The sequence below is a fragment of the Lissotriton vulgaris genome, unplaced genomic scaffold (assembly GCF_964263255.1).
Source record: "Lissotriton vulgaris unplaced genomic scaffold, aLisVul1.2 SCAFFOLD_275, whole genome shotgun sequence".
NCBI classification, from domain to species: Eukaryota; Metazoa; Chordata; class Amphibia; order Caudata; family Salamandridae; genus Lissotriton; species Lissotriton vulgaris.
This window is the reverse complement of record NW_028252092.1, coordinates 1,720,258-1,792,346: the sequence shown is the minus strand read 5'-3', so window position 1 is coordinate 1,792,346 and position 72,089 is coordinate 1,720,258. Positions and strand designations below refer to the sequence as shown.

Sequence of the window (72,089 nt, the reverse complement as noted above, 5' to 3'; positions counted from 1 at the left end):
TCCTACTTGGACAGGGTACATATATCTGCCAGACCTAAATTTACTCTGGGTGTAGTTTGCGTTGTAGCGCTATGCGTAGCTACGCAAAGTGCACTTTGCACTAAGCGAGCTAAGCGTACCTACGCGAACTGTGTGGTGCACTGTGCAAAATGCTGTTCTCACTGATTGCACAGTGCTGAATGCTTGTCCGCACTATGCAATTACTGCAAACCATATCTTGCACTGTTCAAGCGTTGTTTTCTTCCGCACGAGCAGATTTGTACTTAAGCGGCAGCTTTCTCAACGCGGACTCGTAGCTTCTCATCGCGAGCACACGCAATGAGAAACCTGACCTCCCCGCATTGAGAATCTAGCCCGGAGGTTTATTTTCCACGCTCACGATTGGCAACTTGATGTTGCTTCTCGCGAATGAGGAAAAGTCTCGCCAGGATGTTATTTTGCTTGCTCACCAACTTTGCGTTGAGGACCACGAGCAAGCAAAAAATACCCGCTACGCGTTTTTGCACTGTGCTACATGCAATTCGCCTAGCGCAGAGTTGTGCAAAAAACGCAAGCTTCGCGAGCTTTGGGTAGTCCTACGCCCAAGCCACACCTAAACCCAAATTTTAAAAGTGGGATAATCCACAACTCTGGGGATGGAAGCAAAGATTATTCTAGTGCAAAGCTTGAATGCATCCCGAAAGACCACACACAATATTGCTTTGTAAAATAACGTCATGAATGTAGAATCTTTTGTTCTGTCTGCTGCCTTGATAACTTCAATATCTATTTATCTTTCAAAATCTATGTCTGCCTGTTTCATGAATTATTTGACCCGAGCAGCAACGCTGGCATGGATATGTGGGCAAATGTTTTGTCAAACAATAGTTCATATCCAAAGATATGGTCATTCTAGCGTTATGCTCCTTTAAACAGTGTACTAAAGAAAAACAAGGGGTTTGTCTTCGTATTTCGAACGAACATGTTAGTTTATTTAACATCCTCCCATCGAGATCTAATCTTTCATATTGTAAACTCTCAAACACAATAAAAGGTAGAACAATATTGCTAACTGAGTAGACAACTGCTGCCTAGAGATATTTGCAGCTCAAGGGCAGGATTGTAAAAATTTCACAACCACTCTAGAATCCCTTGAGAAGGAATAATGCGGCGCAGAATGAATTCCTGTGTTTAAATGGCACCCCAAACCTTTTGTCTTTCTCCTACCTTTTTTGCTGAATTTGTTTTTGTTGGCTTTAGGACTCTGGGCACTTTACCATTGCTAACTTGTGCTAAAGTGCATGTGCTCTCTGCTTATAACATGTAACATAGGGTTATTCACAATTGGAATATTTAATTTACTGATAAGACTCTAGTACAGTGTACTATATGTACCCTGTAAAGTGAATGCTACTAGTCAGCTGCAGCACTGATTGCACCACTCACATCAGTAGCCCGTTAAACATGTCTTTACCTGCCAATGCATGGCCTGTGTGTGCAGTCTTTAACTGCTTTGTAGACCTGTTAAGTTAACCCTCTTACCAGGCTCAATTCTTCCTTTTTAATACATATAAGTCACCCCCTAGGTAGGCCCTGGACAGTCCATGGGCAGGGTCCTGTGTGTTTAAAAAGTAGGCCATGTATTTTTAAGTTTTAAATGTCCAGGTGGTGAAAAACTCCTAAATTTGTTTTTCACTACTGTGAGGCAATATCTCTCCCTTAGGTTAACATTGGTATTTCCTTATTACATTTTATAAGTGTAATTCCCAATTGGGAAGAGATGGGACCCCCAAAGTTTGATGTCGCTGGAATCACTATTTAAAATCCCAACTTATTGTGAAGTCGAATTTTAAATTGTTATTTTGAAAATGCCACTTTTAGAAAGTTAATGGTTACTAAGATGTGTGTTTTAGATACGGGATGCACTACTGTAATCCAGTGCAATAGTGTCATCTGTTTAAACAATACAACGTAGATGATTTCAACAATATATAACAACAAGTCCAAGTCAATGTGTGAACAAAATGTCCATGAACATTTATAGATTTCCCTGTTGAAGGACAATTGTGCATGCCCGAAATGCATTGGGAGCGGCCACACTGTTAGATGCTTATATGTTAATGTTGTACTCAGTCTCATGAAGAATATTTTTCTTTCAAGACGCATCTCATTTGGATATTATACTGACTGAGCAAGACACAGCATCCAAATGTTCATTTTGCCATGGACATTTTGTTCGCACTTTGATTATACAGTCTTGGACTTGTTGTTATATATATATATATATTTGAAATCATCTACCTTGTATTGTTTACACAGATTACACTATTACAGTAGTGCATCATGTGTCTAAGTCACACATCCTAGTTACCATTTTCAGTTCAAATTGGGTGGGAGGGCAGAGTCTCCCCACAAGGTGCACACTTTAGAAAATGACCAAGAGTAATTTGGCCAACATTTGACTACATTTTGTTTACTTTGAGTGTAACCCAGCTGTTTCTTTGTACTTTTAGAAAGATGGCATTTTCTTACTTTAACCATTTGGTGCCTTCTGCCTGCCTCTGAATACAAATCTGGAGTGGGTGACAACTGGATTCCTGCATTCCCTCTAGACAGCAAAACACAAAGTAAGCTTAGTTGTGACTGATGGGCTATCCACATCCAGATGGGCCATCCTGGGCAGGATAAGAGGGGGGAGCTTCCAGTTACACCTGAATAGGTTGTCTCCGGTCAACACACAAAGGGCTGCATACCATTTGCCACCACCCCTTGTGAGTCTGGAGCCAGGGCAGGAAGGGCAGGGACTCTGTGCACCTCAAATGCCTTTTTGTCGCTCTGTCCATCATCCCCTTTTGTATCGCATTCTTCGCCATAAGTTGGCAGGGTATGCTCAGACGTGAGTCCCTTGCGCAATTTGCCACTGGATTCAAGATAGCCTGGCTGATGAGTATTATGAATCCAAAACCGGTCCCAGGAATGCTTGTTTCCGGTCTAGGAAAGACATGGCTTGGCAGTTCCGGCTGGACTTTTCCCATGAGGCACAAGGTCAGACTGTTTTGCATATGGCCATGTCTGAACTGGGGTGGCGGAGTGAGCTAAAGAATGGTGATGGATTAAACCCAGATCAGTTGACCGGAGTGAGTGTTTGATTTTCTCAAACGCTCCGTCCCTCATCCCCTTTTGTATCGCTTAGTGCCAACACAGTCACCTTTGCACCAAAGTACAAGGGTGCCTGCATTGGGGGGAATGATTCTTTATATGCAGGAAGGTGTCCCCTGATGCGCAGAAACAATCTTAAATGGTGATTTGTAACTTTTTTATGTGCTGCTTTATGCAGCACACATAAAATATGCAACTCGTTGTTTTTAAAATGATTGTTTATATGCAGAAATGGTGTATCATGGCCTTTTGTTGTTTCTATGTGTGCTGCACAATGCAGCAAACATAGAAACCGCAAAAACAAGGAAAAATAAAGCATTTCTCCTCGTTATGCCGTGTTAAGACCAAGGTTTTTTTGGTCTTAATTTTGGCGCTGCCTCCAATTTACGTCACCCTTGTAAATAGGGGGTGTTGGACTTGGCCCTTTTTTGGCAGGTTCACCCCTGAACTTTTTGCCTTAAGTCCAGACCTGGTGTTGGTGGTTTTAGGCCTCTGGACACTTTACTCTGAGGTCCAATGTAAAGTGTGTGCGCTCTCTGTGCACATTTGGTGAAGTTGGCTTGCCCTCCCATAGCAATGCCTTGAGGATAAGTGTGTCCATGGTATTCCTGGTATGAGGGGAACGCAGGGTTGAGTTTAATATGTTTGAACTTGTGAGAATAAATGCTGCGCAATAATGTGCGCAGATTTATGATGACTGGTGGAGAGATGCCACTTTTAGAAGTTGGCATTTCTGTGTGGTATGTGTCTGCCTGCCTGATGTGAATTGCATGTCCGGCTTGTGAGTGACAGGAGATGGGAGGTGTGTTTGGCTCCAGGAAGGGACAGGGTGAGTCAGCTAGGCTGAATGGGACACCTGGGCTAAGAGTAGTGGGAGGGGTGTTCCCATGACTCTGAATAGGTCTGTGCCCAGCCTGTGCAATGTTGGCTCCGCCCCCTATGGTGTTTCTGATTACTGAGCCCTCATCTGACAAAGGAGAAGAGGAGCTTCGAAATCAAAGAACTCCAAATCCCCCCTGAACCAGTTACATCAGGTCTCCTAAGACCTGCACTACAGACAAATGAATTAGTGATATGAATGTAGGGGCTGTGACCCCATGATTTTGTTCTGTGCCTGTTCCTAAACCTTCGGGGTGTGCTGCTGCTGGGCCCAGGAGGAACTGCCAGGAGGGCTGCCACATTGGACCCGGCATCGCCTCCTGATTCCTAAGGACCTTGTTCTGCTTTTTGCGCCCTGAGAGAACTTTTAGTTTTATTGGCTCCTGAATAGAGTAGAGCAGCACTGTAGCCCTTTTGAGAAGGAATCCCAGCTTGAGGGATTCTTCCATGATGAAGGAAACAGCGGGTGGCCACCCCACTTATTGCTGCCTGGGTTGCGGGTGCCCACTCCGCTGGTGTTTGCTTTTTATGATGGCGGGTGCCCACCCAGCATTTTGCCTGCAGAGCGTGTGCCACCCCTCAAGTGCCTTTACCCCGGGAACCCACCCCGCATTGCCGAAGCATGATGGTGTGCACGAGAAGAGCGGGAGCCCACCCGCTATCCTGCCAGTGTATTAAGTGGAATGCTTCATTGTGGCGGGAGCCCACCCTGCACTTTCAAATTTAAGTCATGAAGCGGGAAGCTGCTGAGACGACCAGCGGCCTGGAAGCCAGGAAAGAGCCGCTCGACTGTAGGCGGGGCCTGCTGCATGTGGCAGGAAGTATGTGCGGGGCTCGCTTGAACGTGGAGAGCCCCGCAGACGCCGGCGAGAAGCCTCTAGTAGTCCGGCTCAGGGGAACCCAATGCAGCACATTGCCAGGGCCTTTCCCCCTGCCGATTGCATTGGAGAGCCATGCAGGCTCTATGGCCAAGTCCCGGTCCCAAGAGGGGGGACCGGGCGAAGTGTGCTGTCTGCAGATGCCCAGAAGCGGCAAGAGGAGAATGTCCCCAGAGCCCTGCGTGTGCCCGTGAAGACTGTCAGTGAGTGTCCCCACACGTTGGAGCAGCGTGACGAGTCCTCCAGAGAGCTCGGTGAGTGGGCTTAGTTCTAACTGGGAGGGGCTGGTGTCAGGGCACATTGTCAGTGCCCACCCCTCCTGGTGGTCATACTGAGTGCCCTGCAGTGCCCATGCTAGTTTTACAGCTGCCCCTCCAGGCAGCTGCAACGTGGGGGCACAGTTAGTTAAAGCATCCCAGGGTACCCGGGCCCTGAGATTTGTTCATCTCAGCTGCCCCGCTTGCAGAGGGCAGCTGCACCGAGGGGGTAATTTCAATTTGAGAGCCCCAGTGAGGCCCCGAGGGCACAGTTGTGCCAGGGCCTATTTGTGTGTTCCCAGCTGCGCCGTACCAGCGCGGGCAGCTGCAGCGTTTATACCTATGTGTTCACAGGGCATAGTGAGTGTCCAGGCCCACAATTGACATCAAAACTGCACAGCAAGTAGCGTCACCTGCAACGTTTAGGCTACAGTTTTTTGGGGACATGGTTTGAGAGAGAGGAATGAGATGCACTCCTCCGCGTCAATGCAATTGTGCACGTGCAAACTATGCTGCATTGGCAGCTGCCCTGACATTCTGGACTTATGGCAATTGAGCCCCCTTGAGAAGGCCAGTTGGTCAAAGGGGGGGGGGGCAGTGATTTAGGTGATGTAGGAAATGTGATGCTCTACTATGATTCATGCCTCTAGATGCGTTTAGGGGTGAGATTATGTGCCTAATGTGTTTATGCTGGTGAGGTTATTTCCTACTACGAGTATACCCTAATGTGAGTGATGCTTAGGAGGTTAGGGTCTAAAATGTTAGTGATGAGGTTGGCGTATAATGTATTTTGCTCTAATGTGATGCTGTGCATAATGTGGTTTATGTTACAGGATGATGCTGAGTACAGCGGTTACCAGTGATTACTGGTCCTACTTTTATGATATGTCTTTTTTTTACTAAGTCCACTTTGTGATGTTTCAGACAGTGGTCCAGTGGGCCCTGTCAGATGTATATAATCCCTTGTAGATATGACCTAGTGCCGGTGGCACAATGTATATAATGTGAGTGCTATTCTAATGGGTTATGAGATTACAAAGGGTATTTTTGGTATACCCTTGTGTGGAGTTCCTTTTGTGGTGTGCCTGGTATGTTGTTGCTGTGTGCGTGCGCAAACGCTTTACACATGGCCTACGGGATAAGCCTGACTGCTCATGCTAAGCTACCAGGGGGTGGGGGGAGTAGGGGTTATCTTTGGCGTGTAACTACTTTGCCCTGATTAGAGAGGTGGTCTCTGCCTGGCTTTGGTGCAAGCCTTAGCCAACTAGAGATCCCATTTCTAACAGGGGGCAGTGTCAAAATGAATGGGTATTGCGACTAAACACTCACTGCAACACCCATTGTACGTCACTACGTCGCTAAGTGTAGCATGAAAGTGTTCCTTATTCATAAGGCGTTGTTAAGCCACAAGAAGTGGCTTAGCACTGCCTTGTAATAAGGCAAAGCCTGTATTGCCACAGGAATGCCTTTAAAAGTGATGTTCCTGTGGCGATAGGGGCTTGTAATTATGGCCCAAAGGTTCTTCTAGATCCAGCCACCTAAATATTCTTATTCCCAAGAGGAGCTATTTCGTCGGTTGAAGGCGCTAAATTTGGGAGTTTGTGATTGTTTCTGACAGGTCCACGGACATGTTCTGGTTCACTATCCTGGCTCGAGCCAAATACTTTTTAATGTCTCTTGACATCCTTCCCAGAACAGTTGTCATGTTTGGAATGATTTGTGGAAGAGCTTCAACCTTGCTGTCTTGTAAAGCCTTGGGGCGTTCCTCCTATGGTGATTTCTGACTTTTTTATCAATGGGTTTTCCTAGATTTATTGGCACATAGGCAGCTGTTCTTAGGGAGTGTGTCGGATCTGAACAAGCTAAGCTGAATTACAGTAAACAAATGTGATGGATGGAACACTTGAGTTAATCTCAACCACCAGTAACTACTCGGATTTACATTCCAGTCTATTGTTATTTGGCACAGCATGCCTCCTCAGTTTGCATCCAGCCATATGCAAATAAGTCTTGATCCTGCTCCAGTAGGAACAGTCCAGGCCAAACGTATGGGCCATGTCCACCCTTAACTATATCAAAAGCAACCCACTACTCGTTTAGCCCTTATAAAATCTCTTTTGTTGAGTTTAGATTGGTTTCGGTGCATAGTGTGGACCGGACACGCGTCTGGGCATACTCATCCCACTTGGGGGGGACATGCTCAAGTCAAGTAAAGTATGCAGAAATTGATGGATGGAATGCTTGAATGAATCTCAACCACTGGTAATTACTCGGGCCACACCCCAGTCCATTGCCATTTTGCTCACCATGCCACTGCAGTCTGGACCCAGCCAATGCAAATCCTCACCCTGTTCCAATAAGAACAGTCCATGTCAAACTGCCCCCAGGTCCTCCTTGAAATAAACACAATAAAAACAAAATTGGTTTCCCATGCTTGTGTCTTGTGCTGTTTTCAAATGAAATGAGTATACTTATAATAGGAGGAGGTACCATTCATGAGTAAAGACAAATGTTAGGATTATTTCCCCCCGTAGCCTCGGATTAGAGAGCTGTGTTGTAATTCTAGATGTCATCAAGACACTTTGTATTTTTTGTACAAGATTCTGTGACTTTTCCCAAGAGGTCATATTTTTGCATATTGTCTGCATACATGAGCAAATATGCCTTATTCTGGTCACGTAGATGTGACTTGGAATGCATGTCAAAGCTAAGAAGTGCTGGGGATAGGGTCTCTTCTGTTATGTTATGAAAGTGAAGTTCTACCTAGTTAAGTTCTCTGAGTTGGCAAAAAAGGGTATGTCTTTGCTCAACCTTTCTATGATGACATACCATAGATTTTGAGATGTAGAGAGACAGAGAACAGTATGGTAGGTCTGTTGTTGCTGCATGTTCTGTCTTATGGGATAAGTCAAGGCTATGTCACACAAACTGTACAGAATTATAGGCAATTGTTGTGAATCCCAGAGGGTTCTTGGTCTTGCTTCAATCTGTGACTGGTCTGCTGTTGGGTTTGTGGTCCAGGTTTAAGTTCAACGTTATCGAGAATCAGACATTTACTAGTATATCTCCTGGACCCAAACCTAACGAGCACAGATCTGGTTGAACTATTATCTGTGATACTTCCGTGCATGCAATACTTAAGATATCGAAGAATTTTGGGCAAATGTCATATCTGTTTGGTCTGTTTCTCACCTCTACAAATGGTTTTCAACACACATCTCCTATCAATGTGAAAATAACTCGGCGTCGATTCAAAGCTTTGGTGGCTGAATATATGAATTGGAGGGCAGTTTGCACACATTGTCAAGCCCATGGTCAGCCAGCAAGAGGGTCCGGTGGCTTAAGAGATGATATGGAAAGTCAGAAACAGAGGGGCCAAATTACATGTCACAACATTTTTAAGAAGCATAATGGTGCCCACGCTGCAAAATGTAGGCTATGGCATAAGGTGGTCACTTTTGACCTTTTGGAGGATTCCTTGATATGATGCGGGTCAACCTGGCACAGTAGTGACAATTCTGGCAAACTGTGGACATCTAAAGTCATACTGTGGACTTCTAAAGTCATACTGTGGGTGTCTGTAGAGATCTGTATTCACACTGTGGACATCTGTAGTCATACTGTGGACATCTGTAGTCATACTGTGGACATCTGTAGTCATACTGTGGACATCTGTAGCCATACTGCAGACGTCTGTGGCCATACTGTGGGCATCTGTAGTCATACTGTGGACATCTGTAGTCATACGGTGGACTTCTAAAGTTATACTGTGGACTTCTATAGTCATACTGTGGGTGTCTGTAGAGATCTGTAGTCACACTGTGGACATCTGTAGTCATACTGTGGACATCTGTAGTCATACTGTGGACATCTGTAGTCATACTGTGGACATCTGTAGTCATACTGTGGGCATTTGTGGACATCCGTACTAGTCTCTACTCATACTGTGGACAGCTGTAGTCACACTGTGGACTTCTATAGTCATACTGTGGGTGTCTGTAGAGATCTGTATTCACACTGTGGACATCTGTAGTCATACTGTGGACATCTGTAGTCATACTGTGGACATCTGTAGTCATACTGTGGACATCTGTAGTCATACTGTGGACATCTGTAGTCATACTGTGGGCATTTGTAGTCATACTGTGAACATCCGTACTAGTCTCTACTCATACTGTGGACTTCTGCTGTCATACTATGGACGTCTGTAGATATCTGTGGTCATACTATGGACATTTCTTTTTTTCTCTGAGTTTTATATAGCGCAAACATGACCCAAAGGTATCAAAGTGCTTAACATGAGTACCTGTTGTGTTACAGATGGACACTTTTTTTTGTTAGGCTTGGGAAGATTAAGTGATTTGTCCACATCACAAGATGTTGAGCATCCCTGCTGAGACTCAAACGTGGTTTCCCAGCATTGAGGTTGAACCACTCTAGCCGTGAGGCTACATCCTCTCCTCTATAGACATACTATTGATGTCAGTAGCCGTACTGAAGACATCTGTACTCATACTGTGGACATCTTTAGTCCACTTTAGTCATACTGTGGAAATCTGTATCATGGTTTGGATGTCTGTAGTGAATCTGTGGACATCCTTAGTAATATTGTGGACATCTGTAGTAATAATGTTGATATATCTGTAGTCTTCTGAAGTCATGCTGTGGACATTTGTACTCATATTGGGGATGTCTGTAGTGATACTGTGGCCATCTGTAGTAATGCTGTGGACGTATCAAGTCATAGCGTGGACATCTGTAGTAATCTGTAGTCATACTGTGGACACCTGTAGCCATACTGTGGACGTCTGTAGTCATGGTTTGGATGTCTGTAGTGATACTGTGGACATCCTTAGTCATACTGGGAACGTCTGTATTAATACTGTGGATGTTTGTATGATACAGTGGACATCTGTAATCATACTGTGGACATCTGTAGTAATAATGTTGACATATCTGTAGTCATCTGTAGTCATAATGTGGACATCTGTAGTAATGTTGTGGACATATCAAGTCATACCGTGGACATCTGTAGTAATCTGTAGTCATACTCTGGCCATCTGTAATCACGTTTGTAGAAATCTGTAGTCATACTGTGGACACCTGTAGCCATACTGTGGGCATCTGTAGTGATCTGTACTCATACTGTGGAGATATGTAGTCATACTTTGGACATTAGTAGTAATGCTGTGGATGTCTTTAGTCATACTGTGGACATCTCTTGTGATCTCTGGTCATATTATGGACATCCATAGTCATACTGTGGATGTCTGTAGTGATACTATGACACATGTACAAATTCTCTGGAAACTTGCAGTAATGCTGTGAATCTCTCTAATCACATTGTTGATATCTGTAGGCATCTTTAGGCATACTGTGGACATCTGTAGTCATACATTGGACTTGTACAGTCATACTGTGTGCGTCTTTAGTGATCTTGCGTCATACTGTGGGCATATGCAGTCATACTGTGGGCATGTGCAGTCATACTGTGGGCATGTGTAGTCATACTGTGGACGTCTGTAGTAATCTGTAGTCATAATGTGGACATCTTTAGTCGCACAGTGGATGTCTGTGTTCATAATGTGGACATCTGTCGGGACATACTGTGAACAGCTGTATGAATATTCTGTCATACTGTGGACATCTATAGTCATACTGTGGATATGTGTAGCAAGGTAACTAGTCCCAATATCGAGAAAAAAAAATTGACAGGACAAAATATTGAGTTTTTTAATATAGAATGGACAGAATATCGAATTGCAAAACTATAGTGCTGCAGAATATCAAAATGCAGGTGAAAAATATCGGTTTCCATAATATCAAAGTTAGTAATATCGATTTTTTTTTGTATTTTAAGTGTTAGTATATGTGTTAAAAGTATGTTTATTTTTGTCAGGTATGTTTGAATTTTGTAAAAGTAATGAAGTTTATGTTAATAAATGCGTGTGTAATTTAATTCTGTAGCCGGCTGCAGGTTTAAAAGGGGAATAGGGTGGTAAGTAATTTATTTATAATATATATTTTTAGCATTATTCAGAATTAATTATTTGTTAAATACTTTTTTGCGTAATTTAAGTCTGTAGCGGTTTGTGGGTTTATAGGGAAATAGGGTGGGAAGTAATGTATTTGACATTAATTCATGTATTATTGTATCACTTAATAATTTAATATTTAATAATTTATGTTTTTAAGTTTATTAATGTATTACTGATTAATTATAAGTTGATTGATAACAATTAATAATTGATTGGTAATTATGTGAATTGTGTATTTTTTTGTTTAATAATAAGTAATTCATTAGATATTAATTATTAACAATTAGTTAGTGACTATGTTAATTGTGTACTTTTTTATCAGTGGGTTGAGGGTTGATAGGGGAGTGGGGTAGGAAGTACTTTATTTTTACCTAATTTTTATTATTTGTTACATTATAATTTGTTTGAGTTATTTTATAGTGTTAATTATATGAACTAATTTAGATTTGATTGTTATTAATTGTTAATTGTAATAAGTTAATTCATTAATTGTTAATTATGTTAATGTATTAATATGTTACAATATTGTAGACAATGTTTATAGGGGAAAATGGTGGGAGGTAAATTCATTTAAAAAAGGTATTAATTGTTGATTAATTTTATGAATATTGCAGGAGTGGGTATATTAAATGATTCCCTTACGCTATCCAACACTTTCCATACTGTTCCACTCACTGGAGTGGGAATAGTAATCTTTAACCATCCTCTATCCAACGGTTTCTCTACTGTTGCACTCACTGGAGTGGGAATAGTAATTTTTACCCTCCCGTTTTCCAATGCTTTCCCTACTGTTGTACTCACTGGAGTGGGAATAGTAATTTTTAACCATCCTCTATCCAACGGTTTCTGTACTGTTGCACTCACTGGAATGGGAATAGTAATTTTTACCCACACGCTATCCAACATGTTCACTAATGTACCACTTGTTGGAGTGGAAATAGTAATTTTATCTTTTACGCTATGCAATCTTTTAAGTATTGTTATATTTAATGCAGTGTCAAATATTCTAAAAAAAACATATTATATATAATGTATTTTTATATTTATAGTATAGGTTTATATATATATATATATATATATATAATTATATTTAAAAATATGTATTTAACATTTAATTATTAAAAATATTGTTTTTTATAATATTATTTAGTTAATATATAAGTAGTGAAAATAAAAATTCATGTTAATTTTTTTTATTAACTTACAATTTGTATTTATTAATGTTAAGGTTATTTAAGTATTTTTAAGTAAGTTTTACTTAATTATATGTATTATTACATTAATTTTACATTATTTTTAAGACATTTAAAAAATTTGATATTTTAGCAAACTATATTATTTACAACGATATTGAGGAATCGATATTGTTGTATCTATCTGTTTGTAGATAGGAATTCGATATTCTGGTAGTCGATATTTTGTCACCAATATTTTTGTAGGTCAATATTTAGCTTCTCGATATTCTGTCAGTGATTCCTGAAGTAATCTGTAGTCATAATGTGGACATTTGTAGTCATACTGTGGGCATCTGTAGAAATCTGTGGTCCTACTCTGAACATCTGTAGTCATACTGTGGATGTCAGTAGTCATACCAAAGACATCTGCACTCATACTGTGGACATCTGTAGTCCACTGTAGTAATATTGTGGACATCGGTAGTCATGGTTTGGATTTCTGTAGTGATACTGTGGACATCTGTAGTCATACTGTGGACATCTGTAGTAATACTGTGGATATCTGTAGTAATACTGTGGCCGTATCAAGACATCGGTAGTAATCTGTACTCATACTCTGGACATCTGTAATCTTACCATGAACATTTGTAGAAAGCTGTACTAATACTGTGGGCACCAGTAGTCATACTGTGGACGTCTGTAGTCAAACTGTGGCCATCTGAACTCATGCTGTGGTCATCTGTACTCACACTGTCGACATCTGTAGTCATACTGTGGATGTCTGTACTCACACTGTGGATGTCTGTTGTCATACTGTGGATGTCTGTACTCATACTGTGGATATCTGTAGTAATACTGTGGCCGTATCAAGACATCGGTAGTAATCTGTACTCATACTCTGGACATCTGTAATCTTACCATGAACATTTGTAGAAAGCTGTACTAATACTGTGCAAACAATGGTGGCTGGGCCCAAAGGGAGAGAGGGTAGGCAGGGCCACAATAACGTGAATAAAAAAGATTTGCCTATGCCTCCAAAATTGTGAATTAAGCACTGAATGTTTAAGGATAAACAACAATTTTATTAGTTTACCCAGACAATAACTTTTTGTCGTTAAGTCAATACTTGGTTAAACAATTTTTCATTATACAAAAACAGACAATGAATAACCATCAACTTCATTTCTAGCCATATGTGATTCGAAAAGCAGTTTGTGCATATATACAGTGTAAGAATTCAAGTAAAAAATAAATTTGAAGAAGAAAAAACATTTAGTCTTACATATACAGTTTTATGCATGGACACAATAAATCAAGAATAAAGTGAGAAAACCTAATCAACAATTCACAATGGAAAATCACAGGTGTGAAGAGGAGAGGGAGGAAATATTTTTCAAAGATCGACTCCCAACTCATGAACTGAATTCATTTTCTAGTTCTCTAGTATTCAGAAAAAGAGCCCATTTTATACATAACTGACATGGACCACAAATGTCAAGTCAAATGCCGACGCGTTTCGAATCCTGTTGCGTTATTTACAGGATTCTCATCAGGGCGGTGTGATTCTAGTCCATGGGAACTGTTTGTGAAAAGAAATGAGAAATGTTTGTTTACCAAACTTTGTCCTCTAGCCAATTCTACTCATGAGCTGTACACGCATCATGGTGCGGCATACCTTTTAGTTAATTGCCCCAAGTGACTTCTGTTTGAAAATATTGTCTATGGCAGGCGGGTCTGGGCTGCAACAGAGCAAGATTGGTATCAGTAATTCATTGTGCAGTGTAAGTACTCACAGGGAGCGAAGCGCATGGGTTTGAGAGTTACCTTCAATCTTCACAACCCTAAGGCTGGTGTGCCGGTATCGGAAATTAATTTTCAATGCTGGCGCATTATTTTCTTCTAGGAAAAAGATCGAAAACACGAGGTTGGAATCGATCTCAATTAAAACGACATGCACGGAGGCAAGAGCACCTCACAGGCGAAACTTACTTTTAAACACTTCAACACGGGCGGGAAGATCCTCACCGGTATTGGGAACAGCGCGGTTCCCGTTCTGTAAAGCAAGGAGAAAGGCAGGTGTCACTGATGTTTACTTCGCTGCGCTTTCAGTGAAAACTACAGGGTGGACGCAAGTCTCAGTGTGCGGGGGTCATATTCTTACCATAAATTAACGCGGAGAGCTCCGCTGGTATATCCTGCTTCCAACCGGCACACTCTGTATTTGGTTGTCCGAGGCAGCGCCGGTTCTCACAAAAATAAAAGCATGTGATCCGCTCTCGTCCAATCAGAGCCACAGTGGTTACTGGTGCCTTATGGGAATTGAAGTCCAGGATGTGGGTTTACGCCCGATTAATCTCACTAAGAGTGTTGAGACCCTTATTCACACTGTCAAATCTTAATATTAGATATGCCTCCTTGCGAAGTAGCATGGTTTCAACATCTGGATAGCGTTTAGGGTCTATCCAAACTAGTGGTGTCCATTTAAAATCATTTTCAGTATGGTTGTTGTTTAAAAAATGTTCCACCATTGGTGCAGTCATAACTTTTTTCTTAATGCGAGAACGATGTTGTGTTATTCTGGCATTAATGGCTTGATTTGTTTTCCCAATGTAAACTCTGTCGCAGGGACAGACCACTGCATAGACGATATTTCGGGTCCTGCAATTCGTAAACGCATCGTGTTTCCACTTGATGCCACGGTTGGTGAAGGTGTCTCCTTCTATTGTTGTAGAACATGATACACAGTTACCACACTTGTGGTGCCCACTTACAGGTTTCAGGTTCCACTGAGCTATGAGGTCACTTTTGGGTGGAGGAATGTGACTGTCCGCTTTGATAAGGTGTTGTCCAATGCTTGTGTTTTTCCGCATTGCAAAGATGGGTTTAGACAGGGGGTACTCGAGTGTTTCCAATAAATGCCAATTATTTCTTATGATGTTTTTGAATTGGTTTGTGTGTTGACCAAAGGTTGTCACACACACCAATTTGTCCAATTCCTTTTTCTCTTTTACCTGCAGAAGTGTGTCTCTCGGGGTAAATTTGGCCCTATTTTTTGCATGTTTCAACAATTTTTTGGGGCATCCTCTGTCAGCCATCTCACTGCAGAATCTTGTTGCGTGTGAGTCAAAGTCGTTACGACTTGTGCAATTGCGTCTAATTCTGAGCAGTTGACCATAAGGTAAATTATCCTTAAGGCTTTGTGGATGTGAGCTGGTATAGTGAAGGATTGTATTCCTATCTGTTTTCTTCTTGTGCAAAGAGGCTGTCAGCCTAGAACTGCTGGTGCCTACTGTGATGTCAAGGAAAGTCATTTCTTTTGAACTAGAGTTCAACGTGAATTTAATATCAGGGTGTCTGAAATTAAGCCATGCATAGAATTGATCAAGTTCCGTCTGGCTCCCCTGCCACAGGAGCCAGACGTCATCTATATATCTCAACCATTGAATAATGTGGTGTGAGTAGGGGTTGTCCTTGTAGATGAATCTTTCTTCATATTGTGCCATGTATAGCACCGCCAGCTCCGGCGCATAAGGACAGCCCATGGCTGTCCCCTTGATTTGTATGAAAAAGTCACTCTCGAATTTGAAATAGTTGCTCCGAAGAGTTATCTCTGCCAATGCTACAATAAATGTAGAGGGTACCCGGTGGGGTCTTTCTCGTTGTTCTAGATAGAATTCAATGACCTCAAGAGCCTCGTCCTGCGGTATTTGCGTGTATAGCGAAGCGACATCCAATGTCACCATCAACTCAGTTGATTCATTGAATGTGCGTCCCTCAATACGAGTGATGAAGTCAGTGGTGTCCCTGAGGTGCGATTTCACTTGTTCCATACATGGTTTTAGAAAGAAATCAATGTATTTAGATATCGGTTCTAACACCGAATCGCATCCGGACACTATGGGTCTTCCAGGATGTACCCTTTCGTTTTTATGAATCTTGGGTAAGAAATAGAGAATTGGCGTTCTTGGTGACTTTTTATTTAGGAATTCATGCTCTTTTAGGCCTAAGAAGCCTTCGTCTAAGGCTCTCTGTGTGATTTTAGCTATTTTGTCCTGAATGGCAAGGACAGGATCTTCTTTAGACGGTCTGTACCAATCCCTATTGTTCACATGCAGTTGTCCTTCAGTAAGATACATGGGACGGGCCATAGGACCACCGCACCACCCTTACCCGCCTGCTTAATTACAATCGATGTGTCAGATTTCAGATCACCAATTGCCTTTTGGATTCCTTTACTGATGTTGTTTTTGACAAAACTGCTTTTCTTCTCAAGTTTGGTAAGGGAGGACAAGATCGCTTGTTCAAAAGCAATGATTTGTTTCGGAATATTTATTGTTGGAGTGAACCTGGATTTAACCCTCAATCCAGTGGTTTCCTGTATTGACGTCATTTCGGCCCCTGCAAAATAGGCTTTCAGCCTGACTTTGCGACAGAAGTCAAGTGCCTCCAGTTTCAATTTTGTAAAGTCTGTTCTTTTAGTTGGGACGAATTTGAGACCCAGGTCAAGAAGCATTTCCTCATCCTTATTTAGAACTTTATCAGAAAGATTTACAATGGTAGACGAGTCTAGTTGTTGTAATTTCTGTTGCGAGTGCGCATTTGCCATGGTTGCTTGAAACGAGGTCGTGTTTGACCGCCCCTGGCTAAAAAAGGAGTTGATCCCCTTCCTGCACCCCGTGTTTTGGAATTTGACTGTCTGGAGTCAGAGGAAGAGTCGGACGAAGTAGTGTCCGAGAATGTTATGAATCTATTTCTAGATCTGCCTTGAAATGTGTTTAAGGCCCCTCGCGACTCCCCCGAGGTGTAAAAGTCTTCTCTGAGAAAAGGATACACCTGGTCCAGTCGGAAAGTTTTTGAGTCTTTATCAAATTGTGCTGATTTGATATTCAGGGTGTAATCTTTGAATGATGCAATTTCTTTTTCTATTTTTTCTAGGAGTATCTTTGCATCACTTGTGGTTTGAGTGTCATTGATGTTTTTGATTAACTCCTCAATTTCCTTTTCTTCCTGACTACAGATGCGTTGAGCTGTCTCGATGGTATGTACCATTAGATCTCTACTGCATTTGGTGTTAATTTGGCTAAAGCCCTTCTTGTAATCTGCATCCTCTGTGAAGATTACGGGAATGTTCTTGACCTGAAGGCCCCAGGGAATAGTGCCTGCTTTAAGGTGTTTAAGTAAAAAGTAACCGTGAAGTTCGGTTCTAATATGCTTCTTCTGATTTGTTTTCCCAATGGCATCAAGTGGAAGCACGATGCGTTTACGAATTACAGGACCCGAAATATCGTCTATGCAGTGGTCTGTCCCTGCGACAGAGTTTACATTGGGAAAACAAATCAAGCCATTAATGCCAGAATAACACAACATCGTTCTCGCATTAAGAAAAAAGTTATGACTGCACCAATGGTGGAACATTTTTTAAATAACAACCATACTGAAAATGATTTTAAATGGACACCACTAGTTTGGATAGACCCTAAACGCTATCCAGATGTTGAAACCATGCTACTTCGCAAGGAGGCATATCTAATACTAAGATTTGACAGTGTGAATAAGGGTCTCAACACTCTTAGTGAGATTAATCGGGCGTAAACCCACATCCTGGACTTCAATTCCCATAAGGCACCAGTAACCACTGTGGCTCTGATTGGACAAGAGCGGATCACATGCTTTTATTTTTGTGAGAACCGGCGCTGCCTCGGACAACCAAATACAGAGTGTGCCGGTTGGAAGCAGGATATACCAGCGGAGCTCTCCGTGTTGATTTATGGTAAGAATATGACCCCCGCACACTGAGACTTGCGTCCACCCTGTAGTTTTCACTGAAAGCGCAGCGAAGTAAACATCAGTGACACCTGCCTTTCTCCTTGCTTTACAGAACGGGAACCGCGCTGTTCCCAATACCGGTGAGGATCTTCCCGCCCGTGTTGAAGTGTTTAAAAGTAAGTTTCGCCTGTGAGGCGCTCTTGCCTCCGTGCATGTCGTTTTAATTGAGATCGATTCCAACCCCGTGTTTTCGATCTTTTTCCTAGAAGAAAATAATGCGCCAGCATTGAAAATTAATTTCCGATACCGGCACACCAGCCTTAGGGTTGTGAAGATTGAAGGTAACTCTCAAACCCATGCCCTTCGCTCCCTGTGAGTACTTACACTGCACAATGAATTACTGATACCAATCTTGCTCTGTTGCAGCCCAGACCCGCCTGCCATAGACGATATTTTCAAACAGAAGTCACTTGGGGCAATTAACTAAAAGTTATGCCGCACCATGATGCGTGTACAGCTCATGAGTAGAATTGGCTAGAGGACAAAGTTTGGTAAACAAACATTTCTCATTTCTTTTCACAAACAGTTCCCATGGACTAGAATCACACCGCCCTGATGAGAATCCTGTAAATAACGCAACAGGATTCGAAACGCGTCGGCATTTGACTTGACATTTGTGGTCCATGTCAGTTATGTATAAAATGGGCTCTTTTTCTGAATACTAGAGAACTAGAAAATGAATTCAGTTCATGAGTTGGGAGTCGATCTTTGAAAAATATTTCCTCCCTCTCCTCTTCACACCTGTGATTTTCCATTGTGAATTGTTGATTAGGTTTTCTCACTTTATTCTTGATTTATTGTGTCCATGCATAAAACTGTATATGTATGACTAAATGTTTTTTCTTCTTCAAAATTTTTTTTACTTGAATTCTTACACTGTATATATGCACAAACTGCTTTTCGAATCACATATGGCTAGAAATGAAGTTGATGGTTATTCATTGTCTGTTTTTGTATAATGAAAAATTGTTTAACCAAGTATTGACTCAACGACAAAAAGTTATTGTCTGGGTAAACTAATAAAATTGTTGTTTATCCTTAAACATTCAGTGCTTAATTCACAATTTTGGAGGCATAAGTACTAATACTGTGGGCACCAGTAGTCATACTGTGGACGTCTGTAGTCATACTGTGGCCATCTGAACTCATACTGTGGTCATCTGTACTCACACTGTCGACATCTGTAGTCATACTGTGGATGTCTGTGCTCACACTGTGGATGTCTGTTGTCATACTTTGGACATATGTAGTGATCTCTATTCATATTATGGACATCTGTAGTCATACACACTATGGACCACTGTAGAATTCTGAAGTCATACTGTGGACATTTGTAGTGATTTGATGTGTAGTCATACTATGGGCATGTGTAGTCTCACTGTGGACATTTGTAGTCATACTGTGGACGTCTGTAGTCACACACTGGAGGTCTGTAGCCATACTCTGGACATCTGTAGGGACATACTGTAAACAGCTGTAGAAATATGAAGTCATAATATGGACATCTGTAGTCATACTCTGGATATCTGTAGTAATGCTGTGGATGTCTGTTGTCAGACTGTTGATGTCTGTACTCATCTTTAGTCATACTGTGGACATCTGTAATCATACATTGGACGTTTGAAGAAATCTGTAGTGGTACTCTGGACATCTGCAGTCATCTGTAGTCCTACTGTCGACATCTTTAGTCATACTGTGACCGTCTTTATTAATCTGAAGTCATACTGTCAACATCTGTAGTGATACTGTGAACGTCTGTAGTGATACTGTTGACATCTGTAGTCATACTGTGAATGTCTGTAGTAATCTGTAGTCATACTTCTGACATCTGTAATCATACTGTGAATGTCTGTAGTAATCTGTAGTCATACTGTCGACATCTGTAGTCATACAGTGGATGTCTGCAGCAAATCCATGTAAACCTCTGTACATGTTTGTCATACTGCAGGCAGTTGCCACATGATGCTGGCCTGACCTGATGATGATCAAACATGTCATATTGTGGGCATCTTAAGCACTGTAGAGACTGGGGTTTCATTGCTGCATCTTTCTGCATTTCTGGGTTAAGTTCAACCACCATCTTTCGACAGACACAACAAATGAAGATGGAACTTATGCTTCAGAATGGCTGTTTATTCACTTGAGACCATATTGAGTATACACAGTCACACTTTTTCAAATTACAATGCTGTCTACTCCATAGTCTCAGGGCGTGCCAAGGTGCTATATTCAGGCTGCGGTGGCAAAGCCAACATTGTTGTTAGCTCTGTCGAAGACGGTGTAGTACCCCCTCATGAAGACATCTCCAAGGATCCAGGTATCCGGCAGGTTGGAAGGGGACAATATGAATTTGGCGGTGCAGGTGTTCTATCGAAGGACAGAAATAACATAATCTATTAGTAAGATCGACTTCATGATTCGATCAATTGATTATGTACAACTGATTTACTCCTTGTCGTGTGTGTTGCTGCCCTGCAGGATATAAAATGAAATGTACTTTTCCATCCACATGCACTGTGTCTTTTCATGAATGGGTTAGTGGGGGTCAAGCATTTGTTTAGAGCTCCTTAAGTGGGCAATTTCACATTGATTCAAGCAGGGTGCTCTGTACACAATATTGCCAAGATATAGCGACCATTGTCCAAAAAAGCTGCAAAATTGTCTCTCTAATGCTCGTTTGGTTCGGACTGTGGAAGAGAGAGAGAGCGAGAGAGAAAGAGAAAGAGAGAGAAAAGAGAGAAAGAGATAGAGAGCGAGAGAGGAAGAGAAAGAGAGAGAAACGTGAGAGAGAGAGAGAGTGGAAGAGAGAGAGCGAGAGAGAGAGAAAAAGAGAGAGAGAGAGCGAAAGCAAAAGTGAGAGAGAGAGAAAAGAGAGAAAGAGAAATAGAGAGAGAGAGCGAGAGCAAAAGTGAGAGAGAGAAAAGAGAGAAAGAGAAAGAGAGAGAGAGAGCGAGAGAGGAAGAGAGAGAGAAAGAGAAAGGGGAAGAGAGAGAGAGAAAGAGAGAGAGTGAGAGCGAAAGAGAGAGAGAGAGTGAGAGAAAAAGAGAGAGAGAGCGATAGAGAAAGAGAGCGAAAGAGAAAGAAAGAGAGAGCGAGAGAAAAAGAGAGAGAGCGAGAGAAAGAGAGAGAGAGAGAGCGAGAGAAAAGAGAAAGAGAGAGAAAAGAGAGAGACAGAGAGAGAAAGAGAGAGAAAAGAGAGAGAGAGCAAGAGAGGACTAGAAAGAGAGAGAAAAGAGAGAAAGAGCGAGAGCGAAAGTGAGAGAGAGAGAAAAGAGAGAAAAAGAGAGAGAGAGAGAAAGAGAGAGAGAGAGCGAGAGAGGAAGAGAGAGAGAGAGAGAATGGAAAGAGAGAGAGTGAGAGCGAAAGAGAGAGAGAGCGAGAGAAAAAGAGAGAGAGAAAGGGAGAGAGAGCGAGAGAGAAAGAGAGCGAGAGAGAAAGAAAGAGAGAGCGAGAGAAAAAGAGAGAAAGCGAGAGAGAGAAAGAGCAAGAGAGAGAGAGAGCGAGAGAGAAAGTAAGAGAGAGCTAAGTAGCAAATGAAAGTGACTTGGCCTGATAGATCTTATTTGTAGGATGAAGTGGTTTTGAACCCAGCCTTTTTGTGAAACTCATTTTAGCTCCCATACTCCTCTCCATCATTAGTGCTCTATTCTTCACCACATTTTCCCAGTTCTGTTTGTTGTCGAAGGAACCCCTAGGTACGAGAAGGAATCTACGACCTCTAGTTTCCCTTTCGCCTATCATAAACTTATATGCTCTCTTTACCACAGGCCTCCCTACTACAAAAGACTTGTCTTCATTTACCCTTAAGCCCAAGGATGTCATGAAGGATGCAAAGGCATTTGTTAATCGCTGTAGACCACCCCTGTCCATGCAATTAACACCACATCATCAGCATATGCGAGAATAGGTACCGTTAGGGAGTCAAATATGAGAACATCTCTTGTTGCTCCTCAGAGTGCTGCTTTGAAACCATTCGTATATAGAGAAAATAAGAATGAGGCAAGGACACACCCTTGTCTGACACGCCTTCAGATCTTAAATGGGGGAGTGCATTCCCCCTGTTTCCCAAATCTTACTCTCCCAGTGGCATCAGAAAGAGTTGCCGGATAGAACTAATGATTGAAGGCTCCACCCCCAATTCAGCCATTATTTTCCAGAGTTGGGAGTGGATCTGCCAGTCAAATGCTGCGCTGAGATCCATGAAAGCCAGAAAGACCCTGACCTGTACTGGCTCTGGTATATTTATCAATCATCATGGTTAGATCAACCCTGATCTGTGTTGCCTCTCCCGCTCTGGACTCCATATTGGGCCTGCATCAGAATACTTTTTTTTGTTGTTCCCATTCTTCCAGGCTATTTAGATGTAGGCGGCCCATTCGTTTTGCCGTTGTATCCAGCAATGAAATTGGTCTATAGTTTTGGGACTTTTCTTTGTCACCCTTTTTGAATATGGGAACAATAATACTAGTTCTCCATGAGGTCAGTGGGTTAGATTTTACAATTTCATTACAAACATTAGTTAGTAATGGGATCCATAAGTCATGGTACCCAAAGAAAAAATCAATGGGGACCACATCAGGACCCGGTGCCTTTCTATTAGAGCACTTTGTCAATCCCCTACTAACCTCCTGGAATGAAAAAGTCAAGGGCTCCCTCGGAGGTGATTCTACAATTGGGCATTCTGTTCGTGAGATATTATTTGAGTCAAAAATTATTTAGAATTGGACCACACATTGATCCTCACTGACGTGAGAATCTAGAGAAGGATGTGTCGTATGTTTAAAATGAGGAGCGTTAATCACTTTCCATAAATGTTGACAATTCTTGGAGGCTGCTGCTAACTCTAAGTTATCCCATGCCTCTTCTCTTAGTGCCTTTTCCCTATCCTTCCTAGCCGGCCTATGCAGATTTTGCCGGGCCTTGGAGCAAGCTTGATCAAACCATAAAGATAAAAACATACAGAACAGAGGACAATGGCAGGAGACAGCACAGTTATGAGAGGAGACAAAACAGAGTGTCGAGATAGAACAGAGATATGCAATGGTACAGAAGACATAAAAGAGAAGAAAGAACTAAGATGTAGGATGGGGCAAACCAGAGAGCAATGGAAGATGACAGTGCAGAGTTGGTATTTAAATGAACACAGAGATAGGATGATATTGAACACAGGATGACGTCAACAGAGAGATATATCAGAGAAAACAGGAATATTTGTTGAGACAGACCAGAGAGATAGGAGACTAGGGTGCAGATACGGAGAAATTTCAGTAATGAACCACTGAGAATAGTGGAAGAACAGAGATATGGAAGGAAACAGACAAAAAAGATATAGGAAGAGCAGAAAAGAGAGAAAGAGTTGAAAGAATAGAGGGATGAGATGAAAAACTGAAACTTAAGGAGGAGGAATATAGATATGGGAAAAATAGAGCATTAAGATAGAAGGAGGAGGGAGAGACACAAACAGAGATTGGAGGGGACAGCACAGAAAGACATGGGAAAAACCAAAACAGAAGAGTGAGATAGGAGAATTAACAGAGAACAAAGGAGTGGGAAAGGGCAGAATGGAAAGAGATGGAGGAGACGCAGCACAGTTGTAAGACGACACAGAACACAGATTTACTATACAGAACAGAGAGGTAAGGTGAGACCCCACAGATCGAAGGATATGTGAAAAAGGAGAAAGAGAAAATAGCAGGCAGGAGAAAGAACAGGAATGTGTGAGGGGATTAACCAAAGAGCAATGGAAGGGGACAAAGATGGTAACAACTTTGGATAGATTTGGGGTAAAGTTAGAGAAAACTCCAGCTCAAGCAGCCATGTTATGTGAGCTGTGGACCACCCTTCTGAGAGAAGAGTGGTGTAAGGAGATTCAAAGGATGGAAACAGCTTGACTGTCACCTACCTGGTTGATGTAGGCTGTGGCAGGCACGTTGAACGCCTTCCCGTTGAAAGTGAAATACAAGTCCGGTAAATCACTAATAGTGTAACAGTCAACACTATACTAAAGTTTAAGAAGAAGAGAGTACATGTTATCATAAGTAAGATGGAAATATCATAGATATCTCCTGGCAACAGAAAGGTAATGTTAATAATTTGAAGTTGTTTAGAAATGGCAAGTCAGACGCTCAAACAATGTATAGCACTGCTGGTATCAAACATGGAATTAAGAAATGTGTGGCAAATGACCCCTGCAGAGCCCAGGCGCTGGCCATCACGAAACAAGGGGCGGTTTCTAGTATGATAGCCTCTTTGCTTTTAAATTCTAGATTCAAATTCAGTTGCTATAGTGACCTGGTGGTTCCATCGGGCCCTGGGAGTAGTCTCACACTGGTGAAAACACATGGAGCTCTGTCTGGCTTGAGTGAAAAGTAGTGGTTTCTAAATCATCAATCTGTACCAGTGGGAAACTGTTAGACATAAATAGGACCCGTACCAGTGACAGCAAGTTGGTTACATCTTCTGTGCTGACATGCTGTCAGATTGTGTCACAATTAGGAAAGCTGGATTGGGGTCTCTTTTATAAGTACTCCCCTTATGCACAGTTGGGTGTTGGGCACTCATGTAGTATTAACAGAAGGGATTTTAGGTTCAGGGAATTGAAAAGGGTGCTCTGCCAAATGTGGACGCTATTAATTAGAGCCGGAATGGTTTGGATGTGGTGCAAAAGGGTGAGGGGATAAGCCCTATAACCCAGGTCGGAATTGTAACCGGCGGAGCGACTACCCTAAATACGGCTACTCCATTTTAGCCTGGATGAGTCGCAGGAAAACTATCCCACATGTGACGAAACACGTGTCGGCTGGTTTGTCTATGAAAGTATTAAAAAAACGAAACACTGACGGACTGTACAAGACACAATTTGTTTTTTATTCATTTAGGCTTTGTGTTGGAATGTACTTGTGTCAATACCCACATCCCTCTTGAATTTTTATTTATTGTGTCCATGGGTATCCAGTTGCTAATGTGTTGGGCACTCATGACTGGGTTGGGCAGGCCCTGAGATCAGCACCCCAGCTGTGCACAGCCAAAGAAACTCTGCCGTGGTGTCACTCGGGGATTGGGAATAGAGTCTTGTTGTAGGTCAGGCCCTGGGTCAACCCCCTCGCTATGCACAGCAAGAGATGGTGCTCAAGCAGGGGCAGGGTTGTACTTAGGGTTTTTGCCACCCTGGCAGTACCAGTTATAGTACTATCCCAGAAAATATGGTAAATGGGTACTTTAACAGTACTATGAGAGTAATGCAATACCCAAAAATCTTTGTGGAACAATTTAAATAAAAATAAGATGTATACTTGTGAGACTGAGGGGGCTCTGGAAGAGCCTTCTTGTTCATAGTGCATTGTTCACACTAATTGGTAGAACGGGATACATTCCTGAAGTGTGCAATCTTCTAGATGTAGAGAGTAACACAGAGGACCCTCAATCTTCAGTCTTTCATTATGATAACAGGAGAAACAGGAATACATGAATTGAGGACTCAGGATGGTCACTCCAACTGACTGCAGGAGTGTTCCAAGCCATTGCCCAAACATTCTGTTGCAAGTAATAGATGTAATAGTTGCCCAAGTACAAATTAAGATTCCAATATAAGTATATAATAACAGTGCACCAACATATAATACACAGACACCACAATTCATTAAAGCTGTTTAAAAAAAACATTCCCTTCTGCTGTCAAATACACTTTGCCTCTTCTGCAGGTATCAGGCATGTCAAATCAGAGGCCAAGGAAACTGGCAATGTGTCAAGAAACAAGAAAATACATCAGAATAACCAAAAAGACAGTGTTGTAAAGCTACCTTTATTATCTTCCAGGTTTCCTGCACTTTGTAAAATGCAAAAGTGCACTGCATAGTGAGTGTGGCATTGTATTGTGTTATGCTGACATGGTCAAAAATAAGCAACACGTGCTTTTAACTGCACTGTGCTGGTAGCAGGGGTATGGGAGCAGCAGGGAAGGTTTAGAGACTGACCTATCTGTACAATGCAGATCATTTCAGGATATATGGCTATGATTTTTGTAAGGATGAAGGTTTTAAACCAGGAAGAAGTCTGAGACAGCATTCGAACTTGAACAAACAACACAGCAGATTGGATTTGAAGGCAATTATCCTTTAAACCTATAATAATCTAGACGCCACGGGTAATCCCAGCGTATGTTAACATCGGAATATAAAGGAGATCGTTTCAGCTATTTTTGACATATATACACAACCCTGAGTAAGTCCATGTTGTAAGAAACGCGTTGGCTGGGCTGATGTATGCATATCGTATATGATTGCAAATAAAGAATATTGAAAAAAAGACACTTCAAGACTCCCTGTTCAATATTTTTGGGATTTTGGGGATTTTGAGATATTGATTGTATTTCAGAAACTAATTGTGTATAATGGTATGCTCCTTTTCATTGCTTGATTATTTGGAGAAATCTTTTTTTTTATTGTGACTTCTAAGCGGTGGGGTCACAAAAGGTTGCGCATTATAGAGTAACAAACAGATTGAGAACTATTATACCTGTGCAGCCTGATTGTTATGTATTATGGACATTAGGGACTATATCACAACAATATAGTTGAACAATAAATCACTAGATTAGTTTTGCTATTTAGGACAAATAATATATAGATGGAATATGGTTTGTAACTGTCAGTTTAAGTGTATTGAACAATCAATGTTATAGTGATGCTTTCTGATCGAAATAATAATTTTTCATTGACCAATTGATTGTTAAACTGTTGGCATTTAGGGCCTGGCCATCCTTACGGAAAACAATTGCTTCCAGCTGAAATGTCTGTTAATTCTACTATCACACACCAGAAATGGGAAGCTATAGACACTTACCTCCAGATTAGAGTCCAGAGTTGCTCCAATAACATTGAGGATATTTGCAATTCCAGATTTGGGACCAGAAATCATAGTTGTTCCCGAGTCCACAATAGCTTGACATCCTCCGTCGCAGGCGATAATGTTTCCATTCATGGAGACGCTGAGGTTGGAAGGAAGAGACTAATATCAATGGAAGCTCTCAAGAATCAAATATAAGTAATTCCTTACAATCCTCAATTGTGAGAAATAGATCTAACATCTTTAGAGCTTCTCATCCTGTTAAGGGAAGCACCATCACCTGATCTGGGCACCTCATTGGAGAAAAAAGTCAAATAATAAAACATCTCAAGTACATACACATTTCAAACAGTATCATATATATCAACAACTCATCCAGGAACACATGCCCAGGCAGAACCTGTTATATCGTTTTCTAGTTGTACTACTTTGTAATGAATTCATTCTGCCTTAGACTATCTCCAGATGTGTTGTATATCCTAACCTCAAACATGTAATCTTCTGTAGAAATAGAGATCTGATGAACAGGGCTAAATCCTACAATTCATATTTGAGAATGTTAACCCTTTCCCTACACTGCATTCCCTACTAATTGGATGCAGAGACAAACTCTGCTGGTTCACTAGGTTTTCACTGGGAAGTTTAACATGTTACTGTAAATTGATTATCTGTGTACACAGCACTCTTGTATGATCATACACTCATGTGTGTCATAAAGCGTGGGCATTATTTCACAAGGGTCCCCTTCGTCTAACCATATCTGCCTCCTGTGGCCTGTTGAAATAACAAGCAGGCACTGTCCTAAAAAGTATTTCTACTACATTTCAGCTTTGAAAGATGGCAACAAGAGACTTCAATTTCAAAGAAATGTGGTTTAGGGATGAAACTCCCATACATGAAAAGACTGGCTGAACTACTTCCCAGAATCCACAGCTGCCCAGATTGCAAAAGAGGGTTGGTTTTCATTGAAAAATGTGGTGTCCAAATTGTGCTTTGGGCCCTTTCCCAATGTGGGCGCTAGACCCACCCACAGAAGTGAGGTAAATTTTGTATTGGGTGACGTGGGGGGACACCGGATGGGAGCATAATCTATAAATCCCTGCACATTCTGAAGTTTCAGTTACAGAAATTTGGGGGAAATATTTATTTTTAGCCAAAATGCTTCTGGGTAGGAAAACCTGGTGCGAGCCACGCAAGTCATGCCAAGGTGGACTTCCATGGGTGTCTTGTTTCCAGACTGCTTCGGCTGGTTTCACTAGGTGCCGGCTGAGCTAGGGCCAAAAACCTACACCCACCCAAAAAAAGCAGGACATGTTTAGTGTGTTTTACATGCACTGACAGTTTAAACGTCTTGTTGTCATTTTCACTGGAGCAAGGCTGGCTGTCCCATTGGCTAACATATGGTTACACTAGCCCAACCACAAAGTACTAAGTTCCATTTAGGGCAATCAAATATAGTTTTTCAAGGTATCAAATAAATGTTTTACCTTAAACCTGACATAGTGAGAATTAAGGTAATGTTGAGGGGACTTTAGAAAGTCACCCGTTTCTTGTCTCAAGTCTTTAGTAGCCATTTCTGAGTAACTATAGCAATTGTCACCTGAGACCACCTGCTGTCTTCCTGCTCTTTGAGGCAAGGATAACAAAGGGCATGTTATTGAGAGGAGGCGTGACCTCCTGAAAGCATGGCCAGAGATGGCCCAACTTCAAAATGGCAGCCGTCCCTGATTGACAAATGTGAGTCACATTGTAGCCTGCCCTTAATTTAATTGCGGGTTTATATAGCGCTAGGATCGACTCCCGGAGGAGTATCTCCACGCTTCGACCGCTAGGGAACCCGTCCTGGCTCACCCTGAGAGATGGTCCCATATGGGTATCTCTAAGGTGCGACCAAGCATCCCCGGCGGTCTGGGGGGGCCGTTGTGAAGATGAGGCAAGCTAATGCCCAGAGTTGCCGAGTGTGGTCCCTGACTGGAGTAGGCACCGAGGCGAGAATTATCGAGCCCGCTGACCCTGGTCCTCGACCCTGCCGCGTCGGGAATCGAAGCCTGGTCCTGGGCCGTCCTCTGCTTACTGGTCTGCCGCCTCCAACCAGTGAGCCACACCACTCCCTTTCCTTTGACAAGGTAGATAGATTGGCTTTCATACCCGGAGAGAGAAAAACAGTTTTAGAACTATTTTTCCAGGTGGAGTATGACAATAAAACTGGACACACCGCAGGGGTGCAGCAATAGCTCAGACCCAGGGAAGACGGGTTCTGATATTTTGGATTTGGGCAGAGATACACATTGTGCGATTGTTTCATGCCAATCCACAAGGAAGTGATGTAACAATAGTTAGGGCTGCCCTTAGGAATTTTGGCCCCATTGGTTAGGGAGTTCTCCCAATTCACAAACTTGAGGTAGGTGTAAAGGTGACACCCATGGATCCTTTCCTCTGAGCACTTCTGGACCTAAAAAGGACAGAAGAATGGCTGCTCCTGCTGTACCTGTCTACCTCAGAAAAGAATGCTGCATCTGCTGAACCAAAGACATAACTTCAGAGAGAAAGGTTTCTTCTCCTGCTGTTGACTTTGTAGAGAGATCTCTAGGGCTGAATCTTTTTTCACGTATGCCAATGACCAGAAAATGGATTCCAAGGGCTCATTGACTAGCCTCCTCTTAAAGTTCTAGCACCTACAACGCTTAAGAAGTCCTGCTCAACAGAGCCCAGCTGACCTGTGCCAACAGGAATTGCCCTTGACCCCACTGGTGCGCTCTTGGTGATAGAGTGTTAATCCCCCAAGGTGCTAAAAGTTCCAGGACCCATGGCTGGTGCTATAATTGACTCTACCTCCTGTAGGAATTGCAACGCTTGTGTCTAGAGCTCAAGGATAATGTTTTTTTTAAAAGAACTAGATGTTCATATGCTACTGCCACTCAGCACACTATCATTGTCCAAGCCCCGGGACACAGACTTCAGATTGCTACCACTGCAGAGTGCTGCAGGTTTGTCGATAGCCTTCAGTTCGAGCCAAGACCAAAGGTTTGTACCAGACCACTGGACTTCACTCATTCACCCACTTCAAACTGCACACTGAAGTTGCAGACGACTCAGTCAACTAATCCATAGACAAGGAAAAGAACCAGAAAAGTTTCTAATTGTGAGAGTCAGCATGAACTTTGACAGTGTCTTATAAACAGTTTTAAAAAATCATAACTCCGGCTCCCTTCAATTGAGGTTCATCTTTTTGATGTCTGTTTAAAGATAAAAATATATACTAGTTTCATGAATTTGGAGTGGGATGTTATTGTGCTGTGTCTCTTACTTATTACCATTTAAGTGCTGATAACTGTTTACTCTGATGTCCTTTCAATTAAGGCTGACTGCTCAGTGTCGCAGCTACTCAGGACAGAGCTACAGTTTAAATTAAAGTAACCTAACTGAACCTGATACAGCATAGTGAATTTATTAAGTGGTAAGGTTTCTCAAACACCACAACTAATAATCGACTTTCTTACAACACTCATTTTACACTCTTTTTATAGTCGGTACACAATGAAAAAGCATTGTAAGGTTTTTGGGTAACCTACAAAGCCTATATATCGCTGAGTCCATAAGTGTCTGATGGATATAACGGTAAATTGCTTTTTGAAAATAGGGCATTGTGACAAGAAGTTACCGAATGGAATGCAGTCGCAAATACCTGTTTTTTCCCACTCATTTTCATTATTCTTTTATTTCAACATTTAGTTTCTTTGAGAAAATCTTCCAGGATCTACACAAATGACCCCTCGCTGAATTGAAGATTTGGTCTACTTAAGAAAAATATATTGGGCCTTTGTATGACTACAGCGGTCCATAGGCCCACCGTACTTATGGGCACTATCCACCTGCTTATTCTGAATAAGGCAGTCAGACTGCCACAGAACCACTGCTACTGCCAGGGATCTGTGATCCTTAGCAGTCTTGCAGCGGTGTGAGTCTGGTAATATGCTGGCCCAAGCATATTACTAGTTTCCTCCAAAGTTTTCATGGCAACTTTGTCTTAAGTTAGGATTTTGCCTCAAGGTAGGATGTTGTCCTGAATTAGGATTTTGTCCTAAATTAGGATTTTGTTCTAAATTAGGATTTTTGTCTTAAATTAGGATTTCGTCTTAAATGAAATTTAGGACCAACGTAAATTAAGTTTAAGTTCAATTTAAAACAAAATCCTAATTTAAGACAAAATCTTAACTTAGAACAAAAAATCCTAACCTAAGACAACATCCTAATTTAGGACAGCATCCTAATGTAAGACAAAATCCTAATTTAGGACAAAATCCTAACTGAAGACAAAATCCTAATTTAGGACAATGTCCTAATTTAGGACAAAATCCTAATTTAAGACAAAATCTTAACGTAGGACAAAATCCTAATTTAAGACAAAATACTAATTTAGGACAAAATCGTAATTTAGGACAAAAGCCTAATTAAGGACAAATTCCCAATTTAAGACAAAATCCTAATTTATGACAAAATCCTAACTTAAGATAAAATCCTAACTTAAAACAAAATCTTAACTTAGGACTACTAAATGCCTTCTGTGAATACCAAAAGTATTAAGTTTGGGATTTTTTCTTAAGGTATATCTGTGAATAGGGCCCTGAGTTTACATTTTCTCGAGATCCCCCAGTTTGTATTTCCCAATTTACAATATTACTTTTTTGCCGTTTGATTTATTTTGTATTCGTATCTAACAGCAGGATACAGCATCCATTCATTCATTCATGCTTTTATTTTAGTACCTTTCCATATTAATCTGCCAGTATCGCTCCTTCGAGACAGGCACCCAGTAGATATTTCCAAGGTAATATGAGGGGTCAATTGCACCAAATGTCAGCATACTTCCACTTTCTCCATAGCTGTGAAGATAAATTAGAGAACATTTCTCAATAAGACAATCAACTGATGACATTTCTAGTGTTACCTTTCATGTAGACATGGTGCTTTCATGTACCTCACATGTGCACATCCACACCACCACGCGAAGAACGGAAAATCATCACAACTGTACGTCTGGTCCCACTTTTCCTTCAAAGAGACCTAATCAACACTCAAAACTTGGGGCATGATTCATCTTAGAAATATCAATCCTGTAAGCACATCAGCATCATCTTTGATAAACACAACTCATATATCAGCTACTTATGCAACGCATAGGAGACATCTCACTATGCTCCACAAATCTGCCATTGCTACCAGCCCCCTCTGCTACTAAACCATGTTTTATACCGTGCTGCGCATCACCTCAAGGATACTTCAGAGTGCTCCAGAATTGTGGAATACCAGGAGACTTATTATCTAAAAGGCATGGCCTCCATCAGGTATTTCTCACACAATGCCAATAGTCCTGCGGCATGGTCTAAGCCTCTTCTAAATAGATGTCAGCAGCTTCATCAAGCTCTGAAAACAAGACCAGGCTCAGTGAGAGCCAGGGCTTTGGACCATCAACTCAGATGGACCTGCCTCCCAATTTCTAAGTCTAGCCTAAAGGCAGCTTTAACTGTTTTGCCAGCCTCATGTTTTCTAAACACATATGATACAAAATATGCCTACATATAAAGGGGTTCCCAATCAATACTCTTTCACCATTATTCTGTTGTCATATCACTCACAGTTTACTCCCTCCCAACCAAGCAGAGGCTATAGATCAAAAGACCAGCCCTCTTCAGCAGGGGGATGTTTTTACTTTAAGTGACTGTGTTTGCCCTTGCACTTCAACAGATACACCTAAAATTAGTTCCTAAAAATAGACTTTTATTATAAATATGAATGTTCATTCCTCACTATAAACCAGCTACGGTGTATTTTAGGCCTGGGCGGAATTTGCATAGTCGCGTTACGCAAGTTCCGCGAAGATGGACAAAATCAATGTGAGCACGCGGCATTGTTCTGCCCATTCGCGATGCGTTTTTCCTGTTTGGGGACACTGTTTGCGTGTTCGGGGGGGGAACTATCTTGCGAACTTGCCCATGTGGTCGCCAATTGGTGCAGCCATCTTGTTTCACTTGTCCCACCCATTTGCGATGCGTGTTTACTGTTCGCAAACACCTATGTCCGATGGTGCATCAAAATGCTGTGTTCACTATCGCAAAAATCTCATGGCGCACGTGAATGGATAGGAAAACTCGTCGCCTATGAGTCGTTTCCTCAGGTGCGAACATGCATTTTGAAAGCGCGAACAAGGAAAAAATCTGCTACGCTGTGGATCGTGGAATTTTAAGCAATTCCGCGTTCTCTACAGAATGCTGAATTGACAAAATTCCACAAATTCCATGAGCGGAGCCGAGTTTACCACCCAGGCCTAGTATATTTATTTATCCTACATAAAACAAGCACAAGTCAGTAGAGTAGCCAGAGTGCATATGCAGATTTTTGGTTGAAACCACCCCCACCACAGACTTGTGATTGGCATTTAAAACCAGTTCTATCTGTCTTGAGAGAACCCTCCAGTAACTACTTGTGGACATGCAGCTCCCAAACTGGAATGTTGTACAGCACTGTCAGTGTGCCGAAAAAACTCCTCTCAAATAAGACACAGAGCTTACATCCACCAAAGCATAAACCACCGATGCTCAGTAGCCATTGCACATTAACTGTATCTCACGATTTTACAAGTTTTGGTTAACGTAGTGGGCTGCTGAGTTACATGCACAGTGCATGAGCTGCAGGAGGTATAATAGTTTGTAGGTGTTGCGAAAACTATAAATTACAGGAATACAGATAAGGTTGCACATTTAATTGGTACAGTGCAGTGGGATAGAGTGGAATGAGATAGATTAGAGTGTCATAAAGAGGAGTGGAGTAAAGTTGAGTGGCATAGTTTACAGTGGAATACATTGTTATATAGTGCAGTTGCATGTAGTATAGTACAGTAGCCTGGCATGCACTAAAGTGGATTGGCATATTGTAGAGTTGAGTGAAGTGTTATAATTTAGAGTGGTGTCCTGTATAGTACAGTGGAGTGGGGTGTCGTTGAGTGTTTTAAAGTAATGTAAAGTGGAGTAGGATGTTGTACACTAGGGTGTAGGGGCATAGAGTGGTAGGTTTTACAATGTAGTGTAAGGGCATAGAGTGGAGGACAGTGTTGTATACTGGCACACCATGTAGTGGAGTGTTGTACAGTGGATTTGCTTTGAGTGGAATACAGTGGGTTACAGTGGAACAGTGTGGAGTGGAGTGTGTACTGTGCCATGCACTAAGAGGAGTAAAGGCCAGTGGAATGGGATAGCATAGAGTGGAGTAGCATGTTTTATAGTAGAGTAGCGTGGAGTGGAGTGGAATAGTATACAGTGGAGTAAGGTGTTGTAGAGTGGAGTGCCCTGTGGTACAGTAGAGTATAGTAGTGTGTCGGTAATGATCATAGAGTGATGTAGATTAGAGTGTCATGGAGGGGATGAAAGTGTTGTACAGTGGAGTAATGCTGAGTAGAGTGCGGTACAGTATGGTAGAGTGAAGTGAGATAGACTGCAGCACAGTTGAGTGGCATAGAGTAGAGTACAGTGGAGTGCCATAGAGTGCAGTAGCAGAGTACAGTGTTGTAGTGTCTCAGATTGAAGTATATGAAATGGGGTGGGGATGCATACAGGGAGATGCTTAGAGTGTACTAGACTGGAGAAATGTGTCATTAAAGTGCTCTTCATCATAGTAGAGTGCTGTACACTCGTATTGGCAGGAGTACATTGTTGTACAGTGTAGTACTATATTGTGGAGTATAGTGTGGTATATTGGAGGTATGTAGACTGTTGTTCAGTCGTCGATTATTGTGCTGTTGAGTGAAGCACAGGGGACTGGCGTGGAGCGTAGTTGGGTGGAGTGGAGTTGCGGAGAATGGATTAGCGTACAGTGGAGTGGCGTAGAGTGAAATAGAATACTGTTTGCTGTCGTACAGTGGCATAGTGGAATAACATAGAGTGTGGTGTAGTATTGTGACCAGACAGCCTCGATCAGTCACCCTATCCCTTGCAAGTACCACACTGATCTGCAGAGTCAACAGCCCTAACAGCAGAGGACACTCCTCACACTCCACTTTACAAGTTCACAAATGCAAGTTACTTTTAGGAAAGATAAATGTTTGGTCTAAGTTGACCTTTTTGGATACCGAAAAGTGGTAAATTTAGGCTTTTGGTCTCAGTTTACCTTTGTGAATCTGGAAAAATAGTAAAGTTGCACAAAAGTGTAGATTTACCTTTGTGAATACTCAAGATGTGTAGTTGGCATTCTGCAAAGATGGGTGTGCCAGATGACTTTTTGAGGTGTTTTCTTTAGTTAACGTGTTCAATTGGATAGTTGCATACAAATTGCAACCATTTGTAAAAAAGTCAGACATAAGGGCCCAATCTTGGCCTGAAGTATAAATTTACGCCTGAAGTCAAAGTTTACCCTTCTGAATCAGACCAGGGTATTCTACGGAGAGTCGATTACAGTGTTTCACAAAAACACCCTGCTAATGTTACAGTGTGACTGAAATAACAGTCGGGTGCATCACAGGAGGTCGCCAACCTCCTGCCTCATGAATAAAAATGAGGAAAGAGGAATTTTATAAACCCCTGTAAATGCCTGAGAACACAGTAGTGGAGGCCTGAGTAGAACAGCAGACCTCCCATCCTTGTATTTGCATTCATTCCAAGTGAACAAATTTGTTGTACTTATAGAAACATTGACTCATTTTAGGAAGCAAAGTTTCACTTGGAACAAATGACATCAGCAATCATGCAGAGGTCCCCTACACCATTTTCAAGTTACATTGAGGCCACTTGTCATGATTTGAAGTGGATGCGGGCCAAGAGGAACAACTTCCCCACAGTTTCCATACTGAGTCGGGTGCCTTGAACTGATTGATAATTTGTGAACACAATTGCTCTTCCAAATGAATACATTACATTTTGGCTACCGAAAGAGGGGGCGGGGGGAATCCCTTTTCAAGCACCCTCCTCTTTACAATTCAGACCAAGGGGCCGATTCTGATCTCGTTCGGAAGGGCTCCTAGAGGCATCCGTCAGTAGCGAGTCAGAGTCGTACTCCTGATTTCCGTGCGACTCGTACAGCTGGATGAGCGTGCAAGTATGATGTGCTTCAAGCCTCGCACCACGACCGACTCATACCCGTAAGCGATACCTGCACAGCGACTTAAATCTTTCTGACGCATACAGTGCAATGCGTACGGTTTCCGGCCGGCCAAGTACGATACACGTTGCGGGCAGCCGATGCGAATCAGAGTCTCCGGCTTAAAAAAGCTCCAGGAAGCAGTCTTCGGGGGTCTGCGCCTGACCCACCTTCACCCGGGGCCCCGATGACTTGGACAGTCGGGGGACCCAGGGGTTCCACTCACCCATGCATTTACTTTGCGAGGGCACCAACGCAAACATGTAACAGGGGGCTCCCTTTTCCAAGACATACATTTTTCACGATGGAAGCCTATGTGTGTGACATACAACAGGCTCCTATTGACTTTAATGGGGCTCCAAGCGACCGAGTCCGTCAGCTCTGCAGTGCTTCATACTCTGTGGCTCGGCGCCCTGGATCATGAGTCGTTCGGAAAGCTCTACGGGACTTAGTCGGCCATAGGGCTTTCCAAGCGAGATCAGAATTGGCCCCTTAGTTGTAAAAGTTACATTTACGTTGGAAATACTTTAATGACATACCATTTTTATTTCAGACATAAAGACAAGGCTTTTGATATAAAAAAAACAGTGTTTCTGCTAATATCAGGGTTAGTGATCTTAAACAATCAATCAATAAATCAGTAGTGGGTCACTTGATGTTATACAGTTATATTTCTATCAATCCTAATATTGCAGACAGACATATAGCCAATTCTCTGATGGCCCTTACTATGGTCTGACCACATCTAAGTCAGGTGGAGAGACCACTATGTTGGTGGAGAGGAAACTCCATCGTCATTGCAATGGAGTTCCCTCCGTGCCAGCATATAAATTAGGCCTTTAGTCTCTGGAAATTATGTCAAAAGTCTTCAGCGGGATATGACAGCAAGGGTATGAAGTCATAATTTTGATGTTTAAATAGCAATATACTAGAATATCAATGTTTAAATATGGATGTGGCCCAATATCTGCCTGCAAGAATATTGTCGAACAGAATACCGACATGTAGATAAGAAATATTGTTTTACCTAATGTCAAAGTTAGTAATATCGTTGGTAGAAATATTGTTGTTAATAATAAAACAATTTATTTCAATGTTCTGTATTTTAGTATATGTGTTAAAAGTATGTTATTTGTATAAGTATAGCTTATTTTTGTATTGTATGTTTTACATTTTTAGAAATAATGAATTGCATGATAGTTAATTTTTGCATATTTTAGTACCGTAGCAGGTAGTGGGCTTAAAGGGGGGTAGGGTGGAAAGTGATTTAATTATAATATATTTATTAATAATTTTTAGAAGTTAGTAATTTTATAAAAATGTAATAGTGTGTTTTAGTTCTGTACCAGGTTGTGGGTTTCTAGGGGAATAGGGCGGGAAGTAATTTAATTATAATTAATTCATTATTCATTTTAATTAATTCATATTTTTGCATTTAATACTTTATCTTGTTAATTGTGTTAATACATTTGTCATTACCTAGTTACTAAATGTTTTTAAATTATTAATTGTTACACATAATAATTGTGCCATTTTTGTAGGAGTGGGGTGTGGGTGTATAGGGGAATAGGGTGGAAAGTAATGTCATTACATTTAAGTACTTAATATTTTAATTAATTAATAGTTATGTATTTAATAATGTGTTTTGTTGATTGTGTTATTTCATTTGTTATCAATTAGTTATCATTGGTTATTAGTGATTAATTATTAATTTGTAATTATGTTAATTGTAGTTTTTTTTTGTCTAAGCGGGTTGTGGGTTCATAGGGGAGTAGGGTGTGAAGTAATTTAATTTTAATGAATTAGTTCATAATTAGTATTAATTCATATTTCTGTATTTAATAATTTATTGTTAATTGTGTTAAATAATTTATTAATAAATAATTAGCATGTGGTTATTAATTATTAATAGTTAATTGGAAAATATGTCAATTGTGTCATTTTTTAGGAGTGGATTCTTGATTCATAAGGGAGTAATGTGGGAAGAAATTACAATTTACTATATTTAGTTATTGGTATTTCAAAGTCTTCAATAGTGTGAATTAATTTATTACTGATTGTTTTTAATTTGGTTGTTCATTCTTATTAGTAGATTAATTAATTTTGAAGCAATTATGTTAATTGTGTAACGTTTAACTATATTAGTGGTGTCATTTATAGGATGATTTGGAGGGACGTAAATTATTTTTTATTATTTAGGTGTATGTTAATTGAAGTTTATTATTTTACTGAAGTGGGAATAGTAAATTATTCCATTCTGCTATCCAACACTATCCCTACTGTTGTAATTGTTGGAGTGGGAATAGTAATTTTATCCCCTACACTATCCAACACGTTCTCCACTGTTGCACTCCTTAGAGTGGAAATAGTACATGAATACCCTCTCCTAACCAACACTTTCACTACTTTTGCACTTGCTTTAGTGGGAATAGTACATTTTTCCCCTCTACTATCCAACACTTTCTCTGCTGTTGCACTCCGGGAGTTGGAAAAGTAATTTTATCCCCTTGGCTATCCAACACTTTCTCTACTCTTGCACTCCCTGGAGTGGGAATAGTAATGTTATCCCCTCTGCTCTCTAACCTTTTCCCTACTGTATAACTTGCTGGAGTGGAAATAGAAATTATTCTCCTTCGCTATCCAACACTTTTGAATAGTTGCATGTGCTGGAGGTGGATTAGTAATTTTAGCCCCTTGGCTATCCAACACTTTCTCTACTGTTGCAGTTGTTGGAGTGACAATAGTAATTTTATCCCCTATGCTATCCAACACTTTCCCTACTGTTGCACTCTGTAGGGTGGGAATAGTAAATTATTCCCTTCTGCTATCTAACACTTTCCCTACTGTTGCACTTGCTGGAGTGGGAATAGTAAGGTATCACCCTCAGCTATCCAACACTTTCATTACTGTTGCACTTGTTGGAGTGGGAATAGTAAAATATGTGTCTCCGCAATCCAACACATTCCCTACTGTTGCACTATTTGAAGTGGGAATAATAGTGTTATCATCTCCACTATCCAACATATTCCCTACTCTTGCACTCCCTGGAGTGGGAATAGTAATTTTATCCCCTCCACTATGTAACACTTCCCTACTGTTGCACTTACTGGGGTGGGAATGGCAGACATATAACTGTTTTTTATTGTCGATCACTGGCAGGCAAACCCCGGTGGAGGGAATAGTAAAAAAGACAAGATGCTTCCCTCGCCAGGGGAGATGACGCCCAATAAAGGGTCATTTTTCTATTTTCAAACAGAAAATCCTACTTTGAAATGTTCTTTTTGAAAAGAAAACAGTTTGGTGCAAGGCTCCATCATGATAACCGAGCCCCACATCAAACTGTAAAATGCATGGACAGGAATTGCCTTGACAGCGGTTCCTGGCAGTGATTTCTAAATTTGAAGGATGGCATCTACCTCTGGGCAATGGTGTTATTGACTCAATGGCCTGGTGTAAAAATGGGCCATCCACCAAACTATGAAATAGGCCCTCAGTTACTTTTTTGGAGTTCAGATTCTTCCCATCTGGCAATGTTCAGCATGTAGCCCAAGAGTGCTTAAAAAGGCTGGATACTTTCTCCGCTACAACCCCCTTAATTATATTTCCTGTTGCGGAGTAGAGGCAACCTAATCTTTGATCTAGCAACCAGGCGCCTTCATCAGATCATGTTGGCAAGTTTATCCAGATCCTCTGGAGAGCATTAGTTCCAAAAGGTTACAGGATTTGTTAGTAGTGGTATACTTTGACACCAGCCAAGGGTCCAGGACCTTGGGAAAGCAATTGAGGTTCATGATTCAAGCAGCAGGGTCACTGACAGCTCCAGGTGGTACTGGTCAGCTAGAAATTTGCAAATGATGCTTCTTGTAGCTTGTTGGGTCCCTGTAGCAGAAACATAAGGTCAGCAATATGAACCTTGGAGTCTGGCCTTGGGTACAAGACTGAGAGCAGGTCCAGTCTTCTTGGTTCTGCTCAGGTCAGAGACTGCAGGTAAAGTCCTCTTTTGTTTTTCCTCAGTCCAAGAATGTGTTCTGTGGAGGGTACAGGAGAGGCCCCATTTATTCTACATACCAGCCAGCCTGTGGGTTGGGGAAACTCCTTTCCTTCCCCTATCCAATGGCGAAAAGATTTGCTAGGCTTGCCCTACCCAGCTTTGCAACACGTCCTGTGTGCCTCACTCTTCACAAAACTAATATCACAGAAACGTTCCTCCCCTGTGCAGAGCTCTTTTGCCCACCTCAGAGGTATGGGCAGGGAAATGAGCAACCCCTACCCTGTGGTCAGTCTAAGCCAGTTCTGAGAGCATCTTTTTACCCATTGGGACTTGTGCTCAACTGGCTAGTGGGACAGAGGAAGATAACAGGCTCAAATGGTAACTATTTCTCTCTGTGACAGAGCAGGCCTCTTTGAAGGTAATTAAGTACCTGCCCAGATGGTCAGCCAGAGAAACAGACACCTCCACACACCCGAGGCTTTTTTCTCTGCTCTGGGACCATGTTCATCCTTCATCAAACAGCTGTTCAGCCCAAGGGTGATAGCTGGAAGACCAAGCAAATGGGTGTCTAGAGACTTTAAGCAGGTAAATGCTAACTTTCTAAAGTTTTTAAATATTTATTATAAATCAGACTTAGCCTATGAATTGGGATTGTAATAAAGAATTGTAAAAGCCCAAACATGAACCTTGTTGCCCTTTCCGAGGCAGAGATAACATTACTACATGTAATATTGTATCCACATACTTTCCAATGGAACAGCCAACCCTGCCACAGTGAAAATAACCTTTAGGGCTCTTTCGCTGTAAGGACATGTTTAACATTCCTATTTTCAAATACCATGCACCATGCCTTATGGGAAGTAATATTCATAAAGATTGTGTAGACCTTTCAAAATGGGTTATTTTGGGAGGTTGAATTTTCAGGCAGTTAAAACCTGGACGGCCAGCCTATTTGTGAGAGGTCGGTAGTCATGTTTATATTTTCACTGGAGTGAACGGCACAATAGGTGCTGCAGTCCACCAGTGACATTTAACTTACAGGCTCCTATTGCACCCTGGTTTTATATACTAAGGACTTACAGGTAGTTAAACATACTAATCATGGGATGCCCATTTCTTCATGTTTAGGGGGAGTGGAACACAACACTTTACCTCAGGTTAGCAGGGGCAAAGTGCACAGAGTTCTAAGGCAAAGAAAAACAGGGAGGGCAAACATCTAAGGAGATACTGTGCAAATGATGCTAGTTTCCAAGAGCCGTGATACTAGAGTTCATCATTTACTGTTTTAACAAAGATCTTGCTGATGAACACTAGGTGAGTGATGGGATAGTAGACGTGGGTCATCGGGTCCAGTTTAGGGTTCTTTTAGGAGTCTTGAGAGCATCTGCAACGATGCCCGGAGTGAGGGAAGCATTGACAATGGAGACCAAAGGTGAGGCAGCATCTCCAGAGACAGCTTTGATGAAGGATGAGGGTACCATATAATTTTCATAAGAAGTTGCTCCGAGGGGTTGAGTATATCAGTGTGAAGTGCAACATATGGGCTTTGAAGGTTGACAGTGCGAGGGACAGATGCACGAGTTGAATCAGGCTTGGTGTCATGGATGTGCTGTTGGATATTTTGTACTTTACACTGGAGGATAGGTTGATGGCATTGCACTTTTCTATGGAGTGGTGAATAGGTGGGTCCAGCAGGGGGTTTATCAATGCTTGATTGTCTTTAAAAGAGTTCTGCTTCTGTTGGTGGCTTCAGTGATGGTGGTGGCATAATACCATGCTTTGGCTGATGCGATGAGCCATCTGCGTGTGCACGGAGGGACTTTAGTACCATGAGGTCATTAGAAATGATGCCTTTCCTCCATTTTCTTTTTTGTCTGCAGATAGATCATTTATTGCCAGCAAGGTGTTTATAGTATCACGGAGCTGAAGGCTCTGACTTGCACGTGTGGGTTTTTAATTGGGGCCTGGTTGTTCAGAGTTTTACAAAAAAGTGTTGAAGTTGTTTAGACGGGTGGTGGCCCCAGACACAGAAGAGTGAGAGATGAATTAAAATATTAACTTGTCTATGGATATGTCTTTGAAGAATCAGAAAGTTTGGTCTTATCTTTTGTATTGACCTATGTTTGTTGGTAGGATGTTGACAATAGAAATAGGCATGGCAAAGTGCTCGGTCCAACTCAGGGATAAGGGAAGTTTGCATTGGATTATTGGTGATATTGAGAAGATGAAGTTGAGGATATGGTGTTTGAGTCTGTTGGTTGTGTAAAATGCTGCACTACATTTAGTACGTCAATCAGGCTGAAGAGGGTGCCTCTTGTTTGCTTTGAACTTGTGTTGTCTGGGAGGTGATACCAGCATGTTGGATGGGTGAGGTGGTGAATTGATGTGAGAATTTATCCATGAAGGCCTTGTTCTGCTTGGGAGGCCTGTAGGTGAGATGGAAGGTGGAGTTTTCAGCTGAAGAGAGTGGGACATGACATAGCAGCAGCTCCATATATTTGTGCGTCACTTACGAGCTTAGGGTGAAGAACTAGGATTAACAAGCATGAGTTGGAGTGTGTGTTCTGCAGTTTGAGGGTGTGTCATAGTTAGTGAGATGTGTATGAGGTAGTTTCATTGTGTTGCTGTTTAAGTATTTGGGTGGTTTTGGTATACGTTTGATTGTGCGACTTGGCAATGAGGGCTGCAGGATAAGACACATGATTGTACCTTACCTTATATATTCCATAAAAACAGGGATTCTGACCCAAGCTCATATGTAGCCCTATCAGGCAATGCCCTTGTCTGTGTCTTGCATTTTCTGGGAATGCCTGGGGAATGGGGTGCTCTGAAAATCTGAGGTAGGGTGAAGGCAAGAAGAGAGAGAGTAGGTAGTTTATTCAAACATATATATTTGTGGAATGTGACTTGTTGATCAGGCCTAACAACACAATGTAATAATGCAAGCTCATAAAACCAAAACCCAAATTCAAAATGGTGAGGAACTGTGATGACTCTGTAGCAGTTTGGTGAATTTAGACAAGTGCCAGCTTGTGTCTATATTGATTGAGCATCTGACCGAAGGCCCAAGGAGAGGCGGAAGGTTCACTCGATGGTTACTGCATGAAGCATTTTGGATTATTAAACTGGAGATGCGGGTTCAAAGCAAAATTAACAATGCTTTAAGTCTTTTCCAGTTGTATATATCCCTTTTGTTTTGCACCTGTCATGTGATTTTAATTAGAGTAATTTTTTTACATTTTCAGCTTCTGAAAATGAAATGCACTGTTTTCTGCTTGCCACTGCATTGCAGAAAATGTGGTACCTGCAAAGTGTTAATCAGTAATATACTTCCTGTTAGTCATATTATTTGACAGGATTCTGGTTTTCAAGCAAAAAACGTCACTATGTTCTCGCCTTCTAAATGGGAATCCTTCTTTTTGATTGACATCTTACTCTGTTCAACCTTTTCTTATTACCATAGGAAACGTCACCTACCTGCTCAGGTAGATAGAGAAAAGGTTATCAGGGATTAAACCCTGCTTCCACATGTTGTCGTATACTGTGGTCGTTCCATCACCAAACATATCGGGATATGACAGTCCCAGGATGCCATCAAAAGGAAAATTGGCAAAGGCGTTGTCTTCAGCAGAGGTCAAAGTAAAGGCCTGGTTGGTGACCACAAGAGTTCCAACCTCAAAGGAGAAAGAAATCAGAAAATGTTCAGACTCATCTTTGTAATTTAATATGTGAATACCTTCATTAAAGAAAAGAAAAAGCAGGTACATGAAATGTAACCTAGTGAGTAAGACAGGGCATCCCTTCTAACACACCGCTTGACAAACCCCCAAAGAGCAATCAAAAGAGACACTCTGCCTGAAAATTCTTTATAAAGTGCTGTACGTCAATGATATAGACAAAAAGAGTCCTGAACAGGGTACCCATCTTAATTATAATAAGGAATACTTGTGAGTTAGGGATATCATATTTATTTAGATATTTTGGTCAACATAGTAAGAAAAACATAAAAGACAATACATTTCCACAAACTCTACAACCATCTTAAGCCACACACACACAATCTTTCAAAAAACAGTCAAACACTGACTCAAACATACTCAAACATTCCATCAGATAACAAAGCAATAAATGGTGCCTTACGCAATCAATTAATCCAAGAAAAGGTTCACAACAATAGAAAATTCAGATAGTATATAGTGATAAGGAAAACCCAAGATCAGTTGGTTGTCTCTGTAAAGCACTGATACAGTCCATAGTCTGTTTTCTTTTCTCCATGGGGGCGATGCCAACAAGGGAGGAACAAGGGCTCTAGCGCCAATGCGCGTTTCGGTGTTAGACCCACATTTGGTTCAAACCTTCTTCAGGGCACAAGGTTCGAGTGCAGCAGAGGAAATATGAAGCACCTGGGTTAGATTTCCAGAGTGACTACCCAAGTCTTTGAAGGGCAGACAGAGTGATTATGCAAATTAATACATAATGCATAAAGGGCTCCAAAATAAGGTCAGCATGTGACTGTCCAGAGGATAATGGGCACAACTGAATCTTCATGAAGAGAGATTCATAATGCAGAACAAAATTCTAAGCGATATGAGGCATTAAGGGAAAGTGCTTGGCTTCTCGGATGTGTACAAGCCGCGATCCTGCTTGGATGTTTTTTAAAGCGTCTGATCCACCTCTCAAGTATTAAATCATATTTGCATTGGACATTACCTTTATGCCGCTTATCGCTTAGAACTTTGTTCAGCGTTATGCATCTCTCTTCATAAAGATTCAGCAGAGTGTCTCTTTTGATTGCTCTTTGATTGTTCCCCTGCTCTCTCTGCCTCATATCTGCCTCAGGGGCTCCCTTGTTTGAGTGGTTGATGAAACCCCAGCCTTGAGGCATTCAGTCATTGAAAACAGGAATCCTTGATCCCACCCCCTTCGCTAACTTGGGTCAGGCATAAGAAGGCACCAAGGTAGATGATGCCAAGGGTCAGGTTGTTTTGAGATTAGGAGTCTCCTTCTAGAACATTAAAGGGTAAGCATATTCTCAGTGAGTTCTCCATTGTCTAATGTCTATTTCAGGATTTACATTTTTTCAAGAAAGTTTGCTAAGAGTTCATGAGGACAAAGGAAGGAAACAGCGGTGGGTGACTCCTGAAGGACCCTGGTGTCTTTTGAGAGGTTATCTGCATGTAATATACAATGGTTAGGATTGGTTTAATGAATTACAGAGGGGAGGACAAGTAAAGGCATTACAGGTATTACACCCATCTGCAAACACCTGAGGCGATAAATCTATGTTGGAGATAATTCATTTGCAACGGAAGGAACTTCTCTACTCTGACACCAGCAGAAAGAATCTTGTTTAAGCATCAACTTACAATAAAAATCAAGATGCAATGAGGCAGTTATTATGGATTACAACATAGGATTGCAACAATTCAGTAGAAATTAGGAATTCAGTCTCAATAGAACTGATAAATTATAAAACTAAAGTGTATCATGATTTGCGAGTGCTTCAAATCCCCCTCTGGGGGTTCTAGTGATGATGTCCCAGTGTGTCCTGGTTGAGGAGTGATCCCAGCACTTTTTTCATGGGCTGTGATTAGCTGCTGCAGACTTCCACACTCATGTAAATTCTGCCTCAATTTCAATACCTCTGCCGCTAGGGGGCACAAAAACCCTAAGCAGGCACCAAAGCCTGCTTCTAATTTTAATATAGGGAAATATAATATATGCTTGTTATTAAACACAATGAGGCTGATATACAAGCCTCTTGCGCCACTTTTGCCTCATTGTTAACACTGGAAATGTGACATACAGGTGGCGCAAGGGGTTTGTAAATAATCCCCAATATTGAGGGGCAGATTTACAAGAAAGTAACGCATCTGTAGAGATGCGTCACTTTCCCTGCGCCATCCTGAGAAACCTTTGCACCACTACACTGCGTCTCTCCTTATGCCTGTTTCAAGCAGGCGTAAGGTTTTGATGTGGTGGCATCCTAGAAGTGACGCAGTGGAATCTTGTAGATTTCACTGCGTCACTTTTATGAGCATTCACTTTCCAGCATGGGATCTCCCACCCTGCATACATTATACAAGGTGCAGGTATAATGTGACGCAGGGCTTTACAACGTGACTCATCTCCCTAGATGCGCTACGTTTGAAATTGCCCGCATATTTTAAGCCGAACAAGTATGTTCGTCTGTGCTAACGTGTGATTTCTGGGATCTATGCCCTGGTGGAACCTATGGAAACAGTTGCTAGAGGGAGTGTGTTAAGATCATCCAATCTGCATTATCCGGCTTGTGCCACCACCGCTACAGCCGAATGTTTTTTTTGTCTCTGTTCTCTTCTGCTAGAACATATCGGCCCCTACTTTGGGTACAAGCCTCAGCTTGTGCACTCTGGGCCGGATTCACAGAACTAACTTAAGACAAAATCCTAAACTTACTACTTTTTTTAAGTCTGTCTTAAGACAAATTTAAGACAAAATCCTATTTTCTGTGAATACCAAAAGTAGGAAGTTTAGGATTTTGTCTTCAGTTAGTTCTGTGAATCGGGCCCTCTAAGATTACCCTGATGGCTTTCAATCACCTCTCCAATCAGCTTAAAGGTTCATTTTGAAGGTGGCCCTTTGAAGAGCCAAATGAGGGGGCATATTATCAAGGACCGGTGTTAAGAATATTGCCGTTTTATCTGCAGGAAACCGCCGATAAAACGGCGATAATGGGCTTGATAATACACCCTTGTTAATTCCCATAGAAGCCCATGTTAGTATCAGAACATAGGCTTCTATGGGAATTAACAAGGATGTATTATCAAGCCCAATTTTAACACCATTCCTTGATAATATGCCCATCGGTGCATCCCTTTGTCTTCACAATGGACTCTGAAGCACTGTAGCAGGAGAGTTACCAAATATGACAGGGAAAAGAGTCAGAGTACCCTGGCTTTCATCTTCCTGGTGGACATTTTTTCAAAGTAGCCGCTATCATCAAGTAGATCGTATTGATTTATCAGGCAATAGCAGTTATTTTGCTGACCTTCTAAAGCAGGGACTAGGGGCCATATTTTCAAGGAAGTAACACAGCATTGTGCTGCAAGCCATTTGGCTGTGCTGTTCTGTGTTACTTCCAAAGCACAGGGATGCTCATATGTACATTAATTTGACATATCTCTGAGCTCTCCCCTGCGCTGGCGCACAATTGGATGCCATGCGCCAACACAGACACCTTTGCACCATGGTGCAAGTGTGCCTGCGTTGTGAGGATTAAATTGTTTTTGTGTAGGAAGGGACACCTTACGTAACAAAAACAATCAGCCCTAGTGATACCCTGGTTTCTGTTCTCTGTCTCACGTGTATCTCAAACATGATCATATTCTGCAAAACTCATGCACATTCTCCAGTCCACTTACCTGGACAGTGTCATTGGCCAGGACTCCGGACACGGTTCCCATGCCATAAGGAAGGACACTCTGGATATTGTTGGACTTGAATGTTGACGAACTGGCTGAATCGAAACGCCAGTGATTGTCTGAGGATATAGAAGTGTTTAATGTTTAACGACATGGAAGATAAGATCACGTATCAGCTAAGAACATTTGAATTATACCACAATTGACCATTTGCTGCTCTCTCTTTCAATGGAGTGCTGGGGCTCTCACTCCAGCTCATGCCTCCCATTGGTGGTCTTATTTGTCTTTTGTGAAACCTTGAAAGAGTCCCTGCTTGAGCCGATGGCTGAGATCAGTTTTTGTTCTCCAACTCTAGTGCGCCATTGTGAAAAGCTCAACCCTTACCTCTAGTGAAACTGTGCTGGTAACGAGAGAGTAGATTGTCAAACATTAGAAATGATGGAATCTACATAGAAACAGCATTTGTTTTTTTATCAATATTGATCACCTGAGAGTCTTCGTGTAAGCATGTCCAAAACATCTATGATATGGTCTTAGCTCTCAACCTAGACTGCCTTTTTGTCATTGAAACATGGCTTAAGAAGCCCTCTGGGCATCGTCCATGCCCTCCTCCCTGGATATCTGATACATACACAAGATAGACTTAAATCACGGGAGAAGGGTCACTATAAAATATAACATTACGCTCAAATGCTCTACATTCAAACTTACATGTCCTAAAGATGCGGAAAGTCTTTGTTTCTGCTCCCAAGTTGAATGTTCAGCCTCCTTCTCTGGATCTTCGATCTATCACCCACCAGTTCCACATCTACGCTTCTTAGACACCTAAGCTCTCTCACTCTTAGATATTTGAACTTCACCCTACTCAGGGTTCTTACCCTTCATTTAGACTAATACCGAACGCGGAGTTATACATTTCTTAGATACCTTAGAGACCATGGGTCTGAATCAGTGAGTATCTCCCTCCACACCTTGTGCTGGACAAACGCTCAATGGGATTTTCTAAAACCTTGGTACTCTTATGGTCAACTCTCCAGTTACCTGATCATGGCCAGACCACAATTATATCCCCTCTAGGATTAGACGTCAGAGCACTAATACTCATTTGGGACCCAATTCGGTCATCCCCAAAACGGTGCATAAATGGAATGAAATGAAAGCTGATCTGGACCTCAGCACTGATGCACTTGCTGTCAGACCCATCCTATCAAGGACTCCAACATTAGACACCCAGCACATTAACTCCTGTATGTCTACGCATAATCATACCTTTGTCCCTCCCGTCCCTTTGAAAGAGAAATCCACTACACAAGCTGACAGAATTACATCTACATTGTGGACAGCTAGAGTGTAGATGGTAAGAGGTTGTAAATTAGAGGAGCTAATACAATGCAGAATGGCTCTCAAAGCCTACCATCAACAAATTAAAGTAGAAAAGAAAGTCCACTATACTAACTCCTTACGCTAGCTGACTCAGACTCAAAAACTATTTTGAAAATTGTAAAGTCATTTACCCACCCTAAAATACTTGAACATACTATCCCCCATCACAGACCCTCTGTAGTCAAATTGCTATTTTTTTTCAAAGAAAATACAAAATGTGCAAACTGATTTGTAAACTGATGATAGACTGATTCTTCAATCAGTTTAAAACATTAGCTTGAAACAGTCATTCCAAGCAATTCTCGCTTGCAAGTCAGGATTCTCCTTTGACCCTGCCCCTTGGAGGTACGACACACTATTATAGAGATCGTCAACCCAGCCATTAATAATTCATTCCTCACTCTCCCTTGCGGAAGTGCCCTCATACTGGAACATCGCGGCAGTCAAACCCCTTCAGAAAAACCAAGTGACCAATCCTACTACCCTCTCTAACCTCCGGCCCATTTTCCTACTACCTTGCCTCAGTAAAGCGACTGATAAATTTGTTGATAATCAACTGACTTCTTTCTTAGAAGAGGCTGATATTCTGTATCTGAGCCAATTGGGTTTTAGGCCCCAACATTCTACAGAATCTGCACTATTACACACTATGGAAACCCTCAAATTTGCCTTGGACGAGGGAAAAATACAGTGCTGATTCTATTAGATTTATTTTCCGCATTTCATACCGTCTCCCATGACATGCTGGTGTACCGTCTGAAAACCTGTGGCATTTCCCACCTGGCCCTAGACTGGCTGAAGTCACTCCTTACCAACCAGAGGCAAGGAGTCACTCTGGGGCACTACCAGTCAACAGAGAATCGTTTGCATTCTGGTGTCCTGCAGGATTCCTACCCCAAGTCAAGGGCTGTTTAAGTATATACATGGTTCCCTGTATAGAATCTATATCATCTTTTAATATTGAAAACATCTCACATGCTGATAATACTCAATTAATTCTAGTGTTAGACAAACTCTCTACCAATGTCGAAGGAAATGTCCAACTATGTCTCACAGGAGTCTTTCACTGGATGCAATGTAAACACCTGAGATGAAATACCCAAAGACTGAGATCATGCTACTAGGAAAGTCCAACATTTTCCTTCCTAGCTTATGGTGGCCTAAGGATACTCCTCCCCCCTCTAACACGATGGATGTAGTCAAGAACCTAGAAAGAAGTTCTTTGACTTGCTCCCTTGCATGGAGAGAAAGACAGGGGCAGTGGCCCTAATTACTTCTAGACTGGACTACTGTAATAGCATGTAAGCAGGCATAAACAAGTCCATCCTAAAAAAACTTTGGACAGTCGAACATGCATGTGAGGATCATGGTCATTGTCAGGCCTCTGAATGATAGTGTATATTTTGCAAAGATGGAAGTATGAGTAATGCACACATGTGTAGTCTATGATGGTGGAGGCCACATGTCCCTGATACATTGGTGCAGTGGGCTAATCTTCTGCCAGCCCTCCATTTAGTGCTCTGTATCTGGAGTCTACAAGAAAGTTACATGTAAGTCTGGTTTGGGCATTGGAGCCCTTTTTATTCTCCTGTAGTAGATTAGTTGGGTGAGGAAGGAGTACTGTGGATACTACTAGAGCCCGAATTGCCTAGAGGTCTGGGGCCGGAGGATGTGTAGGGCACTCTGTCCCACTCTGTGGTGCAGAGAACACTTAATTCTGTGGACTAGATGAACATCTGGGCAGAGTGTTTTCTCACAGAACATGCATTGTTCTCAGTGTAAACATGGGATGGGGCTTTAGTTTAAGGCAGGCTGGCTATTTGAAGCCTCTGGTCTGCCTTTTCCTTTGCAGGAGTAAAGTGGCCTGTCTTTCAAAGGGGGTCAGAGCCCCCTGGAGGTTGGTGTATTGATTGACTGCATTTGCCTGTAGGGCAACAAATTGGAAGACCGGGCCTTATTTTGCACGTATAAGTGTTGCAGTCATGGCTGCCCTGACTCTGTGGAACCTGTAGCCAGTTAGCCTCTCATTGGCCTCTTTGCCTCTACACCTGCATCTGTAATATGGAAACATTGGAAAGGAGAAAGATTCTCTCATTTACTCCCCCTTGAGATCATTCTATATAGGTGAATCTTGACACCTGTATCTGTCTGTAGACCCCTATCGGCTCCATGTAGGTCACACCAGTGCTACGATTGCACTACATGACCTGCATAAGGGATCCCTTATGTAATACTGTAATAGTATTCAGGGTGCAAGGATGGTGCAAATGCCGATAACTGTGCCAAAATATAAATCCCATCAGCTTGGTTATCCATCACCGTTGTGATGCAGTAACCCATCCGCCAAGATTGAAATCAGGCACTAAGTTAAGAAACTGTGCACCAAGCTGGATGCACACAGTCACCAAGTACTGGGGTAGGCGTGGTCATAATGTTACCATTCAAACAAAGTCTCGAACTTAGGTGCTTGTTTGTGGCCATCACACTTTTTTCTCCACCACTTACTCTCACTACGTCTTTTTTATCTTGTTCTTTCTCCAGCCCGCTCTTTCTATGCCTCTATTTGTCTCTGTCTCCCTCGCTGATCCCCCTCTCTCTTTGCAGGAATGCACCATATTTAACACTATAATGCCCATTCCTGGCCTTTCCTAGTGCTGGCTCACTTTTGGCTGCCTATCGCCAATGCAGGCACACTGGCGTCATGGTACAACGGTGCTTGCGTTGAGGGCAGGGACATCTTTCTGCACAAAAATATTCTGCACAAGCATTTTTCTCTTTTGATATGTGCTGCGGAAGGAAGCACAGGTAGAAAGAGGAAGACATAAGGGTGGGGCAGAGTAACGCAATGCAGAGATGTATGTTGTGTTTCTCCAGATGTATGAAGCAATGCAGGCATGACACATCTCACTTAGCATCTGTGTTGCCCTTGCGTCCCCATGCATGGCAGTAGTTCAATGCAAAACCTTGATAAGTGTGGCCCCAGGTGTAATTAATTAGATGTCCTCCTATACCAGAAACTGTTTTTTGTTATTATTTCACCTATGATTTTTCTGACAATCATTGCCATGGACTGGTGGTAGTTTTACTTATTTTCAGGGACTCTATGCTGCAGTACTGTGCAATAGAAATCTCTTTTTTAGAGCTTTAACTGAGCAGGCAAGGCCATCTGCGTAGAGCAGGTACCTAATCAATGCATTCTCTAGTAGCAATCCTGAGGATGGTGGTTCTTCTAAAGTGACTACTAAGTTATTAATGTACAATCCTAAATACTGTGGGCTGTGGCAAATCCCTTTCTGACTCTTAGATTATTTATTTTTTTACAGAGTTTTTTATAGCGCAAACATGACCCGAATCGGGTATCAGAGCGCTTTGCATAGCACCACTTGCATTACATGAGGACACATTCATTTTGTTTAGGCACGGGAAGATTACGTGATTTGCCCAGAATCACAGGATGTTCAGCGTCATTGCCGAGACTCAAACATAGTTCCCCAGATTCGAGGTCGAACGCCCTAGCCATTAGGTCAACTCCTCTCCCCAATGCCTTTGAAAACTCTATTGAATGTGAGTTATGTACCCACATTTTGTTTGTGTGAACATTCTTGTAATGCACCAGCTAGCTAGTATTGCTAATGCAACAGGAACATGTTAGGAGAGACCCGTATTCCCCCTTCAAGGTAAAATACATCACTCTATCCCCACCGGCCTCTAAGAGCACTCTTCGCTCCAAGGCCTTCAAGTGAATATTGTTGATGCATAAGTGCCTTCTAGTGGACACTTCTGAACAACAATCCTCGTGTTGGGGCTAAATGTTATTTATCCACCCCATTGATCTGCTAGTGTGAATTGATTTTATTTATTTTACATAGAATGTCTGCATGAGTGCGTGATTGTGTGTATGTGTGCCTGTGTACAGATGTGTGTGTAGTATCCTATTGTTAAGCCAGATGCTGGGTAGAAGAAAGCACACAACAAATCTTTTCATTATATGGAATGCATGTGTGTGTTTGTTTGTGTATACATGTGTGCATGCATGTATGTGTGTTTGTGTTTCCTTGTTGGGCCAGCTGCCAGGTAGAAGACAGCACGCAGCACAACTTAAATTGTTTCTAATTCCGCTACAGGAGATGTATGTGTGTGTGTGTATGTACATGTGTGTGTGTGTGTGGGCGTGCATGCATGGGTGTGCATGTGTGCGTGAACTTGTGTGTGTGTGTGTGTCTGCATGTGTGAGTGGGTGCACGCATGTGTGTGTATGTGTGGGTGTGTGCATGTGTGTGCTTGTGTGTCTGTGTGTGTGTCTGTGTGGGTGTGTGTGCTTATATGTGTGAGGGTGCATGTGTGGGTGTGTGACATAAAATGAGGGATTCACGGTACAGCAGGATTTGTGAGCGATGTTGCAGCTCACCATTGTCAATTCAATGTTCATACACATACTTACTGCAGGCAGGACTTTTGCAGTCTGTGGACGGTACCCAGAGATTGGAGGAGCCTGTGTCAAACATCACCCTAAAGGCCTGAGGTGGGGTCCCAATGGAGATTGTGCCATAATAGACCACCTGAAGGAGAATGAAGGGAAAATAAATTACAATTTGCAGAATTGCGACTCCCTTATGTGTTAATATTTCACTCTTACACCCGCAATGCACACACTTAGAGCCACATGCATCAAAGTGAGAAATAGCGATTCCTATTTTGCGATTTTTAAGTAATCGCAATTCCTATGCATGTAGGAATCACCCTAAATAATGGGGAACCCTACACATTCTCTAATTACAACTCGCAAATTGTGAATCGCATTTAGGGAATAGCTTCCCATTCATTCCTATGGGCCTAGATACCCATCGGAATAAATGAGATTTGCATGTTCACGAAATAGGTACGTCCAAATTGCCATGAAATTTCAAGGGTGCCAAAAAGACACCCTGATGCACCCCTGAAATTGCCATGTGACCACAAGTTTCGCGCACACACATGCCCCAAGGGCATGTGTGTGTGTAACATGGAACCTTGAAAATTGACCTTCAGTGCATTTTTCAAAGTTTTTGCAAATTACCATCAACTGGGTAATGTGCGACCCCTAATTGCGAAATCGTGATTTAAAATTGCATGATGCATTGCATTTAGGGAATCGCAATTTACAATTCCGTAAATGCATTCGCAATTTAGGTCATCGCAAATTTTGCGATTACTTAAATTGCGAATTTGTGTTGATGCATCCCAAATGCAAAAACACCGGTCGCAAAGAGGCAGATTCTGTGAATCTGCCCCTTTGCGATCGGTATTTAGACTGATGCATGTGTCCCTACGTTCTAAAACTTGTAAATAGGCTCAAGTGAGGTTTCTTCTATCTTTAAGTAAAGTCACAACATTCTGAGGTTCACAACATCACCCATCATTATTCACATAATTCTGGCAAATAGTGCATTTTCAGCAGATGTCCCTATGCCTCATATTCCACGACGGACAATGCGCAGGAGTAAGGTCAGCGCAAACAGGTATTAGTGCATCAAAGTGCTTCTTCTCAGGGATGCTGTTCTTCCTGGTGGAGGCACTCTGTACCTGTCTGCACCCCCTGAGAGGACCAATGCCGGGGGTTTACTAATGTCCCGAAGGCTCAGGTTGCCGTTCTCTTTGGAACATCTATGTCCTCGCTCTAAACCCAAACCTAATATTGCAAGAGGTACCATTGGGGCAAGTGCCCTCTGCAAGCTGACGTATCCACAGACCTGAGTCTGTCATTTGGAATTTGCTCTTTCCAACCAAAGGATATTATATTTTGCTTATTTTCAGATTCTTGGGGAGAAAAAGGTTGGAACAGTGGCCAGGGTTTTTAATTTTAACGTCATTCATGCTGAACTGTAAGTAGAGGTGATGTCATTACTCAGGATTAAATTATGTTTTAATGCATCTTAGAGTAATAGCCCCATCACAAAGAGAATTATACTCCATACAGATTTTTTCTAAAGATCGCTAGGGAGGGTCACTGCAGAGAAGAGCAGTGGCGTCTCCTCCATAATGGCTGGGAAGCGTCACACCCCACTGCCTGGCACAGAGCCAGCAAATAAAAATAAAACCATGCTCTGGCATGGAGGGGCGGGGCATGGGAGTGTGAAGAAGGAGTTCTTCTACACTCCCAAAGTGCTCATTTGTGTGTGGGCAGCTGTTTCAGGCCATCAAAAACACACATGGGCACTTAGGTTTCTCCAGCCTGCATTCATTCATTCGGTCTGAGCAAGACATCTTTTCAGCCCACTCAGACCAAACCCTGTGCTGCGCTGCGCCTCAAGGATTGGCTCGGAATCTGTCCCAGGGGCTGCTGGGGTCCAGGGAAGGCATGGCTTGGCAGTTCGGGCTGGACTGTTCCCATGAGGCACAGGGTCGGACTGATTTGCATATAGCCATGTCTGAACTGGGGTGGTGTGGAGTGCAAAAAAACAATGGATTGAAGCCCAGATCCTTGTACTGGGGTGAATGTATGACATTGTTCTGCATTCTGTCCATCAACTGTGGTTTTTACGACGACGAAGGTGGCCTGCGGCGTCAGATAACTTTTAAAAATGATTAGTAACCCATCATCCCCTCCTGCCCTCCCACAGAGCGCTGCCTTCCCGCCCTACCACCCTTTATGAGTGTCGACCACTATTGGAAAAGAGACACACGAAGGAAAGACACAAATGTAAAGTGTGCATACAAATTGAGGCAGAGAGGTCACTCCTTATAAAAACAGCAAATTAAATTGATACACGGGGCCTATATATGAACTGCTTGCATCGCTCTGGCATCATGTAACATGGTGCAAGACCGAAGCACATTTTGAGACAGATTTTTAAAGGCATGTGTGGCTCTGAGTGGCTCGAAACATCTGGAGTAATGCAACACAGCGCAAATCAATGCATTGAATGACTGCCTTGGGGAGGCATTCCATGAGTGTTGCGCTTGTCCCCATGCTTCCGTGGATTTCCTAGAACTTGTAAACCTTGGGATGTGCCAACGTCTCAAATCTTTCCAGGGGAGCCATGACAATGAGAAACATATCTACTGCTCCTTGTTTCTCCCTCTTTCTATGTAGGCTGCATTCTGCAGCCCACATAGAAAAGGGAATATGCCTCCAAGGATTGTTTTTAAGGAGGAAAGTGTCCCTTCGTGCCCCCAAAACAATCCTGCATTGCCACCGGGCTGCCAAAAGGGTGCAAGCACAATGGATAGGACAGGAATGTGCAGCATTGTCTCAAATATGGCACATTCCTCCCCTCTCCGACACTGCTGAAAGGTCAATTGCTGTCATTCACTGTATGACATTCCCATTAATGACCCCTAAATCTTTGTATGGAGTATACTGAAGCCTGAAGACACCACCGACCGCCTATGGCAGCATGGTATGCTCTTTGAGACAATAACATACCATGCACACACTCTTCCTTAAAGTCTATTTCACAGTTTGGTGCCAATGCAAGACACAATAAGTAAAGAGGAGGGGGGAACTTGAACAATGCTACCCATAAGAAAGAGGAACTACCACATTCTTAGAATGCAACATGTCAACACAGAAGCAGCGCTCCCAAACAGGAAAACACTCTGTAAAAGTAGATTCTGGTGACTGGACAGTGCTGTGTGCCCACACCTGATGGAACACATGAGCAGTGCTGTGCGAACACACTTTGTGAAAAACATGAACTGTGCTGTGTACCCACGCCTGGTGCAACTCATGAACAGTGCTGTGCGCCCACACCTTCTGGAACTCATAAGCAGTGCTGCGTGCCCACACCTGCTGGAACACATGAGCAGTGCTGCTTCCCCACACCTGGGGGAACACATAAGCAGTGCTTTGTGCCCACACCCGGTGGAACTCATGAACAGTGCCATGTGCCCACTCCTGGTGGCACACATGAGCAGTGCTGTGGGAACACACTTTGTGAAAAACATGAACTGTGCTGTGTACCCACGCCTGGTGCAACTCATGAACAGTGCTGTGCGCCCACACCTTCTGGAACTCATAAGCAGTGCTGCGTGCCCACACCTGCTGGAACACATGAGCAGTGCTGCTTCCCCACACCTGGGGGAACACATAAGCAGTGCTTTGTGCCCACACCCGGTGGAACTCATGAACAGTGCCATGTGCCCACTCCTGGTGGCACACATGAGCAGTGCTGTGGGAACACACTTTGTGAAAAACATGAACTGTGCTGTGTACCCACGCCTGGTGCAACTCATGAACAGTGCTGTGCGCCCACACCTTCTGGAACTCATAAGCAGTGCTGCGTGCCCACACCTGCTGGAACACATGAGCAGTGCTGCTTCCCCACACCTGGTGGAACACATGAGCAGTGCTGTGTGCCCAAACCTGGTGGAACTCATGACCAGTGTTTCGTGGCCACACCTGGTGGAGCACATGAGCAGTGCTGCTTCCCCACGCCTGATGGAACACATGAGCAGTGCTGTATGACCACACCTGGTGGAACTCATGAGCAGTGCTGTGTGCCCACACCTGGTGGACCACATGAGCAGTGCCATGTGCGCATGCCTGGTGGAACTCATAAGCAGTGCCTTCTGCCCACATTTGTGGAACTCATGAGTGTTACTGTCTGCCCACTCCTGGTGGAACACATGAGCATTGCTGTGCACCCACAGTTGATGGATACATATTAGCAATGATGTGTGCACACTCCTGGGGGAACAAATGAGCAGTGCTGTGTGCACACACCTGGGGGAACACATAAGCAGTGCTGTGTTGCATCACCTGCACCCACTCCTAGTGGAGCACATGAGTAGTGCTGTGTGCACACACCTGGTAGAACACATGAGCAGTGCTGTGTGCACACACCTGGTGGAACACACGAGCAGTGCTGTGTGCCCTCACCTGTACCCACACCCGGGAGAACACATGAGCAGTGCTGTGTGCCCACACCTGGTGGAACACATGAGTAGTGCGTGGTGCCCACACTTGGTGAAACACATGAGCAGTGCTCTGTGCACACACCTGGTTGCACACATGAGCAGTGCTGTGAGCCCTCATCTGCACCAACACCCGGTGGAACTCATGAGCAGTGCTGTGTGCCCACACCTTGTGGAACACATGAGCAGTGCTGATTCCCCACACCTGATGGAACACATGAGCAGTGCTGTGTGCCCATACCTGGTGGAACTCATGAGCAGTGCTGGGTGCCCACACCTGGTGGACCACATGAACAGTGCCATGCATGCACTCCTGGTGGAACTCATGAGCAGTGCTGTTTGCCCACAGTAGGTGGAACTCATGACCATGCTGTGTACCCACTCGTGGTGGAAATCATGAGCCGTGTTGTGCACCCACACCTAGTGGAACTCATGAGCAGTGCTCTGTGCCAACAACTGGTGGGTACACATTAGCAGTGCCATGTTCCCTCACCATATAGAACACATGAGTATTGCTGTCTGCCCACACCTGGTGGAACACATGAGCAGTGCTTTGCACCCACACCTGGTTTAATACGTGAGCAGTGATGTGTGCCCACACCTGGTAGAACACATGAGCAGTGCCATGTGCCCTCACCTGATGGAACACATGAGCAGTGCTGTGTGCCCAAACCTGGTGGAACTCATGAGCAGTGCTGGGCGCCCACACCTGGTGGGCCACATGAATGGTGCTATGCATGTACTCCTGGTGGAACTCATGAGCAGTGCTCTGTGCCCACAACTGGTGGACACACATTAGCAGTGCTATGTTCCCTCACCTTATAGAACACATGAGTATTGCTGTCTGCCCGCAACTGGTGAAACACATGAGCAGTGCTTTGCACCCACACCTGGGTGAACATGTGAACAGTGGTGTGTGCCCACACCTGGTGGAACACATGAGGAGTGCCATATGCCGACACCTGGTGGAACATATGAGCAGTACTTTGCACCCACACCTGGTGGAACACATGAGCAGTGCTGTGAGCCCTCAAATGCTCCCACTCCTGGTGGAACACATGAGCAGCGGTGTGCTGTGTGCCCACACCTGTTGGAGCAAATGAGCAGTGCTGTGTGCATAAACCTGGTGGAACACATGAAAGTGCTGTGCGCACACACCTGGTGGAACACATGTGCAGTGCTCTGCATCCCTCACCTGCGTCCACACCTGTTGGAACATATGAGCAGTGTTGTGCAAGCACACTTGGTTGAACAAAAGAGCAGTGCTGTTTGCCTTCATCTTCGCCCACAACTGGTGAAACACATGAGCAGTGCTGTGCGCACACCTGGTGGAACACATGAGCAGTGCTGTGCACACACAGCTTATGAAACACCTCGAACGCTGTTCTTCATTTGAGAGCTGTGCCAGTGGCTCATTGTGGCAGCAACCCACAACTATCCGATCAAGTTGTTTCATACCACCCAAGCTTCAGGCTACAAGGCATGCTACACTGTTTTATATTTTCATCTCTACATTAGGATGGACATGCTGCCTTTTTCTCTCCCCATTCCTGTGGGTCCCTACTGACTTTGACTGCACCCAAATTCCAGCAGACTTTGTCTTGCATCATATATAGTCTGTTAAACACTTTTTAGCCGCTTTGCTCTTCTGTCTGCAAGAACATCAGACAGGTTCCCTACATTCAAGGAAGTACAGAGTGTTATGATCCAAAAGTGTTCTAAATGATTACTGAACAGCCACACTTGGAGTTAATGTCACTTTTCATGCAGATGTATTATAAGTGTAGCCTGCACCTTCATTGGCCACCCACCACACATACACACGCACACACACACACACACCACCCCAGCACACACTCACCCCCAGCACACACTCACCCCCACCACACACAGGCCCACCCCCACCACCACACACCTATCTGCTCCTTCTGATCATCTTTACCGCATCCTATAAACACAAGGGTACAATGGACAGACAAGTAAATCACCTCCTCCCTCAGCTCAGCTCTTCCCCAACATTCTGAGACCGCTCTGTGCCTTTCATTGTCTATGGGCAGACACTATAGCTCATAGGGTCCACAAGAAAAAGATGCATGCATGCAATCATTGCAGGTTCCAGACAGCCCTTATAAGGAAGGGTTTTTATGGCTGAAATGGTCTATTTTACTCACATCCAAATAATTCCACATTGACTCATAGGTGACTACAGCGTCCTCGGTCTGTGAGAATTTACTGGCCACTTCTTCGTGCGTCTTCAAGTAATCCCTCAGCTTTCCCTCTTCCCTCAGATGATCCCGGAGGGATTTCCCTTTCGTCAGAGAGATCCTGAAGGAAAGGAATAAACAGTAAGAGAAGACATAGAGGGTGGGAGCATCACACGCACTCAAGGATTCCCTTTAAGAAGTGATGGGCCTATATAGGTGTAAGGATCTCTCTTGATAACAGGGTCATTTTCCATCAAGGTTTTCAAGTGACTTCAGATAGGTCTAAACAGTGAGGCTTAGGGTTCATGATGGTGCCACTTGGAACCACGAGGTGGAAAAAAACATGTCATTGAGAAATACCCAAGGAATGCTGGATGCAGGGTATGGGCCACACAAAGCAACCTCCTGAGATCAGATCAGATCAGCTGTGCAGGGGTACAGGGTCTCTGGACACACAAAGCACCTTCCTCCGGTTCGATCAGCAGTGCAGGGTTACAGGGGTTAGGGACACCACACAAAGCACCTTACTCAGCTCAGATCAGCTGTAAAGGGATACAGGGGTCATGGGCCACAAAGCACCTTACACAGCTCAGATCAGCAGTGCAGGGGTACAGGGGTCATGGGCCACAAAGCACCTTCCTCAGCTCAGATCAGCAGTGCAGGGGTGCAGGGGTCACGGGTCACACAAAGCACCTACCTCAGCTCAGATCAGCAGTGCAGGGCTACAGGGGTCATGGGCCACAAAGCACCTTCCTCAGCTCAGATCAGCAGTGCAGGGGTGCAGGGGTCATGGGCCACACAAAGCACCTTCCTCAGCTCAGATCAGCAGTGCAGGGGTGCAAGGGTCACGGGCCACACAAAGCACCTACCTCAGCTCAGATCAGCAGTGCAGGGGTACAGGAGTTATGGACACACAAAGCACCTTCCTCTTCTCAGATCAGCAGTGCAGGGGTACAGGGGTTATGGACTCACAAAGCACCTTCCTCTGCTCAGATCAGCAGTGCAGGGGTACAAGGGTTATGGACTCACAAAGCACCTTCCTCTTCTCAGATCAGCAGTGCAGGGGTACAGGGGTTATGGACTCACAAAGCACCTTCCTCTGCTCAGATCAGCAGTGCAGGGTGTGTACAATACAAAAGACCAACTACGCCACGTGTTCTTCCAAGTATGATCAATCATCATATGACAGCAATTAAAATGAAAATAGTAGCACCTGCAACCCACTCTGCTTAGAAGTTGCAAAAGAAATGTCATGAATTTCTATACAGAGAGTATCTCATGTTTACAACATAAATGTTCTCACCCTACATATTTCATGGAAATCTGATCAGCAATACAGAAATGTCACAGCACAGCCATGGCCAAACTCCCTTTTAATGTGCCCTTCGTTGAACAACTTCTGAGAGCGGCTTCTATGTCAGTCCTTCAGTCTCTGTGGCACAGTTTTCAGTCTGAGCTTTGGAACTCAATACCTCAATCTTCCTCCCACAGAACCCTCTGCTAAAATAAGCTTTTTGGTAACTACTCACCTGACTACACACTCAGAGAGGGCCACCAGCCCCAGGAGCAGCAGCCACTTCATGGTTCTCACTTCTGTCCAAAGTATCAGAATGAATCTAAGACTCAGGCTTTCAGCTGTGAAGGGCAGAGTCAAGAGAGGGTCCCTAATATACTGCTGCGGGTGCCCCTCACACAACCTTCACAGCCTGATAAGAAGGTTTGAGTGAGATATGAGATAAAAATCTTATCAAAAGCCCAGATAAGAGACCATTTCCAACACTTCTAATCTCTGTAACTTTAAGTAATGTTAGTGACGCAAGCACACTTTAGTCAGTAGCATAGGTCAGATAAAGTTTAGGAAGAATGAGAACCTACTTTCAAGGGCAGGCTAATCTATCAATACATAAATGCACATTTCCAATGGAATATGTTTATATTATATGACATTGTCAGAACTAAGGCACCTTGCACTCTATTATAAGGAACTACTTAGAAACTTACAATGATGTAGGTGACTCATTTGGGATCAATGACAACATCTATGAAAGCAATATAGATTCACAAAAAATCAGAAAAAAAATATTATTTATAAAACTCTTGCTATCCTATACTTAATTACCAATAACACATATATCAATGAATAAAATTTAGCAGCTACAAATCTCCATTTCTACTAATATTGAAAGTACATATATCCTAAAAAAATATTCTTACCTATAAATGAATATTTAAAACATCTCAAATATCGATACACACAATATTGTCTACACTAATAGCACAACAAATAAAGACAATATTAAAACATGATATAGTAACGCTATTCTATTAACACAACATATACAATTAAATTCTACATAAATCAATACATCATCTAATTTCATTATTTAAATTAAACAATAAAATAATCTATAAATATGTATTAAAAAATTACTTCAATACATTTCAAATCACCAAATATTTAGAAAAGAAAAATGCTTTCAGCAATTAATGTAATATAAAACATAAACATTATTAAATAGAATTAAACAAAGAATGCATCCAAAATAGCACAAGAACACATACATATTAATCAGCCTTCACCATATACTTTATTTCTTTATTTCAACATACATTTTTCATAAAAGATCAGCAGTATCATAATACAATACAATAAAACGATTAAAAGATTAAAAGCAGATAAAACCAATCCTTAACACTATCTAGATTTCGTACACAGCAATTAGTCCCACAACCTGAGCTGTGATTAAGGGCCAGCCCCGAGTTTGTTGGGTAGGTGTGCCCACTTAGTCCCAACTTATAAAGTAGCCGCCAGCGGCCTTCTAATGTTCCACATTGCTGCCAGGAACTTGGAAACGGCGAAGACCACAGCAGGTGAAGGATCCAACTTCAAGATTCTGTGCGAATGCGAACAGTGGATTATCCCCAAATTTTTGCATAACTGAATTATCCACCTCCGTCTCAGATTCGAATAGGCAAGGCAAAAGAAAACAACGTGCACCTCGCTTTCAAGGTCTGCGGTGCACCCTGGACAGTTCTTGGGAGTTGCTGGGCTCCACTTGGTCGTAAGTGATCTAATGGGAAGGGAGCCATGCCGCCATTGAAGAAAGAGCTTCCTCAGAACAGCGGGGCTAACATCATCCAAGACCTGCTCGAAATGGTAGGAGTCCTTAGTCAGTAAAAACGTGGCTGTAAGGGTTCCAGATTGGGCGCTCGACACTAGGAGAGTCCTTTTGTTATCCCAGAACAACTGGACCAGCTGTTTCCGAGAGATTCCAGCGCAAGTATGCTCCGGATCAGTCCACAATGCAGTAAGGCATAGTTTCTCAAGTTCCTCTCTGACATGCTTAAACCAGGGGAGTTTGCCCACGTTAGTCAGTCCCAAGACTTTGATTAGCTCTTGCCTGTATGTGCTCAACTCCGGGCAAACCCATAGTCTCCTCCAGAAGGTTAATGGTCTAAGGACCAATTCTTCTTCAATTGGCCTGAGGCCAAGATCGAGTCTCAGTGGCACCAATGGGGTACTCGGGGGCAGGGCTACCAGCTGTCTTAAAAATCTATTCTCTGAAACAGCAATCGCTGGGCCGCTCTTAAAGCCCCACAACTCGGCCCCATAAGTCACTGCCCCACGTGCCCGCAGTTTATAGATTTCTATTGGTGGGCCAATTGGCTTGACTCGTGATTTGCTCAATAACTTCAAAATGCCCCCAGCTATCTGGGTCAGCTTAAGTTGTGACTTCATCTGATGCTGGACCCAGGTAAACGATTCATTTAGGGTAAGCACCAGATAATCAAAGGTGTGTACCCTTTCTAACCAGACTCCCTCTTTAACAGGGTTTAGGTGAGTTGTTACGGGGGGATTAAAAATCATAAATTTGATTTTTAAGGTGTTAATTTCCAACCCCCGCAGAAGGAGACAAACCCATCCAAGACCCGCTGGATACCCATAGGTGTCTTAGAAAGTAATAGGGTATCGTCCACGAACATAACCGCAGGGATCCAGGCCCCGGCAAGCTTAGGGGCATCACTATCCACTACCGCCTCCAGTTGTTAGATTACCCCGTTGACATATAGGTAAAACAGGGTAGGCGCCAAAACGCACCCCTGCCTTACCCCTCTGCCAACGGGGAATCAAGCGGACTGCGTCCCATTACTGCCACACCTAACCTGTGCGTAGTTCTCAGCATGAAGACGGATTAGGATATTCAAGAGTGAGGGTGGAATACCTACTTCCCCTAATACAGACCACAGCTTCTGGCGTGGGACCAGGTCAAAGGCCGCACGTAAATCTACAAAAACTGTGTAGAGGGACCCGCTCCAAACCTTGACCGTTTCCCAAAAAAGCATGTACAAGTGGAAAACCTGGTCTGTAGTGGAGTCAGTCTTCCTAAATCCTTCTTCGTAGGGACTTAGGATAGAGTGCTCCTCAATCCAGTCTAGGTGCTTATTTAGAATCAGCCTAGAAAAGAGTTTTTGGGGCACATCTATGTGACTAATTGGCCTGTAGTTGGCTGGGAGCAGAAGTGAACCCTTCTTGAAGATAGGAACAATCTCTGCCCACATCCAAGTACTTGGTACCTCCCTACCTACCAGGATTGCATTAAATATGTCTGCTAGATAGGGAGCCCAGACCACAGGTTTGTGCTTTTGAAGGTCGCCTGGCACTTTATCTAAGACAGGCGCTTTCCCTGTTGGTAGTTTTAGAATAGCAGTCTCCACCTCCTTTACCGAGGACTCGGACCCTGTTGTTCCGCTCTGGGTGATGGAGGCTGGAGTTGCCAGTCTGAGTCACCGCAATCGGTGTCTGCCCAATATAAGGTGAGAAAATGTTCTTCCCACAACTCAGCGGCGATATTCGGTGCCACAGCCGCAACAGGTTCAGCCGACCCGGTGTTTACAATCTGCCAAAAACTCCGGGCATCTCTAGCTGCTAGGGTCGTTACTAAGTTGGCCCAGTGGTCCACTTCCCACTCTTGTTTAGCATGATGGATTAACCGCTTATATGCTGCCCTTTTCTCTTTGATCAGTGCCCTGACGCGGTTATGGATCAGGGAATTGAGGAGGTCCATTTTTGCCTTTCTGCACGCCGGATTAAACCAGGAAGGTTTTTTACCTTGTTTTTTCCCTTTACCCAAAGGATTTAAAATTCCGGCTAAGGTAGTAGTCAGTTCCTGGTTATAGGGGAAGTATTCCCGAGGGTCAAGGCACCAGCAGCTTCCAATGTAGTGACTACATGGGCGTAGATCCCAGCCACTAGCTCTGGGCGGGATACAGCTTTCTCCCATCTGATTCTTCATCTGTTGCTTGAGAGGAGTGCCCGGTTATCTAATCCACTCCCTCCCACAGGACCTGCTATAGCTGAGCCACGGGAGAGGAAATCTAAGATCAAGGGATTGTGGTCACTATCCCCCCTGACTTCCACCTTGAAGTCCATGACCTTGTGCCAAGCACAGGTCTCTACAAATATATAGTCCAGCCGAGCCTCTTAACCAGGTTTATTGTAGGTGCACCTGGCTGGAACTTCTGAGCTTACCCGACCATTGCACGCCCTAATTGAGTGACTTAGGGGCAGATTTATGAGGCCCTTGCGCCACGTTTACGCCGCTGTTGCGTCACGCAAGGCGGCGTAAACGTGGCGCATCCCTATGAACGATTTACAACGTGACGCATCTATGCAGATGCGTCACGTTGTAAAGCCCTGCGCCGCTTGTGGGCGTTCCGGCGCAGGGTGGGCGTTCCGGAGCAGGTGCGCCTCGCAAAAGTGGCTGAGTGAAATCTAGGAGATTTCACTCAGTCACTTTTAAGCCAATGCTGCGTCAAAAGCCTGCGCCTGCTTGAAGCAGGCATAGGTCTTGACGCAGCATTGTTAAAATGGGGCACCCCGAGCCTTGCTGGAGCTGCGTCACGCTTGCGACGCAACTCCAGCAATGCGCCACATTTCCGGCAGAGATGCGTCACGCATCTGTGCCATTTTTGCACTATGGTGCGCCTCATTATAAATGCGGCGCACCATGGCTGGCGGAGCTGTGGTGCACTGTGGCGCATGTTAACTGGCGCATCCCTGGGGATGCGCCAGTTAACATAAATCTGCCCCTTAGAGTCAGGGATAGAATTTGTACAGCCAGTGGTGCCCAGGTCTTCGCCCACCACCAGAGGTATTACCAGTAATCGTCCTCCTCCAGGGTTGCACCATCCATCAGTTCAACCAATGGCTCAAAATGGGAGTTGAGGTCGCCGCCTACCACAAAGGTGACCCCCTGAGGTATCCTGGAGAGGAATGCAGAAAGCTCATTGATTGTTTTGGACTCTGCTGTAATGCTCACTGGTCTAGAATAGACATTAACCAGGGCGAGTCTAGAGGCATTGGGCCACTCCAGTAGGATCCATTGTACATCCTCCGTGGCAGTTTCCAGCATTTTAACAGTACGCCCCAGGTGAGTTTTCACCCAGATTGTTAGCCCCCCCGAAGGCCTTCCTCTCCCCCCCATGTTGCGGGCACGGAGAATGTAGCATAACCGGACCGGAATTGCTCCTCTCTTTCCCAGGTTTCCTGGAAGAGGCAGATATTGTTCATATCAATAAAAGAACCCCATTCTGGGCAGGCCAGTTTGTTACCTAACCCAGCGATGTTTCATGACAAAATTTTGAGGGGTAATTTGTCAGTGGTTGGATTTGATGATGGCATGGGGTATACTTTTTCCCCACGTTGCGAGGGTTCTGGGATTAAGGTGGTAACCACCCTGTCAGGGGAGTCATTGATAATAGGTCCCCCGAGAACCCCATGCAATTCCCCAGTAATTATCTTTGGCGCATTTCCCTCAACCAAAGTGAACTGCCGATCCATGCAGATCGCAGGGCCAGCTTGTCCCCCCACACAGTCTCCAGTTAGCAGTCAATCCACCTGATCCAAGGAGCAGAACCTGTTGTCATGGAAGTAGTTAATAGGCAAAGGGGTAGCATGGCGGTTAGGCCTAGGCCCTCCCGTATGTCTCAAGTGACCCACCCTTGTCCACTTGCATGGTAAATAGCAAATCACTATTATACCCGTCATATATGCCTTGCCACCTAATAAGCAAAGTGGCACATATAAGAAACAACTACTCCCCACGTACAATATTACAAAATATTAATAGACTTTTAACAAGCTATGGTACAAACAATACTTAAACTATACCCACACATGGTTAGAGATATCTCCAGCAATATGCATCACGTGTAGCATATGCAACAAACAGTCATTTTGCATTTGTAAAGAAATTAATTACACTAGCCTATGTCCCTCTAAACAAAGGTCGCTATTTATTACAAATTTCTTATACGAAGTCCAATGATAGAACACAAACTAAGTCCCCTATTTCACTAATTTACAGAATCTTGGGTTGGCAGACTGCACCGCTCCAGACACAGATGCAAACCCAAATTCCAAAATGCCATGGTGAAATGTCTATGAAAGCACCATGGCTCAAGAAGTCAAAAGCAACAACACAGTAGATGAATAGAGGTATGCTTTCCCAGCCACCCTCGGAAGAACCTAACTTACACTCAAGTTCATGGAAGCCCAAGAAATAGAACAAAGCAACCAACAGCTATGATGTGGGCACTCAGTAACCCACATTAAACCTAAAATAAGGTATGTTATGCTATGTCGATTAGTATAGTGCACCAATTACCCAAGAGGGTGTAAACGATCCAGTAGAATGAATGACATGCTACAAAGAAAAGTCAGAATCTTAATAAACAACAAAGGAGTAAACTAATTGCATTTAATATCTAAATCATTGTTATAAGATACCTAGCTACCTTCACACTAACAGACAAACCTTAACAAAAGTGCCCACCTCCACAAGTCAAGGATTTTTTAATAAGTATTGAACAATGTATTTCTACACATCAGTCCCAAAAAACATACAAATAACAAAGAAAGAAGACTGATAGAGCACCCGAACACAGCCCATTCAAGGATCATATTGCAAGCCTAAATTGTGATGCTGTAAATTCACAGTTTCATGTTTGCATATAACAAAAAGAATATTGGGGCATTAAGGACCTACAAAATGCCTTGTGCATCAGGCCACTTGTATCATAACTTTGAGGACTATTCTCAAGGTTTTGAAGCAGCTGTTGGTCAATGGGCAATTTCCTTGGTTGGTGTTTTTGTTTTCCAATCATGTCTCACATGCGTGTGAACTCTTTTCTTAATAATTTGCCAAGGCTTCTTTGTACATTTGAGTCTCCGCTGGTAACGCAGTCGAGAAGCAAAGACTGACTCAAGGAAGGGTAATGCTTTGGGTCCAGATAGACTTTGACAACCAACTGGAACCAGTAAAGATGGAAAGTCCTGTCAGTGAAACACTTGTAGATGTAGTTGTTACTAGCGAAATTTACAAGGTCATAACTGAGAAAGTACAGAAGCAGTTACTTTCGCACATAGCTTCAAAGATGCTATATCTGCATTAGTATTTAGAACTAGAACTAATGTTACCCCGTGATCTGGGGTTTGGTTTGGAAATCTCCAACTCACAATTAATAACTTCAGGTCCAAGCAGCTCATCAGTCCCTCCCAATTTTATTTTTTCACATGTTAGTGATTAATGTACCTTACACCAAGAGGTCACTCAGTTATGATATAGCCTGTTTCTTTGCACAGGGGTCGCAATTACAAGTTGAGTGTTATTTAACATTCCCAGTGATCACTGGGTGAGTAAAATATCTCACCTTTCATTAAATGTTTGCAGGTCAAATATTCCAGAATTTGACAGGTGAAAAGTATTAGTATTTGATGTACAATGCCGATATTGGTGCGTAGTGGGCTTTAAGAAGTCGGTTATTTTACCAGATTAACTAGTTTGTGGTCTGTTGCATTTCACTGCAGTTATAGCTTTAGAAGCTCGAGCTGGAGCATTGTACATGTGTAAGATCCTGCGCAAGTGTCTGCGCAGTTTGCAAAGGTTTGTACAAAATATATGAAAAACTTTACTCAGTGAGATATCTTCTGCCCGAGTCAGTCATTCACGTCCAAAAATATTTGGGAAAAATAGATGCTAAAGGAAACACCACCATATTAGTATACTTCATATTATACTAAATTCATAAATTGTGCATCAGTTTCCCATAGTACAGAATATTTCACCCATACTCATTCCTACCCTGCCTTCCTAAAAACAATCTTTTTTAATGCCAAAAAGGAGTGGGCTGAACTTGCAAAGTTTTACTCCGCGGAACTCTGTTGAGTTACATAAAAACGTCTCAAGATTCTGCGGAACTCCACACATGGGCGTAAATATGCATGTCACGCTGCGATTTAGTCCCAGTGGCTCGAGAAGCAGTTAAAACATCTGCGTGAATGGCATCATTAAGTGCACAGGAGCACGTGGCCATTCAATTTGATTTTGCTACCACTCGGGAAGAAAATCTACTCCAGTGGCAGCAAATCTACTCGAGTAGCAGCAAATCTACTTGAGAAGCAGCAAATCTACTCGAGTAGCAGCAATTCTACTGCAGAAGCAGCCCTCTGACCGTGACAGCTTACGACCGCCGCTTTGCAAAAATCACTCACAATTCTGGAACCCAGAGGAAAGCTCTTTAGCCACGCGCCGATTGGGCCAGAACTCCGCATTACACGGCTAATGCGGAGTCATCCAATTCCACCAATTCTGCGGGTGAAATGAAACATTCCGCCCAGCCCTAATGCCAAAGAGGGTGTGTTGGTTCCTTGCTGTATCCCTCAAGAAGACAAAGGTCATCTTTGCCCCTGGCTGGTCCTCAGGCGCGTCAATGGTCTCACTTAAGGGGCCACTTGCTTCCCCCTGTACATAATCCAACCACTGACCTTTCAAAAGCAAATGTATGTTTGAATCACAACTTTAGGCAACTGATTTTTGAATTTCTTATCGATGTGTAATAAAATATAACACAGCAAAGTTACAATAAACTATCTAAACTCGGATACCATTTACAGATAAGAAACAGGGAAAGGCCAAAGAACTCAGATTAGTGGCTCAATTTGCAGGTTTTTTCGCCTTGGCAGCTGCATTAAAAACTACTAAGGATAAGTGGTTAAAAAATTGTGCTTACTTTGTAGAGATAACATTGAAAGAAAAGCAGAGGGTAATCCAGGAGGACAGAAGCACTCAGAAAAGGTGTACTCTGTGGAGGCAAGTGAGAGGTGTCAACACCAGGTTTACGAATCCCGCACATTCTGTGTGCTTACACACAACACTTCGTCCAAAGTGCAGAGTAAGTGCAGAGTTCGTGATTTTTGCTGGTAGACCAGACAAAGGGCCAGGGCCTTCGTGTACAAAGATTTCATTTCGAAGAATGAAAACTAAAACATATAATTTTCTAGAGTTTTGATTTTTTAAATGGGTTGAAGAAGAATGAATTCTGTAGAAGTGGTTGTAATTTGCTCACCGAATCAGAATCAATGTTGCATCTAAATCTGTTCTTTTGTGTCTGGCAATAAAGGTTCTCTGGGCACAGCAGCCAGGGCTGCATGCATCGAAGGCATGCAAAAACTCAGTAGGCAAGCAATCACAGTGCGTGACCTATCAAAGTCAGTATGTTCCTCCACTTCAAATTAATTGTGAAAGGTGCATTTTACTATTTTCACCTTAGTGACACAAATGGTGGGCACAGATTGAGTCTGAAGAAAGCAGGAGGCCTGGGCCCTTTCCCAGAGGAAGGTCTGGGAAGTCCATCAGCATCTCTGAAGGAGAGGCTGCTCCTTCATGGCTGTGCTCCCCAAGATGGCTGAGGATTCGTGAATGGCTTTGCTTGTCGATGAAAGCAAAGATAACCACGCACACAGATTTCACAGCAGAACCTCCTCTGCAGAGGATCACTTGCTTTGTTTCAACTGTGCCAGCTACCCCTCTCATCGCTGTTGCTCTCTGCCTGCTGCCAAGATCTGTGTTATGTTGCCATGTGTGTCAGTGCCCCCGAGTCTATCTTATTTTGTTTAGTTTTTGTACCCCCATCACCCCATTAGTTAATCACTTTTTGTATAGTTGTGTATCCACATTTCCCGCTAATCAGATCTTTTTTTATAGTTTGTTTGCCCCCTGCTTCCCCTAGCAAGTCAGCTTTGTTGTTCCTGCATAGTTAGTGTGCCCCTTGCACCACCGGTTCTCACGCTGTTTTCCTTTCCCTATTTGCTGCCTCTCAGTGCCCCTCCCACCCCAGGAACACCTTAATGGAGGCTGCAATGTGGTCGAGTAGCAGATGCACCACAAGCAAACCCTTCTGTGCCCATCCATGCCTGAACTGCACCCAGTGCCTGGACCCCTGATTCTCCCTCCAATTTACCTCCAATGCACTTCAGTCCCTCAGCCCCAAGAGAGACAAAAAATGCTGCATCATAACACACCGGACCACAGAAGGCCCCTTCACATGCCAGGACCTCAGCTTTATGTGCAAAACCAATGCTCCAGTGATGCCTATTCTGCTGACCTGAAGCTCCACTGCACGCTACTCAATGTGCAATCCCTGGGCAAGCACACCAAGGACGTTTGGGATATCATAACCACCCTCGCCCCCAATGTCATGTTCATCACTAAAACCTGGCTCAACCCCGCATAGGCATCCAACATCGTCACTGCGAAGCCCTCCGGCTACAAGCTGCTACACCGCACTGGCAGACACGGCTGAGGTATCGCCCTCATGCACAAAGTCACTCATCAATGCACCCCATCAGAAGACAACACTTTGCCGATCATGGAACACCTCAACTTTTGGATCAGACTCGACCCAAAGACTGCAATCAGAGAAACACTCGCCTACAGACTCTCGGGCCTCCGTCCAAGCTTCCGCAACACCATCCCTGACTTCATCTCCCCACCCTGGCTATCGACTCCAAATACTACATCTTCCTTGGAGACCTGAATGTCTACCTCGAAGACCCCATAAACACCAAATCAACCATCCTTCTGGAGAGCTTGAGCAACCTCTGTCTCTCACAGCTGGTCTCTGCCACCACACACTGGACACTATCTTCTTCTCAACAAAAGAATCAAGTTCCCTCACAGAACAGAACTGACCTGACCACAGCATCATCCAC

At 43.1% G+C, this 72,089-nt stretch overlaps 1 protein-coding gene across 1 annotated transcript; it reads right to left on the bottom strand.

Annotated features, from left to right (window-relative positions):
- Window positions 1–20,371: 20,371 nt before the first annotated feature.
- Window positions 20,372–61,688, bottom strand: LOC147662676 (pepsin A-like). The gene is made up of 9 exons (XM_086950990.1): window positions 61,567–61,688; window positions 60,005–60,158; window positions 53,380–53,497; window positions 47,556–47,674; window positions 43,630–43,826; window positions 31,802–31,918; window positions 27,033–27,177; window positions 24,094–24,192; window positions 20,372–20,558 (listed from the first exon to the last, which is right to left on the bottom strand). Exons 1-9 carry the CDS (start codon window positions 61,617–61,619, stop codon window positions 20,421–20,423), a joined length of 1,140 nt encoding a protein of 379 aa, XP_086807116.1. The 5' UTR covers window positions 61,620–61,688; the 3' UTR covers window positions 20,372–20,420.
- Between the last annotated feature and the right edge of the window lie 10,401 nt (window positions 61,689–72,089).

Excerpts from the sequence above, each read along its gene's own strand:
- LOC147662676 (XM_086950990.1), bottom strand. The coding sequence starts at position 61,619 with ATGAAGTGGCTGCTGCTCCTGGGGCTGGTGGCCCTCTCTGAGTGTGTA. Across the intron at positions 31,919-43,629 it reads TTCTCTATCTACCTGAGCAG|CTATGGAGAAAGTGGAAGTA; the intron begins GTAGGTGACGTT and ends TTATCTTCACAG. Across the intron at positions 24,193-27,032 it reads CTCTGGACTCTAATCTGGAG|TATAGTGTTGACTGTTACAC; the intron begins GTAAGTGTCTAT and ends CTTAAACTTTAG.